Here is a 70,244-nt window from a genome sequence, read left to right on the forward strand (position 1 = left end):
GAGAGAAAGTTCTTGCCACCAGAGTCCTTGGCACTGTCACATGGCTCAACATCAGGAACTGATATTTTTATAAGTGGAAATGACATTAAAGATGCATCAACATCTGCTTTGCTGCTGCAGGCTGAGGATCATGGGACTTTTCCATCTGATTTATAGCTAAAATCTTCCATATGTGTCATCTCCATTATTAAAATGTGAGCCTGACATCAGGGAATATCTTATTTTTCTATTTGAATCCCACATATTTAGCCCAGTGCTTTGCACACAGTCAAGCACTTGCTATATCCTCCTTCCCTTCCTTTATTTGGGTGCCCTGTGTTCCCCAATGTGTTCATATATTCCCCATGTGTGAATGCTCCACATATAATTCCTGTGAAAACCCACTCTTTTTGCTGAGTCTTATGTATATATATGTATTTGTGAGAGAGTGATTTCATGGTGGGAGAGGATAATGTCTTATCACTTTATTTACTATTTAATGCTTTTATTATTAACTGTGTTATCTGGCAGACTGGTAGAAAGTAATATGTGCTGGTGGGGGCTCGGGAACAAAGGTTTACCAAGGATCCTGATCTCCAAAATACCTCGAACCTGGTGTAACTAAATGAGAGTTCTAAGATGAAGGGGCCCCCACGGACTACTATTATTATGCTACCAACTTTTAAGGAAAATGCTTTGTAAATCTGAATGGTCTATAGAAATTCAGGGTCTATAGACATTCTTAAGGTCATAGGATTTAAAGTTGGAAGGGATCTTATAGGTCACTGAGTCCAATGCCTTCCAAATGGGAGCAAGTCCTCAAAAAAGTGAAGGAACTTCCCTAAGGAGATAAATAAAGGCAGTATCTTCCTGAGCTGTAGGATGGGAAGAGAAACAAGTTCAAATCCTGGCTCTGCCACTGATGTGCTAGATGACCTTGGGTAAGTCCCTTCCTCTCTTTGGTTCTCAATTTCCCCATCTGTAGCATGAGAAGTTAGGTCTTGATGATCTCAAAGGCCTTTGCCATGGCCTGGAGTGTGTGTAGTCTGGGACTTGGGATCACATTTGGCATTGTCATCAGGATAATTAGAATTCAAATAGCACTTTAAGGTTTGCAAAGCACTTTATAATTCGATTCTCATTAGATCCTCACAACCAGTCTGGGAGGTAGGTATTGTTATTATCCCCATTTTACAGATGAGGAAACTGAGGCAAACAGAGGTTAAATGACTTGTCCAGGGTCACACAGCTAGGAAGTATCTGAGGCAGGCTTTGAACTCAGGTCTTCCTGACTTCAGGCTACCTGCTGTATCACCTGTGAAGGAAGACACCAAACCATGTTCTGTCTGTTAGTAGAGGCATTGTCTCTGAGTCTTTCCTTTGGCAGCTTTAGGCCCAGGCAGTGGCTCTCCAGTCCTTTGTCCTCGATCTCTCTTTTTTCTCCCCCAACCCCCAAGTCTCAGCCTATAAGGGTCTGGTCAGGAAAAGCGCTATCCTGCCTGCCATGCTCCTTCTCCTCCCGTAGGAAGGAGAGGTACTTGGCTCCTCCTGGGGAGAGCTGGGGAAGAGGGCAGGAATCAATAGGGGGGGAGGGGTTTTCTGGGGTAGGGACCCAGCTCCTCATGGAAAAAGCCAAGGGCCTTGAGCTGCCCCCATAGCTACCAGACTTCTGAGAGGTACTTGGGATGGGATGAGACAAGATGGGGGTCTCAGCTCCCCTAGAAGTTTGGAGCAGAGATGGGGCAGATGCAAAGGGCTGGAAAGAATTCCATTACTCTGACTCCCAGATTTCCTGGGGTCCTAGATCTTTTCCACGTAGTTTCCAGGGAAAAGGCCCTCCTGGCCATGCAGGCGGCCTTTCCACCAGCCTGATGGATCTGCAAAGGAGAAAAAGAGACAAAGGTCAGAGTGAGCTCCTAGCCCAGTCTTTAGTCCAGCCCTTTGACATATGCCTCATGAATATTTGTGTGCATGTGTCTTTTCTGACTCATCCTTTGGTAAGCTGTGTGACTCTAGTCAAGTGTCTTTCCCTCTCTTTGCCTCAGTTTCCTTGTCTGTAAAATGAGAGGGTTAAAGTAGGTAGGAAGGGAACATTTTATTAAGCACTCACTATATGCCAGAAAAGGTGGTAAGTGTGTTACAAATAGTATATCACTTGATCCCTAAAACAACCCTGTGAAGTGGGTGCAGTTGAGGAAACTCAGAGAGACAGTTTTAACCTCTGTTTGCCTCGTTTCCCCGACTGTAAAATGAAGATAATAACAACACCTACCTCCCAGATTAGTGGTGAGGATGTAATGAGAATCGCATTATAAAGTGCTTTGCAAACCTTAGAGTGCTATTTGAATGCTAATTACCCTGTTGACAATACCAAATGTGATCCCAAATCCACTAGCATCTGCCCCAGGGGCACACAGCTAGTAAGTATCTGAAGTTAGAATTGAACACAGGTCTTCCTAACTCCAGGCCAAGGCTTCATCCACTGGACCACTGAGCAGAAGTAGATGGTCTCTAATGCTCTTCCCAGCTCTAAAATTCCTGAGGGCTATTACTACCAATCTGTGAGTCTATCCCCTGAGAAACAGCATCATGGAAACAAGAGTCCTCTTCACAGATCTGATGGGATGGGAGCCAATAAATGGATGGATGCCCACCTAGAGCCCCACCAGTCCCCACCAGTGCCTACATACCCTCCAGCAGGATCTCTATGACCTCGTTGACATTGAAGCTCAACTCATCCACATCCTGGCCCACATACTGATAAAGGGCACGGCAACGGGGACCTGGAATTCGGGGCTGAGGCTTGGGTCTTCCCACACCTGGCACAGGCCGCTGCCCAATGCTTCGCTTTCGCTGCATCCTGTGGGGGCATAAATGCCAGGCTGCTTATGGGAGGCAGCAAGATAGGGGAGGGACTCCTGTGGATAGTGGCACCTCATCCCACCAAAAAGATAGATCAAACCCATGGGACCATGAGAGAATCAGCAAGGGGATGTTTCTCTGGAGGAGTTGCCTGGGGTCACCCTGTCCCTCTGATCCCTTCCAGTTTCCACCCCTAGAAGTTCTTAGACATAGGGTGGGGGGTATGTTTAAATGTTTTTAAATATCACTCTTTGGGAGTGACCTTGGAACCTACCCAGCCATCCCCTGATCAGGCACATTGAGGAACTCCATGTTGTGCTCAGAGGGCGGTCGTTTGTGAGGCCGTCGGCTACTCCCACTACTCCCCAGTGCTGCAGCTGGAGGTCCCCGCTGTGTCCTTGGGCCACGCCCCATCGACATCTGCTCCAGGGGCAAGGGGCTACCACGGCCCATGTAGGGTGCCCTATTCTGAGTTGGCCCTGCAAAAAGAGAAGGTGCTAGGGGCAGGGTTTAGAAATGGGAATGTGGGAAAACATAGGGTCCTTGGATATGATCAACAGAACTATAAACCACAAAACAAATTCTAGGGATGTTCAGTACCATGGGAATGTGAGACAGCTTCCAAAGAATTGGATAACAGGACAGAAAACTCGGGACAGAGTTAGAAGATGAGTCATGTTGTTGTTCGTCCTTCATTCTGGAAGAGGACCAATGACATCATGAGGGTGATGCCTTGACTTCTGAGTGAATTGGATTTAAGTGTTTCTCCTCCAGAGTCATCCAAGTCCAGTAGCAAGACAAAAGTTAAGACGACAACTGGCGATGGCCCGGGATGCAGTGGGTGACCTTGGCCTTGCTGAATTAAGGTCTTTCCCAGCTCTCAGTCTAAAGTAAAGTCTATTCAATGATTAAGGGCTAGGTAAGAATTGAGACAAAAGATGGCCTAGTGTGCCATCACAAAAGAATCATTTGGGAGGGGAAGACCCTTAGAGTTCTTGGCCAGAACAGAAAGCAATTATGCTCAACTCTGAGCCATCAAAACCCAAACAATGGGCAGGAGAGGCTTGGGCTGGGACCTATTGTGGGCCATTTAAGGGAAGCCAGAATGATTTGGGTCTAAAGGCTTAGTCTAGTAGCTCCATTTGAATCACAATGGGCCTTTTAAAAGTTTGTTGTTTTTTTTTTCAGAGCTGTATTTCAAGAAATCATAAATGAAAATTGCATGGGACAAAAAGTAAAATGTCTCAGTTTTTAAAAATATTTTAAAAATTTAATTAAATAATTAAAATTTTTAAAAAAACATTTAAAAAATAAATAAATGAATAAAAAAAATTAATCATACAGATAAATGGACTCCGAGGATATGGGACTGTGGGAAAAGAATGAAATATCGCTAATTCTTGTCTCTTCCATTCCACTCACACAGACCCTACTCCTAGTCCAAGCTCCCATTGCTTCACATCTGGATTATTGTAAGGATCTCCTAACTGGCTTCCAGCTTCTGCTCTTCTTTCACCCAACAGCCAAAATGACCTTTCTAAGATAACAAGTCTGTTCATATCCCCCCTTTGCTCCAAGACCCTCACCAGCTCCTTGTTGCTTCTAGCATAGATAACAGAATGGTCTAGCATATAACCTTTACTATCCTTTGAGGGTAACAAGTACTTGATGAATTGCATCGAATTAATAAGCTACAAACAACCTAGCATTCAAGGGCTTTATAATCAATTAATCAACAAGCATTTATTCAACACCTACTGTGTGCTTGGCAAGGTGCCAGGTGCTGAGGATTAAAAAAAAACCCAAATGTGACAAGTGCTCTCTGCCCTCAGAAGGCTTATATTTCTATCCATGCAATCTGGCTTCAACCTAATTAAGGGGCCTGATCTCATTTTACTTCAATTTATGTAGCACACTAGCCAAACAGTGATGCTCACTATTCCCCAATCTCATCCTGCCTTCCCACAGGCCATCTCCCAACCCTGAATGAAACATGTTCCTCTCTCAACTCCTGTGGTTGAAATCCTTATGTATTCTTGGGGACCACAACTTCTCTAAGACCTCTAGTTACAAACACATTCTCTCTTCACAAATGTTCCTTTGTGGCCTCATGATGAAAAATGCTATTCATGTCCAGAGAAAGAACTGATAGAGACTGAATGTAGATTGAAGCATACTATTTTTCACTTTAAAAATTTTTTTTCTTTTGGTCTGTTTCTTCTTTTACAACATGACCAATATGGAAATATGTTTTACATGATTGCACATTTATAGTATAAATCGAATTGCTTATCATCTTAGGGAGGGAGGACGTGGACAGAGGGAAAAAATTTGGAACTCAACGTTTTTAAAAAAAATGAATATTGGGGTAGCTAGGTGGTGCAGTGGATAGAGCTCTAGCCTTGAAGTCAGGGGAACCTGAGTTCAAATCTAGCCTCAGACACTTGACACTTACTAGCTATGTGACCCTGGGCAAGTCACTTAACCCCTATTGCCTCACCAAAAACAAAAACAAATTAAAAAAATGAATGTTAAAATTGTCGTTACATGTAATTGGGGAATATATATATATATATATATATATATGTATATATATTTTGGGGGGGATGACAATTGAGGTTAAGTGACTTGCTCCAGGTCACACAGCTAGTGTCAAGTGTCTGGTCTGAGAATGGATTTGAACTCGGGTCCTCCTGACTTCAGGGCTGGTGGTCTATCCACTGTACCACCTAGCTGCCCCAATAAAATATTATTTTAAAAAAACAAATGTTCCTTTGTCATAGAAAGTGCTTAATAAATGCTTGATGACTGAATGACTGACTCCCAGGATCTCCCCTTTGCCTGATCATTGCCTCTCTGTTATTAAACTTTAAACATTAAATTTTTTTTCAATAACAGAAATCCATCTTCTCTCTCACCTCCCTCCAAATTGAAAAAGGAAAAAAAAACAAAGCCCTTGTAACAAATATATGTGATCAAGAACAACAAATTCTGGCATTGGGAATGTCCTGGTATTGATGAGGATGGGATCTGGACCCCAAAAAGGAAAAACCCTGGACTTTCCCACATGGCCAAATCTCTAGAGTTATCCTTTCATCATGGCTATGCACAATCTCCCAGTTCTCTGTTACCCTTAACGTAGCCTAGCCTTCCATTGTCTTACCTCCCTATGGCCCCATGCCACTTCCTACCATTAATCCTAGTGGCTCCATTCTCCCTTGGCCACATGGTCCATGTCCTTGGTCCCTGGTCCCTGGTGTTCTATTACCTCACAGTCCCTGCAGACTACTTGGCCGCTGCTAGATCTCTCCCACTGTCTTTCTGTATATAAGATCCATCATGTCTCCATTGAGGTGCTCAGATTCTTAAAATCTAGCCAATAGCTCATAGGTGCTCAGATTCCTTAAGAGTATGGCCAATATGGCAGATCTTTAATAAACCTTGTCTTTGGCTGAAAGGAGGATTGGGTTGAATTCCTTCAGGTAGGACCCATGTGTTGTGATTTTGGAGTTTCAGCACCCGTAAACCTCTAGACCTCATCATAATTATATTTAACTGTGTAAATATTTGATCATGACCTTCAACTCATAGTGAGCACATGTAGAGTAGCAAACCAACATGGGATCATGCTTGGAGTCATGAAGACCTGGTTTTGGATCCCATCTCTGTCACATACTAACTATGTGACCCTGGGTAAGTCACTTAACATCTCAATACCCCAAGCAACTTTCTAAAAGTCTAAATTGGGCATGGATCTGCATTGCTAGAGGGAATTTCTTCACTGGGAATTCCTAATTCTACTAAAATTTTAGGTCTGGTCCAAAAATAAGATAAAATTAGAGTGTAAGATATTTGAAGGCAAAGACAGTGTCATTTTTTCTAATCAGGCTCTACACACAGTAGGTACTCAATACATGTTGAGTTGAAAGTGAATTATTATTATTTCTATCATCAGCAGAGGAGAGAATGAAAGTGATGCTGAAAGATTTGGAAGTATGGAGTAGGGGAGAAAAAGGTGCTCCCAGAAGATGGCCTCTATCTCCTTGGGCCATCTCACTGCCTTCCTCAGAGGCTCAGCTTAGGGGCCAGCTCTTCCAAGGAAACTTTTTCAGGGCCCTCTACTTGTTGGTGTTAGTATGTGCTAATTGCTTTAGGCACTAGCTGTGGCAAGTCACCTGAGCTCTCTAGGTCTGCATTCCCTCATCTGTAAAGTAAGGGTATTAAAAATATTCACACTGCCTATCAGGAGGGGGGAAGCTGCAGCCTCCATGTGGCCCTCTAGGTCCTCAAGTGTGGCCTTTTGACTGAATCCAAACTTCAGGTGAAATGAAGGGCAGCACTTGAGGACCTAGAGGGCCACATGTGGCCTCAAGGCCAAAGGTTCCCCACCCCTAGACGAGGTTATAGGTATGTTGGAAAGAAAAATTGGTCAAATTTTCCTTTGTAAACCTTCAGCTGCTCTAGAAATAGGAGATAGTTGGTTGTTTTGTTTTTCAGTCCAAATCTATGATTTCATTGGTATAAGAAACTCAGGCACATTACCTGCACTGTATGGTCTTAGAAAGTTGCCTATTTCATGGAGAAGTTAGGTTACTTGCTCAGGGGTGTTTCATAGCTATATTGAGCAGAGGCCCAGGTCTTCCTGATTCTGAGGCCAGCCCTCTCTCTACTAGGCCATGCTGACCAGTTATTATTATTGGTGTAGTAAAGAAGAGGGCTCAAACCCTGGCTTCATCTAACACTAGCTGAATGATCTTGGACAAATCATTTAACATCTGCAATCCTCAGTTTCCCCATCTAGAAAATAGGGGTGATAATATTTGTACTGCCTAGCTCACGAGGCTGTTGTGAGGGAAGCATTCTGGAAGCCTTTGAATGCAATGGAAATGGGAACTGTTATTATTATTATTATTATTATTATTTTCATCTCACATGGATTTGTCTACAAAGTCAAAATTAGAAGAAAGTATTTATTTGTGTGAGAGAAGGAGGCCTAATATGGTGCAAAAAGCACCACTTTGGAATCTGGGGGCCTAGGTTCAAGTTCTGGCTCTGCCATTTACTAGCTCACCTCAGGTAGGTATCACTAGGGTTACATAGTCACCCTCTTTGGGTCTCTGTTTTCTCATCTGTAAAATGAAAGCACTAGACTTGCAGTATCTTGGCCAGACCATGGGATTTGGGTTCAGATTTCAGATCTGCAACCAACTCTCTGTATGACCATGGATCACTAATTCTCCTTGAGTCTCCATTTCCCCATTTGTAGCATAATGAGGCTGCACTCAGTGTTGTCTAAGGTCCAGTCCTATTGTGAGATTCTATTTGTCTCTGAGTACCGAGTGAGGGGAGAGGTGGAAGAGTTGGGGAAGCAGCAGCAGGATAGATTCTGGGGGAAAGCTGGGGTGAAGCCAGAGAGGGGGATGCCTAGCAGGGAGGGAGCTGAGGCTGATGTAGTTTGGATGATGCCCTGCCAAGGATCGGACAGGAAAGCCACAGGGTCCTCACCTCTGGAGGGAGCTGGGGCTGCTCGGACTGGTGCTGGCCTCCTCCTCTGGCCCTGTAGAGGTCCTTTCTTTGTTGGCTCTGCAAGGGAAAGGGGCACACTCAAACAAAGTGACCCAGGATGCTCTATCGCCTAACCCCGACTTCCTTGTGAGGAGGCAGCAGCTGAGACCCTGAGGACACTTATCCTCATTGCGGTGTCCCCTCCTGGCCCTCTCCCTCTTCTCCCAGACCCTCCACATGCCCTGCCCTCTGTGTCCCTCTGCCTCTATGCTCTGCTTGGCCCACCCTGCCCTAGCTTCCCCAGATACTCACTGGAGTTCTTAGGAAGTCCATCACTGATGCTGACCATCAGAGTCTTGCCACTGGCTTTGAGCGTGGCCACCTCTCCTGGACCTCGGGAGAAGGTGATGGTCCGGGATCCTCCTCCGCCCCAGCCTTCCTTCTTCACCCGGAACTGTAGTCTGTGGAGGGATGAGGGAGTCAGGGAGAGAGACCTGCATGACCCCTGGCCCTATTTGTTTTACCTCCCCCATCCTCCTCCACTCTTCCCATCCCCTAGGCTGGGTTCCTTGCCACCTTCAGAGACCCAAGAGGTAGAGAAGGGAAGGGGGGAGAGAATAAGCATTTGTTAAGTGCCTACTATGTGCCATGCACTGTGCTTAGCACTTCACAAGTATTCTCTCATTTGATCCTCACAACAATATTGGGAAGTTGGTGCTATTATTATCCCCAATTTACAGTTGAAGAAACTGAGACAAACAGACATTAAGTTATTTGCCCAGGGTCACACAGGTAGGTGACAAGTCTCTGAGGCTAGATTTGAACTCAGGTCTTCCTGATTCCAGGTCCAGCGCTTTATCCATTATACCATTTAGCTGCCTCACAGGTGAGGTGGTAGACACAGAATGATCTTGTAAAGGTAATTTTTCTTGGAAATTACTGTCCTCATTGTTAATTCAGGGATGGGTAATGATGGCTTATAAAATATTGTAGGGCTCAGATAAAGTGATAAAGGGAGATACATTACTGTTTTCATAGATTTAGTGCTAGAAGAAGGGACATAGATTTAGTGCTAGAAGAAGGAACCCCCACTGCCATTTTGTAGATGAGGAAACTGAGGCACAAAGAGCTTAAGTGATTTACTCAAGGTAGTAAGTGTCTGGGGCAGATTTGAACCTGGGTCCTCCCAACTCCAAACCTGGTGCCCTACGCGTTACACCAGACCCTAACTGGTAAAGGAGATTGGACAGGGTTATCTTTAGCGGTACAGCGTGGGTCCCAGAGCCAGCTCCAACTGCCCCCCCCACCCCGCCCCTCCCTACGTGTCATTGAAGGTCAGGCTCATGGCATTGTGAGTGAGCTCTTGGAAACGTCTGCACAGGAGACTGACGAGCTCTGTTTTGAAAACACTCTCCAGGAAGCTGTCTGCCCCGACTTCGTGGAGGATGAAGAAGTCATCCTGCCTGGTGCTGGAAGGAGACACAAAGACAAGGGAGTGAGGGCTATGGGAAGGTCACAGGGAGGCATTCAGCCGGGACACATGCAGAAAGGACTCCTGTCTTCCCAGTGGCTGCAACTGGAAATTTGCTTCGGCGTGGAATGGTCCAAGCAGAGCTGGACTGATTCAGGACCCCCAGGTTTGAATCCCATTCCAACACGTCCCAGCCGTGTGACCTTCTCAGAGACTTCTTTTTGCCTTGGGTAGAATGACGCTACTAATACGTCTGCTGCCTCCCTATCTGGGTGGAAAGCTTTGTGTAAACCTTCAGTGGGAGCTATTGTTATTGTAATTATTATTATTACTATTATTTTGGCAGCAGAAGCCATTTTAGTCCAACCCAGACTTTACCAATAATCCTCTCTGCAAAAGACCTGACAAATGGTGGATCCATTTTGCTTGAAGACCTCAGTGAGGAGGCTGTCTCCACTATCAGAGGCAGCATTTATTATTATTATATTTATTATTATTATTATTATTATTATTATTACTCTTGAGCCTGTGCTGTATTATAAACTTGAGAGGGGCCTGAGTGAATATTTCCCAGGCCAGGGAATCAATTAATCATCAATCAACATTTATTAAGTGCCTACTGTAAGCCCAGGCATTAGACTAGGTGCCAAGGATATAGACAAAAGTGAAACATTTCCTGCCCTCAAAGAGCTCACATTCTATCAGGAGAGACAATATATCCATAGATAGGTCAATACAAAATAGACAGTGACTGGGTCAGGAGTGGGGATTGAATTAATCTCATTAATCATGGATTAATGGGTGGGAAGGAAGAGAATAAATATTTATATAGCATGTAACTACATGCTAAGTACTTTACAAATATCTCATCTGATCTTCACAACAATCATGTGAGGTGGATGCTATTACTACCTCCATTTTACAGCTGAGGAAACTGAGGCAGACAGTGACTAAAGTGACTTACACAAGATCATTCAACTAATCAGTGCCTGACACCAGGCCCAGTGCTCTATCCATTGTGCCATCTAGGCCTAGCCAGTCTTCTCCTTGCTGAAGTACTGATCCCTGGGCTGCAGAAAGGCCCCAAGCAGTAAGAAAAGGGTAGGTAAGAGATGTAGGCAAATAGATGGATGGGTCTCTGAACAGCTGAGCTCACCTGAGGGAGACCCCCCGGAGGGCCTGGATTTCTATTTTCTTCTTCAGAACCTCTTGAATCTGGCCCTTCTCTGGACCCTTCTTTACCTTCTCCCGTCCAATCACGTATATATACTTTGGAGTCAAAATTAGATCCCGCTTGATGGGCTGTGGGGAAGAACAGGCATTTTATTAGGTGTGGGGATGGGGACTGCGAGGGGTTAGAGAGGTGCTAGGGACTGCCTGAGAACTGAATGGAGGCAATTTAGTAGAAAGAGACCTAAGGAGATCTGGGTTCAAATCCTACCTCTGACATCTACTAAGAGGATGGTCATGGACGAATAGTTAATCTCCCTCAATCTCAGTAATCTTATCTATAAAACAGGGATATTCATACTTAGTCTCTGCCTCTTAGGGTTGCTGTGGAGGAAAGGTGCCTTGTAATTCTTTTAAAAAATCCTGCATAAATATGAGTTCTTCTTATTCTTATGGGGACCTCTGGGCCTGGGGGGAGAGGGGGTTAGAAGGGGGTCATATGCTCATAAATCTAGAACTTAAAGGAGCTTTAGAGGTTATTGAGTCAAATACCCTCATCTTATAGAAAAGGAAACTGAGTCCCACTGAGATCAAGTGACTCCCCCAAAGCCACAGAGGCTATAAATGGTCTGGAATTCGAGCTTGGGCCTTCCGTGTTGGGGGAATCTAAGCAGGGGAACTAGAAGGAATGGGGCGGGTTACAAGTGGGATTCCTGAGTCTAGAGGGACGTTGGGAGTTGAGTAGAGGCCTCTAGCTGGCTCTGTTTGGGGGTGAGGGGGTGTCAGGGGCCAGGACACAATGAGTCCACCTGGATCTGGTGGTAAGCACTTGTGTTTTGGGGGTGGAAGGCCTGGATTGATCCAGGGGTTCCCTTCCCTGGTCTGGCCCAGGGCTTGAGCAGGGCCATCCTCACCTTGAAGCGCCGGTCATACTTGGTGATGGAGTCTGCAAAGTCTACACGCTCACGCTTGGTCAGGAACTGGCGAAGCTCGGGCCTAGACTCCAGCCCCAGGTAGTCGCCCACAAAGTTTCTGTTGATGCTGTTCCTTCTCCTTTCTTTCTTGTTTAACAGGATGTTGGAGGCTGTGGGGGGCCCAGGACGCAAGATCTTATGGCTCGGGGCCCACAGGGCTCAGGGCCCTCAATTCCCCCATCCAGTGAGCCTATCCATGTCTGTCCCCACTTCTCCCACGGCTCACCTTCCTCCCGCATCTGCTCATATCTTCTCACGGCCACATGGCGCCTCCAGGCTTTCTGGATGGTACGGGCAAAGCCATCAAACTTGCGTTCTCGCATTTCTTCCAGCAAAAAGAGCTTGGGGAGAAAGAGGGCAAGGGCCTCAGGGAGATGGGCCAGCAGCAGCCCCAACCCAGACCTTCTCACCCACCCAGGAGGGGCCCGAGGCTGCCTCTCCCCAGCAGGCAGGAGATCTAAACTGGGATCCTTACTTCCTGCTTTGAACCATCCCCATTCCTCCCCCTTCCCAAGCCTGCTGTACTCCTTACTTCATCTCCCACATGATCAAATGAGACAATATATAAAAGCACTTTGCAAATCTTTAAGGTGTCTGTGGCTTAGTTGGTTAAAGCTCCTGTTTAGTAAATAGGAGATCCTGGGCAGCTAGATGATTTCAAATCCAGCCTCAGACACTTATTAGCTGTGTGACTCTGGCCAAGTCACTTAACCCTAATTGTCTTGGTTTCCTCATCTATAAAATGAGCTGAAGAAGGAAATGGCAAACCTCTCCAGTATCTTTCCCAAGAAAACCCCAAATGGGGTCACAAAGATTCAGAAATGACTGAACAAGGTGTTTATTAATACCATCACATTTAAGCCACACACATGGGTTATACATGGATCACAAAGATTACCCAAGCTCTGTGTATATGCATGGAGACACACACAGTCATGTATGATTACAAATATGAACTGTGTGGATTGCTCATGTATGTGACTGCACATGGGTTACAAGTGCTCACATATTCATTGGATTGTGAGCTCCTCTCAGGGTAGAGACTGCCCTTTGCCTCTTTTTGTATCCCTCACAGTTCCTGGCACATTGTAGGCCCTTCATAAGTGTTTCTTGATTGGCTGACTGACATGGATCACACATATCACACAGTTCACACATACCTACAGGTCCCATGCACACAACAATCACTCATATGAGCCAACGAACATTCATTGAGGGCACATTATGGTCCAGGTGTTGGGCCAAGGGCTGAGACACACTTACAGTATGCCCATACTTACCGACTCTGGGTTCTTGATGAAGACCTTGGAGCGTCCCATTTGGTACTGGTCAGGGTCCATATTGACAGATCGGAGCAGGTGCTGCACCCCCTGACGTTCATCACTGTGCCACCGTGGCCACGTCTCTGGAGTCAGGATGGCATACCTGGTGGTGTGAGTATGAGGGCTGGGTTGGGCACTGGGCTTGAGGAGCAGCTTCTTCTTCTGGCCTGGTGAGCCCCAGTCTTACCCTATTCCCCACCCCCACCCCCACCCCCGTTCCATCTGAAGCATGCCAGTCCTTGTACTGGGAGGCAGGGCATAGTGGAAAATGGGCTGGAGGGTATGGGACATCCACAGCACCATATAATGGATAAATGAATGAAAAACATTTGTGAAGACATCACTGTGGGCTAAACACTAGGAATGGGGGTTAGGGACAGCCCCTCACCTCTGCAGGAACTTTGAGAAAACACGGCGGTATGCAAAACCAGCACGACGGACACGGATGTTTTCTTTCAGACCCAGATACTCCACCTGATGCTTCACCCTGGTGTCCATCAAGAGTCAGGAGAAGTCAGTATATAGAATAGCTCGACGTGGCTCAGCTTGGGGAAAGCATGGCCATAGGGAAATGGTCAGGGGATCAGTGAGGGGTAGGAGATCAGTGTAAGGAGCCTGATCACTGAGGCAGGGAGTTAAGGGGGTGAGGAGGTCGGTGTACCAGAGGTAATTGAGGGTCAAGAGGTCAGTGAAGATGAGGGTAATTCTGGCAAGGGCAGCTGGTATGGTGGGCCACTCACCTGCTTTCTTCCCAGTCATGGGGCCTCTTGGTCTCATTGGGCTTAATGCATCGGATGTAGTGGGGTGTACACTTCTTCAAAGTGTCCACCAGGTCATTGGCCTGCCTCTGAAAGGACAGAGATGGAGGTGAGAGACTGCACCCAGGGCCTACTTCATACCTTCCCTCCATGGGCACCCGTATCTCATGCTGATACAGCCCCAGAAAGGAGAGAGGGAAAGAGACAAGGCATGGTGTATTGTTTTCCTCCATTAGAATCTAAGCTTCCTGAGGGCAGGGACTGTCTTTCCTTCTGCTTGTATCTATAGCCTTAGCATTTAGCACAGTGCCTAGCATAGAGTAAACGCTTAATAAATGGTTCTTGACTTGACATGGGGAAGAGACAGAGACGTGGCAGAGAGACACAGTGCATGGGAAAGACAGACAGACAAAGTGGAGGTGTGAGGAAGGAAATACCCTCCATGTCTTCTATATGCAGAAGGCCCCTCCCAGGGACATAGGAGGCAAGTTCCCACTGAATACCAGTGCTCAGCCCTGGCCTTATCTCATAGACTGACAAGTACAGAGGGCTCACTGTCCCAGTACAGACAAGGACAGAAGCCCACCAGATGAGGTGGGGATGAAGTCCCCACTCTAAGGTCACCCAGGGAAGGGGACATACCCCTGTGGAGATTATGAAGGGGGCAGCTTGAGGTTCAGTAATGGAGAAGAGCAAATACATTGCCTTCTGGGCATTAGCTCTGGCTACAGAGAAGATGAACCTTCGCTTGGTCCCTTTCTGCCATGGTGTTAACCCCTGTTCATGTCTGGGTTTGGCTAACCTTAAGTGAAAATTTAGGGAAGCTGGAGGCATACCAGGGCAGAGGACAGTCAAGCTAAGGAGGATATTAAGTTCCAGGCCGCCAAATTAGGCCAGGGATGAAATCATCCTAGGCAGAAATGTCTGGGGTAGTGTTGACAATGTTACAAAACCAGGAGTAGAAACACCTGGGGATACTTGGGCATCTCAGTTGGCCCATGGAACCAGCATAGGGATGACGGAATCTTGGATTGGAAGAGATCTCAGGGCCATCTGGTGTAAGTTAGAAGGAGATAATGCTAGTGATGAACCCGAGCTTTACAAACATTGAAGGATTTTATGAATGTTGCTATTGCTATCATCATTATCATTGAATGTGAGGTACTGCTGCTACCATTATCTGGGACAATTGGGAGCTGGCTGCTTTGGTCAGGATGAGAAACTCCAGCCACAGCTGGTGGGAGATCATGGCCAACATGAGGAGAGAAAGCTGGATTTATGGAAAGAAGATGGAGACATTGGGTCGGGGGAGAGACACTGACAGGGGCCTGGATGAGAGAGGGGGAGCCCTGGGCTCTTACCTTGATCTTGGAGCCTGCAGTGCTGGGCCGGCCCTTCTTCTCTGAGTCCAGCCTCTCAGGGAAGAGCATCTGAATGAAAGCACTGTGGGGGATGCACTCAAGTGGGCTTGGGGCAGTGTGCAACACGATTCCCTCCCAACTCTGCCTGGCCCTTTTGCTCCCTGACTCATTTGTGGAACCTGGGGTAAATCCTCTACCTGCCCCGGGCTTAGGTTTTCTCCTCTGGTAAGCGTGTGAGTTGAATGAGATGATTTCTAAGCCTTATTCGAATTTTGAGTTTCTATGACGTAGGAAAGGGCCAGACAGCCTTTCCCTAGCTCCCTGTCCCTTCCCGACTCTCCCCCATCCCACCTGTCTTTCAGCCTGTCCCTGTTGCCCTCCCCTCTACTCCCAAGGCCTCAACCTTTTCCCAGCCCCTTGCCCTTGCCTGCCACCCTGTCCCAGCCTCAGTCTTCACCCTGTCCCAGCTCTCTGCCTGCACCCTAGGTCCTCAGGCTGCCTCATCTCCTGGTCCCCACAGCTTCCACTCACTGTTCGCTGCTCTGCATGAGCTCGATGAGGTCTGAGAAGAGCACATCTCGGTTTCGTTCACAGAAACCACTGACATCATAAGAGACCTGAGCAAGGAAGAGGTAGGGGGAGGCCCTGAGCAAGGAGGGGAGCCCTGGGGATCCCTGGCACAGGTGAAGTTGGGGATTAGGGGTGGCTGGAATCTTAGGGAAGGAGGAAGGCAGCAGGAGAGGCTCTGAGGCCTCTGTATTCCCAGAACATGAGGAGTTTCCAGTGAAGAGATAAGTCTCTGGGGGCCTAGGGGTCACCTTGATGTGACCCCAGGGCTGGGGCAGGGAAACAAAGCTTGGAGAGCACATGGTGTCCCTAGGCCAGGAAGCTCTTTATCCCCCATCTCTCTAGCCCTCTATGGTTTACAAAGTAGTTCCCTCACTGCCCTGTGAGAAAAGTGATGGGGTAATTCCTATTTCCCTTATTTTACAAAAGAGGAAGTTGAGACCCAGACTAGACTAGACAAAGGAAGTATTAAGCCAGGGTTACCATAGCCAGTAAGTGTCAGCCTGGCCTTCTGACTCTGAGTCCAACTGTCAGGCACACCAGCCTGCCTCTCTCAAAATAATAGAACACGCTTACGTAGAACCATAGAGTATACTTTCCTCATGATGGCCTTCAGAGGTCATTGGTGACAGGTCTGCCCATTTTACAGATGAGCAAACTGAGGTCCAGATAGCTCACACATAGCTGTGTGACACGAGGCAAGTCAGTTCCCCTATCTGGGGCTTAGATTGGGGTCCTCTCTGACCCCAAATCCAACTGTTCTTCCTGCTATACCCTGCTGGGGATGGTATGCCCTAATACAGGTGGTGGTTGGGCAGGGGCAGTGGGATGAAGGGTATGATCCAATCCAAATGAATTTGATTTACTGAATATTTATTAAGCGTTTACTTAGAAGGAGGAGGCGGTATCAATACAGTAACTAGAGACCTGGCCTTGGAGTCAAGAAGAACTGAGTACGAGTCCTACGTCTCACGAGTACTGGCAATGGGGCTCTAGGCAAGCAAGCCGCCAAACTTTTCAGCACTGGGAGTGATTGTCTAAGGCAGAGAAGGTGACAATCCTTATTGAGAGAAGCACTTCTCTGGGACTCCTCTCTGTCAGTGACATCACATCCCCGTCCTTAGTGTAGTAATGATGGTGAGAGAAAAAGACTTGCTTTCAAGGCCCAACTTTATTTTTTTTAGAACAACTACATATTTTTTGGTTTGTTTGTTTGTTTTGGTGAGGCAAAGGGGTTAAGTGACTTGCCCAGTTTCACACAGCTAGTGAGTATCAGGTGTCTCAGGTCAGATTTGAACTCAGGTCCTCCTGACTGCAAGGCCAGACCTCTATCTACTGCACCACCTATCTGCAAGGTCCAACTCTTATACGTGCTGGCTGTGGGGCCCCCGAGCAGGTCTCTCAGTGCTCTGGGCAACTGTCAATCAATCAATCAATCAACCAATCAATATGTATTAAGCAGAGCAGGGGCTGCCCTGATTTAGTAAAGGGAATTTCTGAATCCAGAGTTCCCTTAGATCAAGAAATTCACAGGTTGAGTGCCTATCCCTAAGTACAAAGCACTGTGCTAGGCACTGGGAAATATCTCTATTCTAAAGGGCTTACTTTATATTGGAAATGGGGAGGGGTGGAGGTGGGGTAACTCAGGTATGTGGGATAGTTTGACTGGTAGAAGCTGGGGAATCTCAGGGATGATGAGGGTGGGGGCTAGACTGTACCTTGCCCGCATAGTGGTGGATGACAAAGCCCGAGTTCCAGCTGTTAAAGTGCTCATGGCAGCCCACAGCCCCCTGTAGCTTCTGCAGCAGGGTCTGGTCAGCCCCATCGCCCGTGGCGTGCATTGTGGCACATACGTCATCCAGTACACTCATGATGCCTGGAGGATTCTGGGGCCAGAGAAAAGGCTCAGACCTGAGCATGGTGCCCAAAATTCCCTCCCCATCCCATGGGCATCCCTTGGCATGGTCATCCCAAGGACCAGGGGCTGGTGGGCTATTTAGAACTGGAAGGATCCTTATAGGTCATCTAGTCTGAAGCCCTCATTTTTGGGAAAGGGAACTGAGTCCCAGAGAGAGTGGTTTGTCCTGGGTCACACAGACAGTGGCAGAATTGGGATCTGAACCCACTTCCACTCCAAATCCAGCATTCTCCCCACCATACCACACTCCCTGTCCTGACTCCTGCCCAAATCCTGGGATCTAAACCAGGGACCTTTAGATCTTCATTAAGTCAGATTGTATTAGGTCTTCATCTATTCCAACACTGACCACTGACCTCCCTTGTGACCACTGACTGCTCTTGTGATCACAGGCTATGATCATTGGTGGCTTTGTCTTTGACCAAGACTGCTTGGCTGGGAGTCACAATGGAGTTAGGAACAATCCATACTCCAAGCTCCCCCTTCCTGGTGGTGGACATCCATGGTACTATCTGGGAAGAAATTCCCCTCCTCCAACCCAGCCCTTTCTCATAGGCCCTTGTCCATCATGCCCTGCTCCCCATTCACATCACCCAGATCCTGGGCTCACCAGTTTGTTCTCGATGAGGTCACATACAATCTTGTTGTTGAAGTACTGGATGGGGCTCCATTTGATGCCTTCCTGAACATACTCCTCCTGGGGAGGGGCAGAATGAGACAATGAGTAGTGGGTAAATAGCGGGGAGCTGAAGGGAGACAATGGCCAGAGAGACACTCCTGCGTTCTAGGCAAGGAGCCCAGGGTTCCTTTGACCTACTCTAACCCCTGTCTCCTTTCCTCCATCCCAGGGAGCACCCGGGTCTCTGATAGGGGAACTTTCATCTTATCCTGCCCAGATCCAGGTCTCCCTCTACCTCACTTCCCAGCCACCATCCATTGCAAGTACTTCCCCCGTCTTTCCCAGGGCTTCTTTATGTATAGTCTCTCCCCGCTCCCCATTATAATGTAAGCTTCTTGAGGGTAGGGATTGCCTCACCTGCTTGTATTTGTTTCACCAGGGCTAAGAATAGTGCCTGGCACACACAGTAAGCACTTAATAAATGCTCTATCTATATTTTACCCAAGGAAAGTCAAAGCTGAATGGGGGCCTGGATGTCTCTGTGCATAGTCAGGGCTGGAGGGCCAGGTCAAGCCTGAAAGGGCTTTGAAATCCCTTGGAGAGTATACTGAGCAGAAACTATGCCCCGCAACATTACTCTCCTGGCAGAGCTCTGTGTTCCAGTCAAACCTGGCTGCTTCCTGTCGTCCATACGCGATACTTATCCCCAGGCTCAATACCTGCCCTTCACACAAGTTATCTCTGTGCCTGGAACGTCACCTTCCTCACCTTTGCCTCTAGGAAATCCTAGCTTCTTTCCAAGCCCAGCTCAAGAGCCACCCCCTACCCAAGGCCTTTACAGAACCCCGCCTCCCAACTGTGAGTGCTCCCCACCAATTTTGTATTTACTTATATGGGTTGTGATCTGTCTAAAGTGTACCTCTGCCCACACTAGCTCCTCCCCTCAGTAAATCCTAGTGACTTCCCATTACCTCCAGGATCAGCTATAAAATCCTCTATTTGGCTCTTAAAGACCTTCACAACCTGCTGCCTCCTCACACTTTTCTAATTTTCTTGCACCTTACCATCTTCCCCCCACCCTTTGTTGTTGTTCAGTCACGTCTGACTCTTCATGACCCCATTTGAGGTTTTCTTGGCAAAGATACTGGAGCTGTTTGCCGTTTCATTCTCCAGCTCATTTTACAGACGAGGAAACTGAGGTAAACAGGGTGAAGTGACTTGCCCAGGGTCACACAGCTAGTAAGTGTCTGAGACCAGATTTGAACTCAGAAAGATGGGTCTTCTTCTGAATTCTATCCACTGCACCACCAAGCTGTCCCCTAGTTGCACTCCCCACCCCCTCATCGGCCTCCTTGCTATTCATAACTTGTACTAACAAGACTAATCGATCTCTTGACTTTGGGCATTTTCACTGGGCTGGTCCCCATGTCTTGTGTCCTTGCCTTCCTCACCTTTACTCCCGGCTTCTCTGGCTTCCTCCGAGTCCTAGTTAAAATCCCACCTTCTGCAGGAAGCTTTTCCCCATTGCCCTTAATTCCAATGTCTTTCTTCTGTTGATTCTCTCTGATTCATCGTGTCTCTGGCTTGTTCATACATAGTTGTTTGGCCGGTGTCTCCCCCATTAGACAGTGAGCTCCTCGAGAGCAGGTACTGTCTTCTGCCTTTCTTAGTATCCTCAGTTTTTGGCACAGTGCCTGGCACAAAGTAGGTGCTTTAAAAATGCCTGCCTGACCTCAGAGCTCTTCTTACATACCCTTGCTGCCTTCGAACCAAAGTGTAAGGATGTTAACAACTTTTGTTCCAATCAGATTTCATCTCTTGAGATCTGACCCCCAGAAGGCTCCATTCTGGGAATGCTACCACTTTGGAAAATGTCAATTGATATAGGAACAGAATGACCCTTGTCTCCTCCTCTGTCTTTTCGCCTCTTGCTGGTATCTGGGCACTCACCTGTTCAGCCTTCAGTGTTAGCTCGATGAAAATCTGCTGTAGTTTCTCATTCACGAAGTTGATGCAGAACTGCTCAAAGCCATTTCTCTGGGGGCAGGAAGGGGGCACTGAAGCCATCATCATTCCTTGCTTTCAGCCCATCTCTCCCTACCTCACCCCCCATTCCTAATAGGGTGGTATGACTACAAGGCAGGGATGGGACCAGAATAGGGAAAAAGGGACACTGAGGCCCAAGCTTGACTCTACCTATCTACCATGTTGTCTGGTACCTGGAATATCTCAAAGCCGTAGATATCCAGGACTCCAATGCTGTATTCTTCTTGTGGCTTCTGCATGGCTCGGTTGATAGCCTAGGGAGGGAAGGGCAGAGCCTGGGCTGTCAGGAGTACCCAGTACCCAGCAGGGCTGCCAGTACTCACCCTCTGTCATCAAAGGGGAGCAGTGATGGCCCAAGGCTCTGCACCCTACCTCCAGCTCCCCTTTCCAGAACCTCCTTTTTTTTTTTTTGGTAAATTTTTTATTCACTTGAAACTTAAATACAAAAAAATTACTAATATTATTGATAATAATGATAACAAAGACTTGGGGGATGGAGATAGGAGAGGTCTGGGATCTCAGAATTAGGATGACAGTCTATAGGAGAGAGTAGGGGGGTTGGCAGAGGGTAGATTTTAGAAGAGAAGGAATGAGATAAGAGAGATCATTGACTCATAGGATGTCAAATCTCTGAGGGAGCCTAGCGACCATCTGCTAATTTTTATTTTATTTTTCCCCAGTTACATGTAAAGATACTTTTTTTGGGGGAGGGGGCAATGGAAGTTAAGTGACTTGCTGAGGGTCACATAGCTAGTAAGTGTTATGTGTCTGAGGCTGGATTTGAACTCAGGTCCCCCTGAATGCGGGGCCAGTGCTCTATCCACTGCACCACCTACTTCTCCCCCGTAAAGATACTTTTAAACATTCATTTAAATTTTTTTTGAGTTCCAAATTTTCTCTCTTTCCTTCACCTTCTGCCTCCCTGAGATGGTAAGCAATTTGATATAGGCTATATAACCATCTGCTAATTTTACAGATGAGGAAACTGAGGCTGGCGGGTGGGGTAGGGAGAGTAGCTTGTCTTGTGTGAGGGTCCATGTTTTCCCTGTCATCCTCTCATTCTCCTTTAACATCCACTCCCTTTGTCCAGAGACCAGGGAGATAAGTGGTCAAAGGATATGAATAAATAGTATCAAAAGAAGAAATGTAAACTATCAATAATCATATGAAAGAATGCTTCAAGTCAAACAAATGCAAAAAAAATAATAAGAGCTAGTACTTATAAAACCCTCTTGCAAGGTTTGCAAATCTTTACATTACTTCATTTGATCCTCACAACAACCCAATGATGTATGTGCTATTATTATCCCCATTTTACAAATGAGGAAACTGGAGTTTAAGTGATTTGTCCTCTTACAGCTAGTAAGTGTCTGAGACAGGATTTGAATTTAGGCCTTCTTGACTCCAACTCTTATGTACTGTTATCACCCAACACCTAGGTTTCTTTCACCTTATGTACCCTGCAGATTGGCAAAGATGACAAAATATGGGAATAGTCAGTATGGGAGGTGTTGTGGGAGTATAGACACACTGGTGCATTGTTGGTAGAGCTGTGAATTGGTACAACCATTTTGGAAAGCAATTTGGAATTATACAAATAAAATAACTAAAATGTCTATATCCTTCTGACCCAGAGATTCTACTACTAGGTCCAAAGAGCCCATTGATAAGACCCAAGTCTCCATATACCACCAAATATTTACAGCAGCACTTTTGGATTGGAAACAAAGTAGATGCCCATTGATTGGGGAATGCCTAAATGAGTCAGGGTACATGAATGTAAATGGAATATTACTGTGCTGTAAGAAATGATGTGTGTGATGATTACAGAGAAGCTTAGAAAGATCTGTGTGAACTGATAGAGACAAAGTGAAGAAAGCTGAGTCAAGAAAGAAATATACATGATGACCACAACAATGTAAATGGAAAAAACTACAGAAAACCAAAAGTGAAAATTGCAAAATTGTAAAAAACAAGCATGACTCAAAAGAAGAGCCATGAGAAGACAAGACATCCTTACCCCACCCCACTGTACGAGTGGGTGGCCCATGAATGCAGGACTTTTTAAATGTATTGACCAATTATCCTCATTTTTTCCCTTCTATTTCTTCTGTCTTTAAAAAAATATTTGTCATGTTGAGTGGCTCTCTGGGTGGGGGAAGGGGAAGGATACTGGGGGAAATTATGGTGATTTAAAAAAAAAGACATTAATAAAAGCTTTTTTTTTTTTTAAATGGAAAGAGTGTGAAAGTTTCTTATAGACAAGATTTCCCCATTGCCTTGCCTGGTAGGCTTGGAGAGGTTCAGCCTACCCCAAACACTGCCCTCACAGACCCCCTGAAACTATTGGCCCAGGGCTCGCCCTTCTTCTAATCATAATTTATATTCCTATAGTTCTTTAAGGTTGCAAAGCCCTTTATGCACATGATCTCATTTGATCCTCCCATAGCCCTGCTGAAAGGCAGAAATCATCATTCCTATTTTATGAGTTTCAGTGCTTTGCCCAGGGTCACACAGCTTGTAGATGGCTGCGGTGGTATTCAACCCATGCCCAGCACTCCATCCAGTATGCCAGGCTGCTTCTCATACCCTTCTTCCCTATTCAGCACACCAGGGCTTACCTCCACCAGGAAATCAAAGAGCCGGGCATAGAGCCCCTTAGCCAGGGCATCTCGTGTGTAGGCAGCCTGCTCCACACCCAGCGTTACATTAATGGACTCTGTGCGGCCACCCCATCGGCTGTCCATCTTACGGCTAGTTAGTTTGTCCCGGAGGCGCCCGCTGTCAATGCCCAGCAAGTAGGCAGGGAAGGCCAGCACTGGGGAAAGGGCCAGGATGAGGGTCTGAGGTCAGGGCCATGGCTCCCTAGCCCCCACAGCCTCACCCCTTTACTCACAGGTCCTGCTGTCCCCTAACAACTCCCAAGTCTCTCTCCCTCTCTCTCCCCTACTTCCTGCTGCCCTCTTCCCAGTTAGAACTCTTTCCCCTGGGTTCCCATGCACATCCCTGAACACTCACGGTCTGTACTTTCCACTCTGGCATAGTTTCCCTCTTCACAAAAGCTAATGTTCCCCAGGTGTAGGATTCCAGCCACGATCTGTAGGACCAGCTGCTGGGCATTGGGTGGGATTCCGATGACCTGCATAGCATCCTGTGGGCCCACCCCAAAGTGGTTGGTGTCTTTGTTGAAAGCCTCTGATCCTGGCCCACTTCCTGCCCTGTCCTCTTCCCCTGCTCATACACTCTCTCTGCCCCTGCCCCCATCTGCTCCTGCTCCTTCTTTTGTCTCTGCTGCCTGCCCATATCCCGTCTTTGCCCATGCCCCTTTCTCTGTGTGTCTGTCTCTGTCCCTGTCCCTGCCCATGTCTCATCTCCATCTCTACCTTTGTCTGCATGCCTGGGTCACCCCTGCTATTGTCCCTGTGTAGCCCCTGCCCTCTATGTCAAGGACACAGACTCCAGGACAGAGCCTCCCCTAGCTTTATAACCTGACATGAATAGAGAAGGTGGCCTTGTCCCGGGCTCAGGCATCTCCCTGTGGCCTCAACCTAGATGCTGGGGGGAGCAACTGGGGGGAGTAAGGGTCACTGGGCCCTTACCAGAGTCTCATGGAAGTCATTGAGGTCATTGGTGCCATCCACTTTATAAGTGTCAGATTGGTTGAGGTAATAATAGTAGTCAGGGGTCATGATGCCCAGGTTCTGCCGCTGCTCCTGGGAGGCACCTTCTAGCAGCTGGTAGGGCGGGGAGGGGAGAAAAGGAAATGGGTAGAAAGAAGGATAGATAGATGGAGGGTGGAAGAAATGGAGGCAAGGCCCTCATTGGACCCTGCCTCCCTAAACTGGCTTTCCATGTGCCCAGTGCCCTGCACCCATCAATTCTTAGAAGAGTCCATGGAGACAATAGTAGTCTCTCAAGCTAGACACGAGCCACCTACCTTCCAGGCCCATCCCCACCCAGTCCTCCACCTTCAGGGTCTCAGTATCATGGAGCCCTGGGTGAATGCGTCACTTACCTTCTTGCCTCCTGGATTCTGGGTCCCAGGTTCCTCCCCCAGCCCTTGGCCCTCTGGTTTTCTGCATTGCTAGCTAGCATCTCCCCCCAACTTCCCTTTTCCCCTCACCTGGTAGTAGATGTGGAAGTTCCTTTCATTCTCATTCTGTGAGACCACTCTAGATTTCTCTAGGAGGAAGTTGGAGATCTTCCCACCGTCGGGCTCCCCTCCTCGACTAAACTGGATCTCGAAGTACTTGCCCTGGGCCCAGAGAAGACAGTCAGTGCCTCGCAGGCCTAGTGTTGTTGTACACGTATTAAGGGAAGGGATGTCTAGGGATGGGACTTTGGAGCCCACGTTTACAGGGGTGCCAGGGTTAGAGCCTTTAATGCTGTTGGGTAGCAGGAGTCAGATAAGGCAGAAACCCAGCTATCCAGGACCTCATTGTCATCCTAGAGACCAAGGCAGGATCATAGACTTCCAGCTGAAGGGACCTTATAGGTTATTTAGTTGGACCCCACCTCATTTTACAGGTAAAGGGGAAACTTGCTCACACAGCAGAACTGGGATTTAAAGGCATGTTCTTTGGCTCCAAAATCAAGTGTTCTTTCTGCTTTCTCAAGGAGGAAACAGTTCTTAGGTCCAAGCTCAGTACCCTTTTGTTCAGGGACAGGAGAGAGTCCTATGGGCTGGGTTGGGCAGGGCAGGTTTCAAGGTGGTGGGAGGGCTTGGCCTGGGCCTGAGAGGCTGAGTGGGTGCGGCACCAGTGATGGCACCAATGAGGGGAATGGCACCAATGATGAGGGGCTCTGTGATGACAGTATTGGGCTCATGGACCAAGGCCCATGAAGGGCTGGTGTGGGTCATATGTGACTGGGTAGGGGTTGGGTGTTGGGTGTTCCAGGACTCATACTAGGCAAACTCACAAAACGGCTGGAGTTGTCGTTGCGAACGGTCTTGGCATTGCCAAAGGCTTCCAGCAACGGGTTGGATTGGAGGATGATGTCCTTTACATGCTACAGGTGAGATGAATGGCGGGAAAGACAGAGTCAGGGTCAAGGTCAAGGTCAGAGTAGGTACCAAGGCCAGAGTCCAGGCTGGCCAAAGGCAGAAAACAGGAGATTCAGAATTCTAGAGCTGGAAGGGGCCATGGATACCACAGCCCCATTTCTCTGATGGGTAGATAGAGGGCTAGCCTTGGAGTCAGGAAGATGAGTTAAAATCCTGCCTGTGCCACTTCCTAGCTATGTGATGCTAGGTGGCTCTCTACAGCTCTGAGGTGCAGAGAAGGTGCCAATAACCTGCATTGGGATGGTGAGTTTCCTCAGTCAGGAATTCCCAATTCTAATGAAGTCATGGGTCCAGTCCCTAGCCTTAGGCCATGTACCAGGTGGGAGGCATCAGTGGGACCTATCGGAAAGGGAACCGGTGTCTGGGTCGGGAAGACTTCCTGGATCATGTCCTCCCTCTGACCCTGGGCAAGTCCCTTCAGAGCTCCAGGCAAATCTCTAAGTTGTAGAGGTGCCCACCTGTAATAGTGGAGGGAGCTTCCTCCTCTGGGAGTGCCTTCCACTAATTAAATGACAGGTCCAACCCCTGTCTATTGCATTTCTCTAATGCTCCAAGGTTTGGAAGGTACTTCCTTCACATTGCTCCTGTGGGGAAGGCAGTTCACACATCTTTATCCCCACTTTTTCTTGTGAGGAAACTGAGGCTCAGAGAGGCGAAGTGACTTGCTCATGGCCACATAAGCGGGTTGTGTTGTAGCCAGGACTCAAATCTAGTGCTCTTGATCCCCTTTCAAGATACTCCTAGGAACCTAGATGGAAAGCCGGAAAGGACTTTTGGGTCTAATGTTCTTATTTTTTCAGATGAGGAAACTGAGCTCCGGAGGTTAAATGACTTACCCAAGGTCACACTGGGATTTGAACCCGGGTTCTCTAGCTTCAAATCTAGCTCTTTCCAATGAACCCCAATAAAACAGCTTTCATCAGAGGTCAGCCAGCTTCTGCCTGTTGGCCTTTTTTTTTTTTTTGGTGATAGGAGCTAACACCCTCCTGAGGCAGCCCACAGCTCCACATCAAGCCTAAATTCTTATCAACAACTTTCACCTACAATGTTCCTGGTTCTACCCTTTGGAAGCAAGTAGAACAAGTCTAGTCCCTTTCATATACATTTCAAATATATACATAGTTGAGGGCCCCTGCACTGCCTCCCCCCAGTCTACTTTTCAGGCTAAACATCCCCATTTATATGATCTTTGTGGTCTCCAGGGCTCTCCTCATCTGGACTCATTAGGTGAGTGTTGGGAGGCCATGAAGGTGGCCATCTCCCCATTCCTCCTACTTACCTGAACCTTCTCTCCCCCTCCAGACACCTTGGATATGTAGCCCATGATGTATTTGGCAGCCACCGTCTTCCCTGCCCCGCTTTCTCCGCTGTGGGGGGAGAGGAGAGAGATGGGACCCAGCTCTCCCAGAGGAAGGGGAACCCAAAGGGTTCTGTGTTCTATGTCCCTCAAATCCTGGGAACGGGGGAAGGAGGTGGAAATAGGGGAGGGATGGGAATGGAGATGTTCAGGTCTGGGCTCCCAGCTCCTGGGTAGGTTAACTAGGGCCTAGCAGGATAGCGCAGGGAAGACACAAAGTGGGTAGAAGATCCAGGATAGATTGGGGGCAGGGAAGGGGTGAGGGGGTCAGGGTATGAGGCCTGGCAATACCTGATAATGACACACTGGTTTTCACTGTCAATGAGCATGTTTCGATACATATTGTCTGTGAGGGCGTAGATGTGTGGTGGGTTCTCATACTGTGCCTGGGGTTGGATGGATAAAGAAGAGAAAGTCAGAGCCCTTACAGGGCCTGCTCCTTCCCTCTGTTCGGAGGGGCATCAGGTGGGCAGAGCCCTGAGGGACCCCTCCCTGCTGTTGGATATCATGACAGTTCTGGAGTAGGATGAGGGAAGGGTCATATCTAGAGCTGGAAGGGAACTTGGAGGTCAGGTAGTTCAATTCCCTCATTTTACAGATGAGGGAACTGAGGCCCAAGGGAAGCTAATAGAGTTGGAATTCTTGGGAAGATCAGAGAGGATCTCAGAGAGTCTATGGGCATCCAAGGAACCTCAGAGATCCCGGGGGACTGGAGACATTTTAGAGACCCTGGTGGACCCAGAGAATCAGTTATGCTGGGAAGTGGGAGTGGGATGGAGATTGATTGAAGAAATGGAGTGTGATTTAGTCTGTTTACATCATGAATTGGGGTAGATGGAGACACCAACCTCTCCTTACAAACACATTCTCCCCCCTCCCCCGACCCTAGCTACCCCAGGGGTCCAGGTCTCACCGCTCCTTGGTACAGCTCAATCTCTCGGTCAGTGAAATATGGCATCTGCTTGAAGGGGTTGACAGAGATGAGGACTGAGCCAATGTAGGTCTGAGCTACTGGGTTAAGGACTAGACAAGGTTCCTGGCTGAATCCCCTCCTCCCCTTTTCCTGATACCTGCTTTCAATGAAAGAGAGCCCAGAAGACCTCTGGTCTAGCCCGCCTCTGAATAGGAACTCTCCTTTAAAACATAGGGTTGTCTGGGATCCTAGCATCAGAGCTGGAAGGGGCCTTAGTTCAACCTCCAAGGTCAAACATTTATTAAGTGGCAAAGTGAGTTGGAATTTAGATCCAGGTTACCCAGTTCCAGAGCCAGGGCCCTTTCTACTGCACATCCCCAACAAAGGGCCATCCAGTCTCTGCCTAAAGAACTCTGGGGAAGAGGAACCAGCTATTACCTGAAGCAGCTCTTTCCTCTTTTGTACATGGCTGTATGTCTCATGGTTAGAAGGTTTTTCTCTCTATGAAACCAAAATCTGCCTCAAGGCCACTTCCTGGCTTCAGTTTCCTCATTTATAAAATGATGGAGTTGGATCAGATGACCGGGGAGATGTCTTTCAGCGTTAGCCCTACGGTCCTAAGATCCACCTGTTGTTCCTGGTTCTGTCCTCTGAGGCCAAGCAGACAACGCTAGTCCCTCTTCTTTAAGACAGCCCATCTGTCTTCTCTCCTTCAAATACTTGAAAATACAATGTCCTCCCTCTTTCCAGTCTCTTCTTTTCCAAGCTAAAACCCCCAGTTCCTTCAGCTGATCCGCTTGTGTGATCATAATAACTGATAGTTACGTAGCAGTATGTACCAAGGCACTGTGCCAAGCACTTTTCAATTACCTCATTTGATCCTCACGACAGCCCTGGGAAGTAGGTGCTATTACTAGCCCCGTATTATAGATGAGGAAACTGAGGTTAAGTGATTTGCCCAAGGTCACAGAGCCAGTTCAGTGTCAGAGGCTGGATTTGAAATCAGATTTTCCTGACTCTAGGCCCAGTACTCTTCTCTCTTCACTGCCTACTGTTACTTTGCAGCCAGAATCCCATGCCCCATGATCCACACCCCAGGGAAGGACAGAACCAGGTCCAATTGCTCAGCCTTACTTCCTCTTCCTCAGAAGGAGAGGGAAGAGAAGGAAAGGGCACAGGAGGAAAGGGAAAGGGGCATTTTACTGAACTCTTCAGGTTCTGCCTAGTACTGGTCCCCTGCTTGCCTTGGCTGGATACAAAGATGTAGTCATCCAGGAACCTCTTCTTGAGGTTGCTCACAATGGCATCCTCGTTGATTTGGGGAAGCAGCACCATGTCATCCACACCACTCTGTTTCACATTGTGACTTTGCCAGTGAAACCGCTCCTTGCTACCCTGGATGGGAAGTGAAGAACACGAGGCTTTTCCCAACACCCCTCTCGCCCTCCCCCAAAATCAGTCCCACAACAGACTTTCTGGTCCAAGCCTCTCATTTTATAAGTGAGGAAAAGTGAGGCCCAGGAGATGAAGGGACGTGCCCAAGATCACACAATCACCGAGACAGGAACGATTCCAACCTAGATCTCTCCTGATTTTACAACTGGTGCTCTTTCCACTGCTGAAAGTTGTGTTTTCTTATGTGTGCCTCTGTTGCTACAGATGTGGTCCGATCAGGGCCGAGGACAACAAGATGGCCACCTTCCTCATTCTAGGCCTTATGTCTAAGCTGTCATCAGGTTTTCCGGGAGCCAAGTCACACCACTGCCATATTTTTATCTTCGGTTCTATCTGGGATCCCCCAGAACTTTTTTTTTCAGATGAATTGCTTTCTAGCTTTATCTCTTCCATTTTGTGCTTGCTAATTTCTTTCTTTCTTTTTTTTGGACTCTAATCTGTTTTTTAGGAATCCAAGTGAGTAGTTCTGCTCCCCTCCCCCACCCCATGGTTTGGCATTCACCCCCGAATCATAGAATTTAGGAAGGAATCTCAGTGAGCCTGATTTAATCCATGTTGCTGAGAGTTATGGAGGTTATTGCCTATCCCTTTGGAAAGGGGCTAACCTACCCCCAGCAGCATTCCTATCCCTTCTCTGTCCACAATTTTAAAAAGGGGGGGGGGGTTTGAGGCAATTGAGGTTAAGTGACTTGCTAAGTGTTTGAGGCTGGATTTGAACTCAGGTCCTTCTGACTCCAGAGCTGGTGCTCTATTCACTGCACCATCCAGTTGTTCCTCCCTCCCCATTTTTCTAACTTAGCTTTTTAAAAAAAATTAAAACAACCAGCCAATAAAACAAATCCTTTTTGCTGTCATTCCCTGTCCTCAGGTCATTCTAAGCTTTAGTTTTCCTGACACTGTTCTTATAGGACCAATCCATGCATTTGTATTCATTCACCCTTCATCATCTTGTTTCTATCTTTCAGAGTCCCCAGCACACATTTGACAAATTGGGAAGCTGAGACCCAGAGAGGAGATGGTGCTTCAACATACCAAGGGCAAGGCTATGTCTTCAGACTACAAGGAAAAGACTTTTTCTCCTCTACCTGGCTGCCTTCCCTAAACACAGGGACTGTGATGGTGGACAAATTCTACAGCTAATAAATAGGTTTCATATTATTCATCAATCTCTTTATCAGAATAAACCGGCAGGAGAGGTTATCTATGCATTTGATGCAGATGAAAAGGAAATATTGGAGAGGGGGAGGGGAGGAGGCAGTGTAGAAATTTCTTGTGCCTTGGAGGCTTCAAGTCACCTTTCTTATTCCAGTCTAATGTGGTTCTACGTATACTCTGGCATCCCAGACACTATTCAGGAAGGCTACCTGCCTGGAGTCTTCCTCAAGAGCAAGACTGACCAAATCAGTCCACTGCTCTAAAACTTTCAGTGGCTCCCTATTGCCTCAAAAGGATAAAATGTGAACTCCTTATCCTGGCATTCAAGGTCCACCACAATGTAGTTTCAATCTATCTCCTTCCCCAATTAAAAAAAAACATATTGATATTCTTTTTTTTAAAACCATCAACATCACTTCCCAGTGACTCTCTTCTCCCAGGGACAAAGAAATAAAGCTGAGCAACAGCAATCAGGGCCGTTTCAGGCAATGTACGTTCTGCATCGAGAATCTCTACAATGAATTGAGAGGAGATAGGCACTCTGCACTGAGATCACTGCATGGATTAGAATTCTGTCCTTGCCATTCCAACCAACCTTTCCGGGCTGATTGCACAGCCCTCCCCTTTACCTACTCAGGAGTCCAGGGGCCATTCAGGACCACTGCCCTTCCTCTAGTAGGACATACTAACCTCTTGCCTCTGGCATTTGCATGAGCTTTCCCTAGGCCTGGAATGCATTCCCTCCTTATCTCTCTGCCTTTTAGAATCCTTTTCCTTGTGAGCTCAGTTCTGGGGCTGATTTCTTTATGAAGCCTGACCTGATTCTCCCAGTTCAAGGTCTTCTGTTCCTCTTCCCTTTTTCTTTACTTTTCAGTCATTCTTGTTGTTGTTCAGTCGTTTTTCAGTCATGTCTGACTCTTCGTGACCCCATTTGGGATTTTCTTGGCAAAGATACTGGAGTGGTGTGCCATTTCCTTCTCCAGCTCATTTGACAGATGAGGAAACTGAGGCAAACAAGGTTAAGTGACTTGCCCAGGGTCACACAGCTAGTGTCTCAGGCCAAATTTGAATTCACTTAGGAAGAGGAGTCTTCCAGACTCTAGGCCCAGGGCATTCTATCTACTTTGCCATATAGCTGCCCCTGTATTTTTCCTCATTCTTTTTTTTTTTTTTGCTAGGCAATGGAGTTAAGTGACTTGCCCAGGGTCACACAGCTAGTAAGTGTCAAGTGTCTAAGGCTAGATTTGAACTCAGGTCCTCCTAACTCCAGTGCTGGTGCTTTATCCACTGCACCACCTAGCTGCCCCATTTTTCCAAATTCTTAAAAAAAAAAATCAAAAAAGAGATCATTTCCAAAGAAAAAGTAGAACAGAAAAAGACAGTTATGTGTGAAATCACCAATCTCTTTTATATACAGCTTACTTTTTAAAAAAAATACATCATACATTTAACATGTCCCTTTTGAAGACAGCCAGCTTGTCTACTTTCTTATGAACTTTTCTCCTGTTCTTTTTCTGTGTGTTTCCTTCTCACTTTTCCCTGAGACACTTTGTCTAGCTCTCTCCTTTGTCCGGCACTCCTGTAAACCATTTGGGGGGCCCCATCACCTGAGAAAGGCCTAAAACCTGAATTGGCCAATCAGGAGAAAGACATTTTTGGTCCACTCTGAGCTTAACCTACCATAATGCTGTGTGCTCTGGTGTAACAGATATGCTTTGCTCTCTGAGTGAACCCAAAATGCCCCTTCCTGTGTCAGCAACTACAAGGCCAGATGAAGCTGACCAGGACCATTTTTCTGTTTATGACTACCAAGGACAAGGTGCCTTGAACTGGATACCATCTTTAATAATGGGACTTTTCTTATCTTGGTATTTTATGGATACATACTATGCTATGCTATGAGTGTGTGTGTGTGTATATATATATATATACATATAAATACATATATATATATATTCATGTTAATGATTAAAAAAACACAGACACTGGATCTATAATTTCAATTGACACCTTGACATTCTCTTATCTAATTGTATTTACAACCTATCCCATTAAGAAATTCCTTTCTCACATTAAGGTTAAACACATATGGAGACTATAATTTTGGGTTGGCATAGGCATCCTGAGTTGGGATTGCTCTAAGTGTATAAAGGGTCTCCTTCAGCTTGTTTACCTCTGAGTTCAGAACTATTTTCTGACTCCACCACACAAGGCATGATTCTCTGGCTTAATGAGAATAAATAAGCACATTATAGCACATGTACGGCCTGGTTCTGTTTGTTCACTGGTCAAACCTTTGGTAAGGCGAACCCGGTTTGGTTTGTTCTTTGGGCAAACCTTGGGTTAAGGGGGAAACGGATTCTGTTTGTTTCTTTGGCAGAAACCTCAGGTAAAAATGGTTGCGACTCCTCACCATGAATTGTACTTCTCTAGTACCCCTCAGTAAACTGTAACTCTGTGAGGGAGGCAACCGGATCTTTTTGCATCTTTGTATCTTGTGTTCTCATGTATTTATATAGGTCTATTGAATGGAACTGACCTTTATTTCTGTTTTGACAGTTTTGTGGAGTGGGAAAAAAATGCTGGACTTGGTTTCTGAACCCCAGATCTGACAATTATCAGCTAAATGACCTTGGGGAAGTTACATTTCTGAGCCTCAGTTTTCTCTTCTGTAGAATGGGGAGGGGGTCCAACTAGATTACTTTTGAGATCTCTTCTAGTTTTATATCTATGCCCCTATGGATCTCCAAACAAGGCAGAATGCTATAGGACAAAGGAGAGAGCAACTTGAAGAGCTCTAAGATAAGAGAGGCAATCAGGGGAGGCTTCATCTTAGTTTCTTCTCTTTATCTCTGCTTCCTTCCTTGGTGGGCTTTAAGACAGCTTAAAAATTCAAAAGCTTGTGGAAGAGATTGTTGATAATCCAAAATAAATTAATTTAAAAAAAAAGATGACTTGGGGGGGGAAGACAGCTTAAATCTCCCTTCCCCCTCTCCCCAAGTGCCTTCCCTCAGAGATTGCCTTCTGTTTTCTCTGTATGTATGTATATACATACAAACATATGCATACACACACAATGCTATATGCCAGGCACTGGGTTATGTTCAAACTAGTATATGTACACACACACACACACACACACACACACACACACTCAGCATACATACATACACAGTGTCTGGTACATAATAAGTGCTTAATTAATGCTTGTTAGTTGATCGAAGGAATAGAAGGATGTTAGGAGGAGATAAGGAGGGAGCTTGTTATCTAGGCTTGGATGAACAATTGATTGCCTTCATAAATTCACAGATGCAAAAAGAGGCCAGGCTAAGAATCAGAGAGAAGGGAGGAGTCTGGAATTGTGAGCAAGGGATCTTAGCATCCTTAAAGTACTAAAAACACATGGATCCTCCTCTTCCTCATCATATTGGGTTTCCTCATCTTGCCAGAGCTGGAAGTACAGGGGCTATTATTCATGGACCCAATTGGCAGAGCCCACTATAGCTCAGAACCCCCCAAGCTCAAGGGATCCACCAGCCTCAGTCTTCTAGGAATTGGTCTTATAGGCACATACCAGCCATCTATGAGTTATTATTATTACTTCAATTTTTTTTAATGGATTTTTGACCTCCTAGATGGGAAGACTCCCATGTATGACTATGGATTGAAACCCTTTCTTGCTTTCTCATCCTCTGTGGTTCTGGTTTGTACTTTTCTGTAAATCCTCCACAAGGAGTTGACTGAATGTTCTGGGTGCTGTTCTCTAATTCCCTTGGCATCATAATTCTAAGGAGCACAAAGGCTGTACATTTCTTATCCCTTGTACCTGCCATATGACTGACCTATTTCCTTTCCTGGTCATGTATCTTTCTGATGCTAACCCTTATGCTGCTTCCGTTACATAATTCTCGGTTGCTAAGATGGCATAGTTGGTTCACACCCAAAATGGTCTTCTTTGTTGCCCTCTATATGACCGGCAATTTTAGGTTTTCAGAGACTAATTCTGGTATGCCATGACTCATAACTGTACAGCGTCACTGGAAGGATATCGGTATTTTTAAAAAAATGAGTCCTTGTTTTCAGGAACAAGATTTGGGTGGGAGTTAACTAAAAAGCACTGAGCAATTTCCCCAAGGCAACCCAATTTGTTGTTCAGTCATTTTCAGACATGTGGTATCTGATCCTGCATGACCCCATTTGGGGTTTTCTTGGCGGAGTTACTGGAGTGGTGTGCCATTTCTTCTCCAGCTCATTTTACAGGTGAAGAAGCTGAGGCAAACAAGACTAAGTGACTTGCCCAGGGTCATACAGCTAGTAAGTGTCTGAGGCCAGATTTGAATTCAGAAAGACTCTGCCTGACTCCAGGCTCAGCACTCTATCTACTGTGCTACTTAGCTGCCACCAGTTTTATAGGTGTCTCATAGTCTGGACATTCTTTATCCACTTAGTTTTTCCTATGTGGATGATTAGGCTGAGCTCTTTTGAGATTGGTGAAGGTGCGTAATGAATAGAGATGCCAGTGAGCTACAGAGGATGACAGTGAGCAGAGGTAACTGATGGTGAATGAATGAATGAAAAACGACTTATTAAATTTACTATATATTAGATACTGTTGTTTAGTACTGAGGATAAAAATACAAGCAAGTAAGGTAGTCCACTCCCTCAAAGAGCTTACATTCTATATGAAAGTAGGGCTGGAAGGGACTTCAATCATGCAGTCTAATCTCATTAATTTACTGATGAGGAAACTGAGGCCCAGAGAGATTAAGTACCTTGGCCTTGGTCACGCAAGTTCCTACTGAGATTCAAACCCAGTTCTTCTGACTCTAAATTCAATCTCCTGGGGCAGCTAGGTGGTGCAGTGACTAGAACAACGGCTCTGAAGTCAGGAGGACCTGAATTCAAATCCAGCCTCAGACCAAACACTTGACACTAGCTATGTGACCCTGGGCAAGTCACTTAACCCCAATTGCCTTTAAAAAAAAAAGAAAAAAAATAAATTCAACCTCCTCCCTCCCCTACATCACTCCAGCAAACTATCTTATTTGCTATGTCCTCTTTTGTCCATGTACGTATCAGACTTTCTGTCTTCAAAAATATATATAATGATAATCAAGGTCTATTGTCCTGATCATTTATAATACTTTACATGTTTTCCCACATTTGTCATGTTTTATAGAGCAATAATAATACATTCAATTAATTCACTACAACCATTTCCTGCAATCATTGGAAGTGTTTTTTTTTTATCATGAATAAAACAACTATGAATTTTTTTTAAAAGAGTTTACATTCTAATAGAAAATAGCACATAAAGAGAAGTTGAATTAACAAGCATTTTTTTTTAAGGTGCCTACTACCTACCAAGTACTGTGCTAAGGGCTGGAAGTGGTAGCTAGGGAAGGGTGTTTTGGACAAAGAAGTCAGAGGGAATGGTGATTGGAGTCATAATGTAATTAATTAAAATGCTCTTTCCAAGAATGGTTTTTGTCTTTATGATTATGGATCTCAGAGCTAGCTTTAGAAAGGGGGTTTGTCATAGTAGCACAGAGGAAGCAGAGATGGGTGGCGCTGAGCAAAGAAGAGTTAGGGTAAAGTAGACCCTAAGCACTCTGAGGGCAGGGACTCATCGCTTTTGTTTTAGCATCCCCAGGGATGTTAAACCTCTAGCCCAGGGGAGGTCACATTGTAGGCATTTAGTAAATGCTTGTTGATTAATTAAGTGTGAAGAGATGAAGGAGGATTAGGGAACTGAGTCACAGGATAACAAAGAGGGGGCCAGAGTAACCAGAGCAGAGATTATTGCAACAAAGGAAAAAGTTACAAAGTCTAAACTGCTCTCCCAAATCTCCTAACCTTCTGTCAGTAGAACTGGGCATGTTTTTTCTTAGAATTGTCCACTCTTGACTGAAGCTATTGTCCCTACTCTGTTGTCTCCACCCTAGATTTATCTCATGTTCCAGGTTTCCCACCCATTTCTCTCTATTTTGGTCTCTACGTTTGCCTAGTGATGTGAAGCAGTGTAAACAGCACTGGGCTTGGACTCAGCAGGGTCCTGGGTTCAAATGTTGGATTTTCCATTTACCATCTAGGTGATCATGAACAAGTGATTTTTCCCTTTCCAAGCCTCAGTGTCCCCATCAGTTAAATGGAGATAAGTACACGGGGAAACTGCTTTGTAAAACTTAAAGACCTAAAAAGACATATGAGAAGAGGTGGGGGACTAGGATATGGAACACCATTCATATTACTTTTTTTTTGTTATGGTGTTTGGTTTTCCTGAGATTCTCTCTATCTCTCTCATAGGCATCATAAAGCAAAAGAAAGCAATGCAAATTTTTTTTTTCAAAAACCACACCTGTCTAGAGCTATATACTCTATGATTATTTTCACTGGGGGAATTTCAGGCATTAAGAGCAACACTCTTGGATCAGATCTGCCTGTCCTTGGCTGCCTGGCTGTCCCCATCACAGAATAACGCCTGACTATAGCTGATGATGCCTCAATGCCCTCACAGACGGGTCTCTGCCTTTATCTTCCACAGGGTTTTTGGCAAAGCAACCCATTTACTTCACTCCAACTCCAAACTCTGTGTGTAGAAAGGTCTTGATGTTAGTTTGGAAGAATCAAAGGCAACAGTCTCAATTATTATAGTATATTCTGGTGATTTATTTGACTTTCATCTTTGCCCTATCATCTTTTGCCTGGTTTCATGCTTATTAGTGTAATGGGGGTTTGGCAAATGCCCAGATTATCTCAGATGGAGTTACCCAGATGAGAGGTGCTGGCTGGCTCCCTCTTAGGTGATCTGGGCATGCTCCAAACCCCCACTACATTTGTTTACAAGTTACATCTTGCCTATGAGAGCATGCATGGCCAAGACTATTCCAAATGATCATTTTTTGTTGTAGGAAAAACTGGAAGAGGACTTTTCAGGGCTCAATCTTCTGCTCATGGAGGGGTGGCAGGAATGAAAGGGGGAAGGAGGAGGGGAGGTGGTTCTTGGATAAGAATCCTAACTCTAAAAGCCCTTTAATATCATTGATCACAGGATCATGGATTTAAAGTAAGAAGGGACCAATGTGAGGCCTTCTAAGCAAACCTCTTTATTTCATAGATGTAGAAACCTTCGTCTATATGAAGTGAAATGACTGGCCCAGGGTCACATAGGAAATAAGTAGTAGGTGAAATGAGATAATATTTCTAAAGTACTTTGCAACCTTTAAAGCCTTATCATCATCATCCAGGATTCACCAGTGCCCCAAGGCAACCTTCACCCACCTACCCCTCAACCCTCTCCCACAACCATTAATCCATCAACAATTCCTTTGTCTTCCACAAATATTTTTGATTATCTGCAACTGAGACTGTCTATATCTTGTTTGCCCATGGTTGTGTGCATGTTGACCTCCCCATTTGACAATAAGCTCCTTAGAGTAGGGTCTGTCTTTTACTTCTATGTAACCCCAGTACTTGAAACAGTGCCTGGTACATAGTAGGTGCTTAATAAATGTTTATTGACTGATCTGAGTCTGCGAATGTTTACTGAGCACCAAGTAAATACAAAGCATTGTAGTCGGCAACCATCTCCACCCTCCAGAAGGACTTCCATTCCACAGGGAGGTTGCAATGTGTACTCAAGCACATTAGAAGGAAAATGGAAGAGCGCCCTCTAGTGTTAGATCACTAGTACTGTGGGAAGGTTGGAGGTGGGGAGAAAAGGGGAGTGGAAGAGACAGCCAGCTAGGAGAGGTTGAGACAGCTTGATGAAAGGAAGAAACTAACATTTAGAGCTAGCTATGAGGACTGAAGGAACTGAGGATGGTGAGCAGCAGAAAGGAAGACTCTAGGGTGACCTAATGGGTGTCTATGGAGGATTAGCTTTGTTCTGTTTGGTCCCAGTGGGTAGAACTCAGGCGGTGGGTGGAAATGGTAGAGGTAATGGGTTCCCCCTCACTAGAAGGCCTCAAGCAGAGACTTGGTGACCACTTGGGGGATTGTTAAGTGACCTTACTAGATGTCAGAGGCTGTGCCAAGTGCTGGGAATTTTTGTGCAGGCATGGATTGGACTAAATGGTCAGATTCTGGGGCTCATTAATACATGGCTCCACCCTTCCAATAGGCTTTGAGGGAGCCAGGGATGGATAAAGCCCAATCCATGCCTACCATGAGTATACAGGCTTATGCAATGGTGTGCTGGTAAATGGTTAACAGCTGGCTCTCTGGGCAGAAAGATCAGCCAGTCATTAAATATTTATTAAGAGTCTGCTACGTGCCAGGCACTGTGCTAAGCTCTGGGGATACAAAAAAAGGCAAAAAACAATCTCAGAACTCAAGGAGCTCACAATCTAATGAGGGAAACAACAAATAAATATGTGTATGCAGGATAAATAGGAAATAATTAAGAGAGAGAGCGCACTATAATAAAGAGGAATTGGGAAAGTCTTCAATAGAAGGTAAGATTTTAGGTCTTGAAAGAAGCTAAGGGAGAAGCCTTGAGGCAACAAATGAAGAGGAAGAGCATTCCAGGCATCTGGGACAGCAAAAGAAAATGTCCAGTGCCCAAGAGATGAGAATAGCCAGGAGGCCAGTGTTGTAAGATTGAAAAATATACACACAATACACTCTTAAATTTAATCTGCATTCTTAACATCTCCAACACATTCTTAAATTTCAACAACCAACAAACAATACACCAAACCCTTTGCCCTACACTGAAAACTTTACAAGGGGAGCAGGTTAGAGCTGGCTCCCACACACCCTTGGCTGTTTGTAGGAGAGGATGGCGAGGTGTGGAAAAGAGGCTGGGTATGGGATATGAGTTTTGAATATTAGGTAGAATGTGAAAATTACTCAGACACAAGAAAGATACAATTAATACTATGTTGGGTTCAGAACAAGAAAAGAGCCCTTAGAGAAGAGACTCTTAACCTTTTTTGTGTGTTCTAAATCGCTTAGGCAGTTAGAATGGACACCTTCTCAGATTAATGTTTGTAAATGTTTGTAAAATAGCATTTCAAAGGAAACCAGTTAAATTGAAAACAGTTATCAAAAATGGTTGGTTTGTTTTTTGAAAGGTCATAGACTCCAGGTTAAGAACGCTGCTTTAGCAACCACCTAATCCAGCCTCCCTCCCTTTTACAGAAGAGGAAATTGAGGCCCAGGCTAATACTCAGCTTCTTCTCCCCCTTCTTCATGTTATCCCTCCCCCCACAAAGGACACCTCTTAGCTTCGGCTGCCTCTTACTCCCCAGTTTGCTGCCAAACTTCCTGGTTTCTGTTTTCTCTCCCAGGCAAACACCCTGGTTTGGTCTATGGTGCGCTGGGGTTCGAAGACATTGGTTCTTGTATGAGTTATCCACAGGGGTCTCTTCCTTCCTGAGAAAGATCACAGTCCTCAAGTGGGCCAGAGGAGGTCCTTTCTGGCCCTAAATCCTGTGGTCCTGTGAGCTTGCTGGATGGGACAGAGCCACTTAACATAGTTCAGTAGGCACTGGGCTGGCTAATTACAGGGGAAAGGAGCACTGGCTTTGGAATGGGAGGACCTTGGTAAACATTCTTGCTCCAACATGCTGGCTTCCCTTGGCCTTGGGTTCTTTTCTAACAAGTGAGGGCTAATAGATTTAGAGATAAATTAGAAGGAAATTTAGAGGTCGTTTAGCCCCACCTGCTTATTTTACAGCTGAAGAAACTGAAGGCCTTATGACCTCAAAGGGCTGGTGGAGATAAGAACTAGGATTTACATAACATTTCAAGGTTTGCATAGCTCTTGACATACGTTATCTTATTTGATATGTGAAGTAGGTGCTATTATTATTCCTATTTTATAGCTGAAGAAATCAAGTTCCAGAGAGGTTAAGTGACTTGCTCCAAATCACACATGACAAATGTTTCAGGCAGGATTTGATCACAGGCCTTCCTAGCTCCAAGTCCCATGTTCTATCCCCTCCACCCTCTTGCTAGCTTGTGGTCCAGTCATAGAAGCTGAACCCAGATCAGCTTCTGGAGACACATTCAGCTTTCCAGCCAGGAGACTTCATCGGGCTTACTTGGGAGACACACATATACACAAGTAGATGTTTGGTGAGTTGTTGAAATCCCTTCCTGATAGAGGAGAGTAGGGTTGGGGAGAATGGGGGAGGAAAAGAGGGAAGGTCTGGAAAAAGAAGTTGTGGTCACAGTTGACTACAAGCTAGATGAGTCAACCAAACTGGGGGTGTTGTGAAAGGAGGGCTGCTGAGAGTGAGAAGGGTTAGCATCAGTGGGTGATGGGGAGGGCAGGAAGTCTGTAACTCCCCCACCCCCTCGACCCAGTCTCCATGACTCTGGACCCACCAGGCCAATGTGGGTCAGGGCACCCTCCAGGCTGAGCAAACCCTGGGTAGGATCGGTGAAGAAGCCCAAAATGGGACAGAAAAATGGGGTGAGCTTCTTGAGGGGGGCAGGGCCCTCATTCCCTCTGTTTAAAATGAACATGTCCTCTCATCTATATCTGTTGAATTTCTTCCCTTCCTTCAAGGTCCAGCTCAGGTGCAGCCCCTTTTGAAAGCCTTCTCTCCCTTCCCCCAAAGTGATCTTTCTCTCCTCTCATTTAGCATAATACTTGCCAATGATCTCATTCTCCATTGGATTAGTGATGTCAGTGTATTTCTCCTTCCCACCAGTAGAATGTAAGTTTCCTGAGGGCAGGTTGTCCAAAGTAAAACTCCTTACTTCTTTGCCCAGCTATTACTCCCAGGATTCCATTGCTGTTACATCTCTCTCTCAGGGCCCACCTTCTCCCACCTTCATTCTCCTTGTTGTGCCCTTCCCATTGCCATGAAGGGGAGGGCCAACTCTCTGAGATTCGAATCACACCTTCCCTGGTGCAACAACACCCAACTGGGGCAGATTGTTCATTCATGCTCCCTTCCTTTTGTCTGGCCTCCACCCTCACCCCTGCAGATTCTGGGAATCTGTCCCAGAACCAAGAATTGCTCACTCCAGCTCCAGGTTACAACTATGATTATCCCCATGGAAGAAAGGATGAAACAGGCCTAGAGTCATTCAGTGCTTTTTGCTCTGGGTGATACCAAGTATAATAGGCAGTTTGTTGACTAGCACTGAACAGTATTGGGAGGAGCCAGAAGCCATGCCAGGTTGTGTGGGGCCTCCCTGGGACCTGGGGCAGCTGGATTTTCTAGGGAAGACTCAGGACTGGCCTCTCATCCCCTCCCCCTCAGCTCCTAAGGGCTACCGAGGATGATGAGCAAAGAGTAAGAAAGAGCCACTTCCTTCCTTCCCGCTGCCCGCAGCCTGGGACAAGTTGGTGGGGGGGGAAGTCTTGCAAAGAGTGGCCCCTGCCCTGGGGAGATGCTGCTGCCCCTGCTGTCGCTACATCATCTACCCTACTTGGTAACTCTTGGGCTCCAGGGCAGCCCCACCCTACTTCTTGCCTCTGAAGCAGAGGCTAACATACTAGGCTCCAACAGCCTGCATAGAGAGATATCCTCATGGGTGTAGATTTACCTCCAATTAGCAGACATCCCCAACATGCCTGGTCCCTAATTAATCCCATCCTCCCTAATTAATCCTTGATCCTACCCTTCCTGCTCCCCTGCCAGCTTTAGGGGTAGGGGAAAGGAGAGGCAAGAGGTAGCATAGGGTAAAAAAAAAACAAAAACAAAAACAAACAAGCATTTACTAAGAGCTTACTATGTGCCTGGTGCTTTATAAATCTCTCACTTGATCCTCAAAGCCACCTTGGAAATTAGATGCTATTATTAGCTCCATTTTACAGATTGAGGAAACGGAGGCAAACAGAGATTGAGTGATTTGCTAATAAGTATTCTGAGGTCTGATCTGAATTCAGGTCTTCCTGACTCCAGGCACAGTGCCTTAACAGCTCCATTACCCAGTTGCCAGAGTAGAATGGAAAGAATATTGGGTTTGGAGTCCTTCTCCTTAGTGTGTGTAGTTCTGGGGTCCAAAGCACAGCTCTGCTTGGGTCATCAGCTGTCTGACCTCAGGCAGGGCCTTTCATTTCAGGGATTCAGTTTCCTTAACTCTAAGATAGAGATAAGGAATTTTGGGAAACCTACCTCAGTAGGTTATTGGGAGCACCTAAGGGCTGCAAACTTCAAAGTGCTGCTTGTCGAAACGTCCCTTGTCACCATTAATGCCTTCACAGACACTCTTGGATATTCCCTCAGTCACTGGTCATTTTCAGTCATGGAAAATCTGAGCTGAAGGGCTGTCAAATAATCAACAAGCATTTTTTAAGATGCTCAGCAGCATCTATAACTTGGGGTTGTAGTCAACCTAAGTTGGTTGTTCAGTCATGTCTGCCTGTCTGTGATCCCATCGGGGGTTTTCTTGGCAGAGATACAGGAGTGGTTTGCCGTTTCCTTCTCCAGCTCATTTTATAGATGAGGAAACTGAGGCAAACAGGACTAAGTGATTTGTCCAGGGTCTCACAGCTAGCAAGTGTCTAAGGCTGGATCTGGCTGGATCTTGGCAAGTCACTCTACCTTGTTCAGCCTTGTTTTCTTCAATAGCAAAATTACAGAGACATCTGTACAGACATCATTACATACATTACATCTGTACAGAGACATCATTACAGACATCTCTGATAATTACACCTACCTTTGCCTCACACTGAGAAAATACATTTAAAGTGTTATTGTAAATATTAAGGCGATATATACAGACCAATTATTATTGTTGAATACAGAAGTGAGACAGTCTTAGAACAAAGAATGTCAGGGATGGGAACGAAGATCATGGGATTTAAGGCTGGAAAGTACTTTTAAGATCATCTCTTGACCAATCTCCTAATTTTAAAGAGGAAGAAACAGAGGTGATGTGATTTATAAAGGCACACAGCTAAGAGACAATAGAAGCAAGGATTGGACCCTGCTCCTCTTATTCCACATCCAGTCCTTTCTCTCCTATCTATTTTTGGCAGTTGAGAAATTATGCTGTTGGAGCTCTGAGGGCCCTGAGAGGATAGAACGTCAGAGCTCACGAGGAACTTAAAACACAGAGCACTCTCAGAGCTGGGAGGGGCCTTAGAACAGCAGTTTCTAACTCAAATAGAAACAGGGCCACTGAAACATCCATGGACGGATCCCTGTGGGCTGCGTATTGACTTAAAACCATGTTGATGTTATCTACGTTTTATTGTATTTTTAGTTTGTGCCTCAGAACACAGAATGTGTCAGAGCTGGGAGGGTCCTTAAAGTCCCAAAGGAGAGAATGTTGAGGGCCTTTGAGGTCACCTAGTCCAATTGTCTTATTTTACAGATGGGGAAACTGAGTCTCAGGGAAGGAGAGGGCACTTACTAAAGGTCATATAACAAGTCAGCCCCTCTCTTGATTACTAACAATGGTGTCTTTTCATTATCTCTCTCCCTCCCATCACCATTAGTTATACATATATTGACTCTGGTCAAGAACTTAATCATCTAAGCTTTAACAGTCTGTCCCCATCAATGATCCTGTCACCGTGACCACTGTTCCATCACTTTGTCTTGCTGAAACCCATCGCCATTAGTCTCTTTGTCACTGTAACTGTGGCTGTCACTCTTCTAAACCAATCCAATCTAAGAAACTTTAAAAGTACCCACTATGTGCCAGTCACTATGCTACAAAGGAGATAGAAAAATAAAAGAAGAAACAGCTGTGGCCCTCATGAAGCTTATATCAATAATAATCACAGCTCACATTTATATAGCTCTTTAAAGTTTTTGAAGTGCTTTACATATGTTAACTCAGTTGATCCTCAAAACAATCCTATGAAGTAGGAGCTATGCTTAGCTATGCCTCATCCATTTTATAGATGAGGAAATTGAGATACAGAGGTTGTGATTTGTCTAGTCACACAACTAGTAAATATCTAAGGCAGGATTTGAACTCAGGAACTCAGGTCTTTCTGACTCTACCCACTGTGCTCCCTAGCTGCCTCAGCATCATGGGATATCACATGACATTCTATCCTAGACAAAGAGAGCTCTAGGGGCTGACTATAGGCTCATCTGCCCAACATAGTCTCTCTTTTTTCCCTCCCAGCATCCCTTGCGACCACGCTATCTGCTTCATATTTCCTAGCATCACGTATCACTTTGAGTCTAAGTCACTGACACTGACACACTGGCTGGGTTGTCACAGCTTTCTTGTCACCTCCACCACTGAGACCACAAATGCTCCCACTAGGGTATCTCTATCCTCGGTGGAGGTGAGCACAGATGTCACAGAATCTGAGAAAAACAGAAACAGAAGCAATCAGCACCTTCACTTCTCAGCTGGCCCAAGTGACTTCCAGTCACTGCTTCTTGGAGACTCAGTCAGTCAGCACTTAATTTCCTCTCCCTTCAGGCATTTGGTGGTCAGGCCTCCACCTCTCCTCTTAGAAGCCCAAGTAAGTTAGGTTCCAACCCTAGCTCCCTTCCCAGATGTCCATTTCCTTAGGGACCAATCATCCTGCCCTTCTACCCTCATCCTTAACTCTTTCCAACCTCTCCCACTTTTTTTCCCCCTATCCCACCTTTAACAGAGAAAAGGTAGCTTGAAACAAGACAAGGCAGGCTAGAGGAAGGGACAGGTAGAGTTGAGGTGAAGGTTCCTGAACTCTGATTTTCACCACTGCAGCCCAGAGGGAAACAAAGGCTGGCCTAGAGACCCCCAGAAAGTCACAAACTAGAGAGCCCAAGCAACTGGCCTGGTGACACAGAGCAAGCTCAAGACAGAGCTTAGATCTAGCCAGCCCTGCTCATAGGCTCAGAGAACATCAAAGCTGAGAGGGAATTTAAAACAGTTTTAGAGCCAGGGAGCCCTTAGGAAATACAACCAAAGACATCAGGGCTGGGAAAGACCTCAGAACACAGAAAGGCCAAACTGAGAGTTTAGAGCTCATTTGATTCAACTATCTCATTTGACAGATGGGGAAACCAAGGTCCTCAAAAAGGGAGAGAGTCTTTTCGAAGATTAAGCAGTCAGTCAGCAGCAGATTCAGGATAAGATTTTAGGTATCCTAGCTCCCAGCCTGATCAGGGTTCTTCTCATATCACAAGGCCTATGGGATCAGCATTAACACTTTCCACGCTCTGGTCTGACAATGCCAATAGAACAGAGACAGCCCATGCAATGGGAGTTTTACTGTAGCAATTATTATTATGCTGAGCCCTGATCCCAGTCACAGACGCCAATGTAGACTGGGTCCACATGCAATAGCCTGTCACTGGGGCCAGGAGGGAGGATTCCAGGGGAATATCCTGAAGGGTCCCCCCAGGGCAGCTTCCTGGGCAAACAGCTTGTGGCAGGATGAGCTTTGATATCCCTCTCCCCTGAATGGGCAGCATTAGCTGTCCTTGGGCCAATCCCTTAAAAGCTCTGGCTTTGGGCTTCCCTTGTCTGGCTCCCCCCGGGAAAGAGTGGGCTTGAGCCCTTGGCTCATAAAACCCTTCCAAATAATTAAATCCAACCTCTTCATTTAACAGAGAGGAAACTGGAAGTACAAAGCAGGGAAGAGATTTCACTGTAGTGCTGCAGAGGGTCAGTGGTGGATCTGGGATTAGAACTCAGATCTTTGGCACTCAGTCAGGGGCCCCGTCCATTTCTTCTGGGTCTTGGGATGAAGGTGGGCGGGCCTGGGAGAAGGACATCTCACCTGGACTGAAGTAGGGATGGGTACGGACCTGGGAAATGGCACACCCAGTGGTCTGTCTGAAAGCCCTCGATCAGGACTCTCGTTGTAAGCAGACAAGGTAGGGTGGGGCAGGGGACTGCCTCAAGCTGAGCAAGGCTGCTCTGAGCTGCACTGTGACAGCAACTCACCATGGTAGCTGCAATTCTTGGTCCCTGTGGCCCTAGGTTGGGTCCCCTGGGGTGAAGCAGGTGGCTGTGGCTGCTGGAAGAGCCAGGTTCAGGGGGCTCCTGGTGGGGACTCAGACATGGCCTGCTGCTGGCTCTCTGAGTAACATCAGTTCCTCTTACCAAGGTCTCTGTTCCCCCACACCCACTTCCTATCACTGGGAGGGGCAGGGCCAGGGGGGAAGGAGCTCTCACCACAGAGGGAGTAGAGGCCTCCTCTGAGGAGGGGGCAGGATGGGCGCCATGGGTCTCCTACAAGTGAGTCCAGCTGACAAGACTGAACACTGACAGGAAGCTGGGAGGCACCTTTGGTTCTGTTCATTTCTCCTTTGGTCAGTAGACTGTAAGCCACTTGAGGGTAAGAAGTTGTATTCATTTTTGTCTTTACACATATACATATACATATACATATATATGTGTGTGTGTGTATATATATATGTGTATATATGTATATATATTAGGCAATTGGGGTTAAGTGACTTGCCCAGGGTTACACAGCTAGTGTCAAGTATTTGATCTGAGGCTGGATTTGAATTCAGGTCCTCCTGACTCCACTGCACCACCTAGCTGCCCCTTTTGTCTTTATATATTAAGCACTTGTTGTTGAGTCCTGTCTGACTCTTTATGATCCCATTTGGGGTTTTCTTGGCAAAGATCCCAGAGGGGATTTCCTGCTCATTTTATAGATGAGGAACTGAGGCAAACAGGGTTAAGTGACTTGCCCAGGGTCACACAGCTAGAAAAAGTCTGAGGCCAGTTTTGAATTTGGGAAGATGACTCCTGGCTCAGCACTCTACCCACTACGCCACCTAGTGGCCGGCATATTAGGCACATAGTAGGTGCTTAATAGAGGCTTGTTGAATTGAATGGTGGGCCCAGCAGTCCTAGGGATGTGGCCCAACCAAGCTCCATAGCAACATTTTTCTGGGTCTGGGAAGAAGCCTGGGAGAAAAGGCTTAAGGGAAGGCTGAGGTTGAGGTTAGGATGATGTAACAGCAGTTGTCTGAAATGTGGAACCCTTATTCAGAGAATGGTGGGAAACCAGAATCAATTTCTTTCTTTCTGCTAGAGACACACAAAAGACAAAACATACATAGACTGAGATCGCATGTGGGGAAGAACTTTTTTTCCCCAAGGGGCTTTTTTGTGAGACTTTTCAAAACCTTTTCCCACCCATGGTCTTATTTGATAATACCCCCACAAAGGAGGTTGGGAGGGGCTGTTCTCCCCCTTTGACTAGGTCACACAGCACATCAGTAGCAGAGTTGGAAGTATGGTGGGAATCACAAAGTTCAGGGGAAGTTACTGGAAAGAGAAAGTGGGCTCCGCTAACTAGAAAGCTGCTGTACATCTATCTACATGCCTTCCAGACTCAGCCCTAAGTGGGTCACACTGGAAATAGATAAAAGCTTCCAAACACACAGAGCTGGAAGGAGCCTTTGACATCACCAGGTTCAGTCTCCTCATTTTTACAGTGGGGGAAACCGAGACCCAAAGAGGGGTGGGAACTTGCTTGAGACAATGGCAGAGCCAGGACTGCAACTCAAGCATTTTGGCTCCCAAACCAAGGCCACTGAATAAATAGATGCAGGACAAATGTGGCCATCTCTACATCACCCCTCCAGTTTTGCTTTCTGTAGGTTCCAAGGATCTTACAGGCACCTAGACTAGCTTTCAAGAGGCATAATGGGAAGTGAAAGAATTTACTCACCTAATGTGAGTGTGCTACAACAACAATGATAGCTACCATTTATACAGTGCTTATTATGTGCACTGAGCACTTTACAAACATTATCTCATATGGCCAATGTGGGAATTGGTTTTGCTTGACTATTTTTGACATGAGTTTTGTTTTTGTGCTTTTTTTTTGTTAGGAGGCAGAAATGAGAGGGAGTCAAAATAAATACTTGTTAATTGAAAAAGTTAAAAAAAAATCTCATTTGGTCCTCACAACAACCTGGGAGGTAGGTGCTGTTATTATCTTTAGTTTACAATAGAGGAAACTGAGGCAGACAGGTTAAGTGACTTGCCTGAGGTAACACAGCTAATAAGTATCTGAGGCTGCATTTGAACTCAGGTCTTCTTGACTCCAGGTCAAGACAGAGTTGATCCAGAGGGATTTTGCCTATGCTGATCAGGACAATAGCAGCTATGGGTCTGAGTCACAAGAGTTGATACAGTATAGCTCTTAGGCTATAGGCTATCCTCTAAATTGTCATTCCTCCTCTAGGTTGTTGTTGTTGAGTCATTTCCCATGTGCCCAGCTCTTTGTGACCCCATTTGGGGTTTTCGTGGCAAAGATACTGGAGCGGTTTGGCATTTCCTTCTCCAGCTCATTTGACAGATGAGGAAACTGAGGCAAACAGGTTAAGTGACTTGTCCAGGGTCACAGGCCAGATTTGAACTCAAGTAGAAGAGTCTTCCTGACTCCAAGCCCAACAGTCTATCCACTGAGCCGCCTAGCTGCACCTCCTTCTCCAGAAGCAATTGCAATTCAGGAAAAAACCAGCGGGAGACAGTGTAATGAATTGATACCATGAGCAACTTTCTGGGGAAAAACTAAACAGCTATTTCAAAAGCACAGAGATTTTTCCAGATGGAATGCAGTCCCAGGACTGTGAGATGACTTGGGGGGGGGTGGTGAGGGAACCTGTATTCCCTTTTCTATTCATGCTGTGGGAATGCAAGTCCTTATGCATGGTGGGGGTGGAGTGAGGTAAGGATTTTCCTTTGGCTATGTTATATGCAAGTTCAGCAATGTTTCTAATGTGTTTTGGGTATAGGAAAGCACTAGACCTGGAGTTAGGAAATCCTGAGTTCAAATCCTACCGCTGACACTAGCTGTGACCCAGGACAAATCACTTAAACTTTCAGCCTCAGTTTCTTCATCTACCAAGTGGGGATAACAATAACACTTATCTCACAAGGTGGTGAAGGTCAAATGGGACTTCAGCAAACTTTGAAGTGCTAGCTAAATGCTTCTATTATTATTTTCAGAGACTATACTGCCATCTGTTGCAACTCCATCAAACTGCTATTACCTTCTCTTGGTTTTCTCCTGACTTACTACTGTCACCCACTGGTTCTTTATTGAACTGCAGCAGTTATTTTGATTTCTTTCCCTAGGGACACTTGGGAGATAGCTTCAGGCTATTTCAGTTCTTTTGTGAGTCAGGTCCCCAGGGCACCTAGCCAGCATAATGAGAGTCCCTCCACTCAAATCTATCTTTTGAACTCCTTCCTCCAACTGGCAGTTCTCTTTTTTCTTGCTATTGAGTAGTTTCTGTTGTGCCCTACTCTTTGTGACCGCATCTGGGGTTTTCTTGGTAAAGATACTGGAGTGGTTTGCCATTTCCAGCTCATTTTACAGATGAGGAGCAGAGACAAACAGGGTTAAATGATTTGCCCAGAGTCACACAGCTAGAGAGTGTTATGTGACTGAGGCTGGCTTTGAACTCAGGTCCTCCTGACTCCAGGATGGGTGCTCTATCTACTGTATCACCTAGCTGTTCTGGTACCCCAGGTGGGACATAAAGCCACAACTCTAACCAGTTTTCTCCGCAACAGCCTTAAATTTGAGTTAGAGGTGAACAAATTCTTTCCAATGCCCATCATGCCCCTGGAAGCTAGCCTAGATCCATGCAGCTCTACATGGCAAGATGAGAGGAGGTAGGGCAGAGCTGTCAATCTTTGCTTACATTCCTAAGGTTACACAGGAATCATACATCTCCCTGTAATTGTTTGTTGGGACTCTGGGCCTCTAGTGTGTGGGTGTTCTATTACTTCTTGTCTATCCACCTGTCTCTATAACTTCTGCTTGTGCTCACCCTTACTTTTTGTTTTGTTTTGTTTTTTTTTGTTTTTGGCAATTGGGGTTAAGTGACTTGTCCAGGGTTACACAGCTAGTAAGTATTAAGTGTTTAGTCTGAGGCCGGATTTGAACTTGGGTCCTCCTGACTTCAGGGCCGGTTGCTCTATCCACTGCACCACCTAGCTGCCCCAACCCTTACTTTTTGAATCATTCTCACCCCTACTTATCTGCCTGTTTCTGCTTCAAGGCCTCATCCTGATCTTTGATGCCTGGGTCTGGCTCCCACCCCAAGATTGTTCCCTAGGCTCTTGGCCCTGAGTTCTCCATGGTTAGCTGGCTCCTAGGCCTATATGTTCTCTGATCCCCCAGGCTGGCTTTAGCTCTTGTACATTTCTACACTCACCACTTGTTGCTGCTGCCTGTGTTATGTGATATTTGGCAATTAGGAATAAGAGAATGAGAAAAGGTCAAAAAAAAGAATAATGTAGTCCAATGAGGAAAGATTATGGACGTTCAGAGTAACAGACCTGTGAGGGCCTTCAGAACAGAGACGATGGACTGTCGGTAGCATGAAGGAAGCTCAGGAAATCCGTCTGAAGCTGCTTCCTTTGTAGGCCATATCTGTTTTTACCTGGATTGTTTGGATCTTTAGGTTTTAAAGAGATGCAGCTGAGAAACTCTGAGGATGGCGGATAGGGGAAGGTAATATAAAGGGTGGCTCTGAGATGTCATGATGTTTGCACTGTGTAAGGAACCTTTTTTTCTCCCTTGCAAGGCAGTTGGGGTTAAGTGACTTGCCCCGGGTCACACAGCTAGTAAGTGTCAAGTGTCTGGTCTGAGACTGGATTTGAACTCAGGTCCTCCTGAATCCAGGGCCGGTGCTCTATCCACTGTACCACCTAGCTGCCCCTTTAGGAAACTTTAAAAGGGCAAGATGTAGTGCTTTGTGGTTGGTTCTTTCCTGAGCCTTTGGGATCAATAGTGATTTACTAGAAGAATTCAAGAAGACAGTGTCTGATTGTAGAGATGGCTTGGGATGAGAGGGGAAGTTATTTCCCAGGCAGCTAGGTGGTACAGTCAATAGCATGCTGGCCCTGGAGTAAGGAGGACCTGAGTTTGAATGTGGCCTTAGACACTTAACTAGTGTGACCCTGGGTAAGTCACTCAACCCTGCTTGTCTCAGTTTCCTCATCCATAAAATGGCGGTACTTGTACAACTTCTTCCATAGGGTTATGAGGAAAAGTGCTTTGTAGAACTTAAAGTACTGTAATTGGAGAGATTATCATCACGACCCTGACCCCAAAGTGAGCCCCCAACCCCTGTTCCAAAATCGAGTTCTGATTTGAGTTGTTTGGATCGTTTATTCTCAGTGGCTTTTGGCCTGCAACCTCAGACTTCAAACTGAGCTCTGCACAGAGCCCTGATCCAGGACTGAGCCCTTACTCAGAATAACCTTGGGCCCAGATTGAGCCTCACCATGTGACTGTTCCTGAGAAAGGGCTTCGCAGAAAGATAAGTTGTGGGATATTGCAGACACTCCCAGAAGGATGCTCGGGGACTGGCTACCTCCCCCAGGGATGGCTTCTCTGAACACCCCAAGGACTGCATGCTGGAACATAGACACAAGACAGTTTTATTGACCTGGGGCCTGCTTGTGGGGAGACACCGAGGGGCCAGGGCTGAGCTACGCCTGGAATCCCAGACACTCCCTGGCCATCGCTCCCTGCCCACTCCCCATGCCCCGTGGTGGGGGTGGGGTGTGGACTATAGCACCGTGTGGGGCAGCCTGACCCTGGAGAGAACCCTTCTTGTGCTGGGAGTATGGGAGGGAGGGGGCCAAGGACTGGGTGGGGACGGTCCCTCTTCCATTTTCAGACCGATGTGTGCTCTCGAAAGGGGAGCAGCAGGGAAGAGAAAGGGCCTTTTCATGCTCTCGGGTTTTCAGGTAAGAAGGGAGGACCCGGGGGCACTGGCACTGGGCACCCCATAGCACCAAGGGTGGCAAAGAGGGTGGGAACAGCAGCTCCCGAGCCCCCTTCCCAGTTCTTCACAGTACAAATGCAGGTCAGATCTCAGTGGGGAGCCCGGCAGCAGGGCTGGGCACAGGGGGCCCCTCTTCTCGGGCCGTGTTCCCATCTGCCGCTCCTATCCTTTCCACCGACCCCTTCAGGCTGGGGAAGCCTAGATCCGAAAAAGGCCTCTGCTGGGACTCATCCCTCTACTTAGGGCGCAGGGCCAGGCCCCGTGGGGATGCCCAATAAATAATGAATTCAGACTACCACCCCCCCCCCCCCTTAGCGACCCTGGCAGGTTTTACAGCACATCTGGCGGAAATAGGCACGACTGCAAAACTGGAACTTGAACACGAGGGGGCAGTAGGCGACCTTGTTCACATCCCTGCACTCTGTGGGAGGGGAGAAAAGAAGAGTCATGCCTCCTGCCGGTTCCACTCTCCCATTAGCCCCAATGCCACCCCTGGCCAATACACAGTGCACAAGCTCCCCCAGAGCAGAAACACAGGCAGCATCTGATGAAATCACAGTGTGACAGATGGCCCACAGCGCCTCAACTAGGGCATGACATCTGGGGCTTCGTCCTAGGTCACTGAAATTTAGAGGTCAGAAAAAAATTGCCTCCCTTTAGCACCCTGCATCTGGTTAGCAAGAAGAGTGAGTTAATATTGGAAGTTGATGGGGCAGCTAGGTGGCACAGTGAATAAAGCACCAGCCCTGGAGTCAGGAGGACCTGAGTTCAAATCCAGCCCCAGACACTAGCTGCGTGACCCTGGGCAAGTCACTTAACCTCAGTCGCTATCAAAAATAAAAATGAAAGCTGACAGATCAAGGGTATTATTAATAACATTCATCCTGACCTGGGAGAGAACCCCTCTTGTGCTGGGAGTATGGGAGAGAGCGGGCTGAACAGTGCCTCTTTCATTTTCAGACCCATGTGTGTTCTCGAAAGGGGGAGCAGTAGGGAAGAGAGGGCTTCTCTTTTCTTCTTCTTTTTGGTGAGGTAATCAGAGTTAAGCGACTAGCCCAGGGTCACACAGCTAGTAAGTATCAAGTGTCTGAGGCCAGATTTGAACTCAGGTCCTCCTGACTCCAAGGCCAGAGCTCTATTCACTGCGCCACCTAGTGAGCTTTTCTTAGTAATCAATTTTCCACCGAGATCAACTGAATTTATCTTAATTACTTCTTGTATTAGTATCAGTTTGAGGATGAACTTGGAGCTGCTTGCTCCTGGAGTGTGGACATCAGGGGGTAAAATTTTGGGCTGGGTAGCTGCAAAACCCTATGACTTGCCTGGTGTCTGAAGGCTGCCTGTGGTTTGCCCCACCCAAGAGAAACGCAAGAACGGAGCCAGGAGCTATTGTCTGAGTATCCCACCCCACCCAGTCCCAGCTGACCAAGGCAGAGAGCTTGGCTTCATAAGATCCAGAGAGAGAATGGAAGGGAGGGGTCTGCAGAGGGCATCTCCCTCCTTCCCTTACTCTGCAGCCCCTCCGAGGAGAGGAAAGAAATCCAGGGGTTTGGGGTGGGGGTCTTTTTTGAGGTCAGAGAAGAGTTAACAGAATCTCAGAGATGGCAAAGACCTCTGAGGGCATCTCAACTACTCTATCTACCCCACACCTAAGCAGGAATCCCCTCTACAAAATCCCGACCAGCGGTCATCTGGCTTCAACTTGAAGACCTCTAGCACCACGGAATTCACCACTTCCTAAGGCAGCCCTTCTCCTTTGGGTTAGCTCTCATGTTGGGTTGTTTCAGCTGATACTGGAGCAGATTCAACCACCCTGCAATTCATCTCCTTGGAAAAAAACCATTGCAACTTATTCTGCCCTCTGGGGTCAAGCAGAGCAAATCTAATCCATCTGCCTCATAACAGCCCATCAGAGAATGGAAGATTGTGATCCTGTCTGCCCAAGGTCTTTTCCTTCAGAATAAACAACTCCCCTCTCCCTGGCAGATCTTTCAATTCCTCCCTATATGCCTCAGTCTGCATAGACCCCCTTCCTGCCTGGTCACCCTCCTCTGCCTTGCATCTTAGGTCTTTCCTAAGATATGGTGGCCAGACTAAATCCAAAACATTCAGACAGCGGGGCCAGAGGACAGACTGTAGACTTGTCATCTTTCTCCCACTCACAACCCCCTCCCCCCCTCCTTCTGGCCCTGGGGGAGTACCTTCAGGGCTGTCCCCAGGGGGGGTGGTCTGGCATTTGCTCTCACATTGCTGCATGGCCGGAGGCTGCAGGGCCTCAGGGCACTCCCAGGATGGCTGGCCTGTGTGTGCGGTGCACTGCACAGACCTCAGCTGCTGTCCGAAGCCACACTGCGCAGAGCACTGGAGACATGAGAGGGGAGCTTGCTGTGAATGTGGATATATGGATATCTGGAGACAGACAGTGTGGGAGCATGCACACACAGGTATGCAGAAAGGAAGTAAGAGTCAGAACTACAAGAGACCCAATGGTCACCTTGCCAGGGTCTAGGCTCAGCCTAAGGGCAGGGCTTCTCCCAGATTTTCCAGAAGAGGAAACATAGGCTCAGAGAGATGAAGGAACTTGCCTCATGCAGGAGATGCCAGGATTGAACAGAGTACTCTTTTTAGTTAGTTGGTCATTCATTCATTCAATTGGTCAGTCAGCCAATTGGTCAGTTAGTCAGTCTATCAATCGGTCAGTCAGTTGGCCGGCCAATCAATTGGTCAGTCATTGACCAATAAATTAAATGGTCAGTCAGCCAACCAGTTGGTCAGTCAGTCAGTCAATTAGCTGACCAATTGGTCAGTCAGACAGTTCAACAAGCATTTATTAAGTGCTTACTACGTGCCAGGCACTGTCCTAAGTGCTGGAGACACAGAGAAAAAGCACAAGGCTGCCTCTAGGTTCAAGTCTTGGCTCTGGCACTGGCTTCTTTTCATCTCACAGGGCCTTGGGGAAAGTGCTTTATAAACTTTTTAGTGTTCTACAAATGTGAGTTATTATTCTCCTGCCCAGCTCCTCCCCTCTTGCTCTGGAAGTTTTCCCAGGGTGGCTGCTCTTCCCCACAACTGGGGACTGAAAGTGGGGAAAATAAGCCAGCTTCTTGAGAAACTCGAGATTCTTGATCCTCCCAGCCAAAGTTCTCTCTTGTCTCTGAAATACGATAATAACAGCTGGCATTTCTAGAGCACCTGAAAGTCAGCAAGGTCCTTTAACATCTCATTTGATTCTCCCAACCACCCTGTGAGCTGGGGTTTATTATCCCCAAATGAGTTAAGATATGCAGAACTACCTTGCCGACCTTAAATGCTATGTCAATGCTAGTTATTATTATTATTATTTTAGAGATGAGGAAACTGAAGTTAAGTGACTTGGCCAGGGTTACATAGCTAGTAAGTCAGTCATGCCCTCTGAGGCTGGATGTGAACTCAGGTCTTCTGACTATGTCCAGCACTCTATCCAGTACATCACCCAGTTGCCTCAACATTTTAACTGATGTTGACTGACTGACTAGCCAAGGAAAGGGTTGGAGAAGTGGGAAAGGGCCACTAAGCATTCACCACTGTCCAAGTTTAGGGGTTTTTTTTGCCTGTAACTGATTGCCAGAGCCGAAAGTAACTCCTCTCTGTTTCCCAGCAAAGCCTAGCCTAGGGTCAGGCACATAAGAGACACTCATGTTTGTTGAATGCAGGTTTTCCTGCTCTGTCCTTTCCTTCCACCTGGAGTCTTCCCCAATCCAGTCCTTGGGGATCTCTACCTTAGGCCCTCCCCCAACCTGGGCCTGGAAATAACGGACTCCAAGCCAGCCCCCATACCTCTCCCCACTCGCCAGTCACCCAACGGGGTGGGGGACACTGGCGGAGGTTGCACCTCATGCTGGTGGGTGGCTTGGTAGCTGCTGGACACTGGGTAGAGGGCAGTGTGGCACTGTGGTCTCCACTCTTACACAGGACAACTCGATGTCGGAAGCCGGGCCCACAGTTGGGGGTACACTGGGGATGGAGGGTGGTATAAAGGATTTTGGCATTAGCAACCAGCTCTTCATGGATTTCCCTGAAGGCGATGTTAGCACTAATCTCCTCTATCAGTGGTTCTCAAAGTGTGGTCTGGGGACCCTTGAGAGTCTCCCCTCTCAAGGGGTCCTCAAGGTCAAAATTATTTTCAAAATAATACTAAATTTAATTTCTAACATGATAAATATAGACAGCTAATAACCCACATAAACAAAATCTCTTTGAGGTCCTTGATAATTTCTAAAAGTGTAAAGGGGTCCTGAGACCAAAAAATTTGAGAACCACTGTCTTATATTCTAGGCATTCAGGGAAAGTGAAGAGTAGAGGAAAAAGCCTTCCCTCTGCCAGTGGGCAGGGTGGGATGTAAATGGAAATCCATTCCAGGTTTAGCTGGGCCACCCTGACATAAACCAGGGGGTGGGGAAGCTGGGTGAGGGGTGGCGGGAGAATGGCATGAACAGAGTGGAAGAAGAGGTGATAAAAGAAGGATTAGAAGGGCAGGAACATTTTGGGTGGAAGTGGGAAAAGCAGGAAAGGAGATGGACCAGCTGAGGGAGTCTGGGCCATTTCGGGATGTGCCTGCCAGAGGCACAGAGGGTAGGGCTCACCTCGGACCAGTCAAGAGTAACCCACTCTGGTGGGCAGGCAGGGCTGTTGCAAGGCTCCAGCACATGGGGCCGGGGCTGGGTGCAGGCGCTGTCATCCAGAGCTTTCTCTTCATCTGCAGACACCCTGCGCTGACACACCACAGAACGGCTCCTCACCCCTGAGTTACAGCTCCGGCTACAGCTTGACCAGTTCCCCACTGCCCAGCTAGGGGAATGCAGAAGGTGGGGTGGGGTGAGGAGAGAAGAGTTATTTGTGCATTGATTTATCCAACACTGAGGTTGTTGTGGGGAGATACACTGTCCCTGTCTTCTTGGGGTTCAGACACTGGAAATAAAAGTGCAAAGAATGAAATAGGGCCTGCTCACAATGGTCTGACATCACTGGATCATAGATTTCAAGTTGGAATGAACCCTAGAGGTGATCTAACTCTAAATTCTCATTTTACTGATGAGGAAACTGAGTCCCAAAGACTTGCCTAAAGTCACATGAGAAGTGGTGCAATCAGGATTTGAAACCAGTCCCTCTGCCTCATAGCCCCATGAGGAAAGGACCCTAGAGGAGCCTTACCTGAGCCCCTCAAAGAGTGAGGCTTTGCCTGACCTCTTCCCCCTGGCCTCTGGCCCAGGTACTCACTCTGGGGGGCAGGGTTCCGTGTTGCATGCCCGCTGGCGTTTGGGCAGCTTGCTGTGGGGGCTGCAGTGGTGAGGGGCCACCGTGGAGCTGTCCAGCTGCTTCCGACACTCTGCAGCCTGTACCTGGCTACCTGGGGATGGGGAGGGGCCAGCTCAGCTCCCAGGTCCTATCCTGCCCATCCCAATCCTCACCCCACCCTTGCACCAAAGGACCCTGAAAAGAGTTTTCACAAGGACCAGAGCTAGGAGCCTGGATTCCTGAGTTTCCTTTTCCAGCTTGGCTTGAGAGCTACCCACACAGGCAGGCTCTAGTGCCTTCCCCTCCTGGGACCTCTATCTTCCTCCCTCCTTGTCTCCTCCTCCCCTCCCCCTCAGGGTCTAGCTCCACTCGGGGCTTCCATTGCTTCTCCAGAATCCTCCCTTCCTTAAACCCCTGGGGGGGCCTCTAGTCCCTTCCTAGCATCTTCCTTGGCCCACCCAGCACTGGACAGCCTCACCGCCTGCACACAGGGCAGAGCACTTGGTCCAGGGTGTATAGTGCCAGGCATATGGGGGCATGGCCTCATGAGAAATCGGTGCATTGAAGCGGTATCGGATTCCCTGGAGCTCAGATCGGGTCAGGACCTGGTGGGAATGGGGTGAAGATGAAGGTGAGAGACCCTCACATTCTGGGCGCACTGAGGGGGCCAGGACATCTCAAAGGAAGAAAGTCAAGAGTTTCCCACCAAAACCCCCTACCCTAGGCCCAGGATGCCTTACCAGGAACTCTCCCAGCTTGTGCTAGATCAAGTCTGGTCTTGGGGACTGAGCTCCCCAAAAGGAAGGAGCTGCCTGGCCAAACCTCTGCCCCCCATCTCTCATCTTATCCCCCCTCCCTCTCTTAGCTTTATGGTTACCATGACAATGATCGTGATGTTGGTTGGGCCCAAGGCCTCCAGAATCTGGGGTTGGTCTGGCCCATGGTGTAGCTGAAAGACGGTCCCAGCCAGGGGCAAGCGGTGGGGCTGTGGGGTCTTGGGCAGCCCATCCAGGAGAAAGGCATCATCTTCTCCTTTTAGGGCTAGTACAAGGCAGGAGGGTCAGTACAATAGGAGCAGGGGTGGGGGTGGGGATGAATCAGGTACACCTCCCCCTCCCCCAACAAACCTTTGTCCCCAAGTCGTTTTCCTCTACCTCCTCCCATGGATCATGCCCTCCAGTCCCTGAATACCCAAGGTACCCCATTCTCTCTCACCAAGGTGGCTGAGGGATGGATTCGAATCCTGAATGGAAATGTGGACAGAGCCCTTGGGAATCCAAATGACCTCTTCATACTCTGGAAAATAGGCCCCAAATGTCCACCTCATAAAGGGATTCATCCCCATGGCCTCCTCTTCCCCAACCTGGTCATCCCCTCTCTTCTTTCCACCACCAAATTAATTTGTCCTTTCCCCACAATGCTATCCTCATCTATCTTTCCATTTCCCCTGTGCTCTCCATCTTGTCTGTGATCTTCTCCATCCTGTTCCTTCCCCCTCCCCTCCCCTCTACCCAGCAGACCCTCCCCATTCCCTTCCTAAGATCTGAGGCCACCCAAGACAGGAGGGATATTCTGCCCCCTGTCTCCCCAGGATAGATTGGGCTGCTGTCTGAGTGTGAGAGGCCACCGGGCACTGACCCCCCTAACCCACCAGGCACAGGGTTGGTGCAGAACTGCCAGGCTCTTACCGCCCTTGGGGATGGCCCCAGAAAATACACCCTCGAGGGTCTCGCAGGAGCTGCCATCACCCCCACACACCCGACATTTATCCTCCCGAAGGTCTGAACCCAGGACTCGGTCGCAGCCTACGTGCTGGAGGGGGGGTGGAAATCTTCAGGGAATGGACCTTGGGTTACCCCCACCTCTCTTGTACATCTCTTCCTCTATTGTTATTGTGACCACCTGTGGTCACAGACACCTGCAGTGGCCTCCTCATAGGCCCATCACTCTTTAACTCATTCAACGCATAAGTCTGGTCTCATGCATATATCTGGTCATGCCTCTCCTCTGCTCTAAAACATCAATGGCTCCCTACTGCCCACTAAATAAACTTGTAACTCCTTTGCCTGGCATTCAAGGCCCTCCGTGATGTGGCCCATCCTTCCCTTTCCAGCATGATCTCACATTACTCTCCTCCATGGAGCCTATGCTCCAGCCAAATTGGATGACCATCCCCCCAACAGCTTTGGATTCTCTCCCTTGTGTCTTTACATAGCCTAGTGTCCATGTCTATAATGTCCTGCTCCCAGCTGAGTCCTTCCCCACCCATTCCAGTAACAGCCTTTCCCCTCACACCTCACACAACACACAGAGAACACAGGGTCTTTGCTCTACAGTGTATTAGGGTTAGCCAGGCTTTAATCCCCTTCTAGAGGGTAAGCCCCATGAGGACAGGAACTATGTCTCATCCTGGTATCTCCCCCAGTGCCTAACACAGAGCTGTGTATCTAGTAGGTGACAGTAAATGTTGACCTGCACTGTCCCTTATCACCGACTGATGCCCCATCCCTGCTCTCCCCTATCCCGCCCCCTCCAACTGACTTTCTCCACCTTGCACTCTCCGTTGACACAGATGTCCACGGTGTCCAACCGGCATGGCGTCCCATCCACCACAGCTGCTGCCCGCTCGGTGTAGAAATTGAAGCCTTCCGCCAGGCAGGTAAGGGAGCAGGACTTCACACCCCCTAGGAGGCATAGCAGCTGTCACGAATCTCAGAGATGGAGGAGACAGCAGAGGCCGGCCAGACCGACTCAAGTCTGAACGAGAATCTGGCCTTACCACACCCAACCAAAGGTCCATCCAATCATTGCCTGAAGACCTTATGTGAGGGCAAACACACTTTTTCCTGACGCGGCCCATTCACTTTGAGTCACCTCCAATGATTGCAAAATTTTTCTGGACAGTAAGCCTACATTTTCCACTTTCTACCTTTGTCCCCATTGATTCCAGTTCTGCCCTCTGGGCCAAGGAGAACACATTCAGTCCCTCCTGCGGTAACAGACCGTCAGCTGCTAGAAGGCCACCCTAAACTTTCTCTTCTTCAGACTAAACACGGCTAGTTCCAATCCTCATATACCATAGTCTCAAAACCTTCCATCATTCTGATCTTACTTAGAGAACTGGCGACGTCAGAGGGGAGAGAGTGAATGGGCAAGCAAGCATTTACTAAGCACCTGTTGTGTGCCAGGCACTGTGCTAAGATAATATAAATACAAGGAAAAAAATAGTTCCTGAACTCAAGGAGTTTATATTCTAATAAGGGACACTCTCTAGATTATCAGTCCCTTAAACTGTGCTGCTGAGACCTGAGCGTCATACTCCGGATGGGGTCTGAGCAGGGCAGAGAATCAAGGTGGCTCCTGCCTCCCTAGTCTCAGGCTCTAAAGCCTCCCTTCTGCTTACAGACTGAGCTGATAGTCAGTGCCAGTTCTGTGCCTAGTCTGCCCTCTCACTGAGTAAGGGGTAGGGGTGCTAGAGAGTAGTTTCTGTTTAGCCTGCCAGGACCTTGGAGCAAGGGTTTCTAGGGAAGGAGCAGGGCTGGCTGAAAGGAGGCGGGCAGGGGACGTTCTTCAGTGTTCATGCCTAGACACAGGATTTACAAAATGATGCGAAAGTGGGCACTGGATTTCTTTGAGAGGTGGTGTGGTGCAGTGGAGAGACTTGCAGATCTAGAAAGGGACCTTGGAAGGTCATCATGACTGGTCCAGTTCCCCCCCCCCCCCCCCCCCGCCCCGTTCCCTGCAGGGCCACCCTTTGCAGTATCCTAGGTAAATACAATGTGGTTGGAAACTACATTCAGTGCAGAAGGTGAAGGAAGTGAGGACGAGGGATTCCCTCTTGATCTGATCCTTAAAAGAAACAGGAGTTGGGAATTTGTTGAAATTAAAAGAAGGTTTAGAAGAAGGGTTCTTAACTTTTTTTTATATTATGGACTCCTTTGTCAGACTGTTAAAGCCTACGGCCCCTTTATAAGACATTCATATTTAAAGGAAATGCTAAATTTCAGTGAGAGGTTAGTGAAAATAAAAATGCAGTCCTCTCCCCACCTCCCGCCCATGTTGATGCACCTTTCTAAAATCTCTGTGGGGATTCTAGGTCAAGAACTTCTGGTCTGGAGGAAGGAGACAGCATTGGCACGTAAGCCGTGATGAGCTGACAATAAATATCCACTCTTCTCCCCCAATTCTTAATTTCACTTCTCCCCATCCTTAATTTCCACCTAATTGGCCCAGTTTTTTTTTTCTGGGAGCTGAGTCACTGTCATATCCTCTGGGCTCCCAGAGCACTTCGATCCCCTCTGGTCCCTCCACCCAGGTGTGGACAGCCTCCTCTTCCTCTTAGCTATAGCTGATAAGCTGGTGAATGTCTCAGAGAGAACAAAGCCCCTGACTTGGGTGCAGGTTTTTGATTTTCTATTTTCCCTTGAGATTCCTTATTTCTCCCATTCCTTAGCCATGGGTCCTTGCCTCCCTCCATTTTCTCAGGAGGTCCACTCACCTCCCCGGTATGTCTTCCATGTATAATATTTCCCCCGGAAAGGGACACTGTCAAATTCTGAGCACTGCACCTCCCTGAAGTCCTGAGAGCCTGGGGGACAGTCCTGGTGGGATGGCAAACAGAGCATCACTGAGTGGAAAGGGGCCCCAGAGAATGTAGGGTGCACCCCTTACCTGAACAAGGATCCCCCTACAACACCCCTGGCAAACATTGTCCAGCCTCTGCTCTGAAAATAGGAAACTCATTACTTTTCTGAGATGGCCTATTCCACTTTTGAATGACTTTAATAGTTAACTTACACAATGCCAAAATCAGCCTCTGCAATTCTTCCCATTTCACCCTCACTGCCCACTGGTGCCAAGCTTCTGTCTTCTGGGATCCAGAGGATGCTCAGAAAATCATATGTTTAGAGCCAGAAGGGATCTAAGTGGCCATCTAGTCTAACCACTCATTTTATAGATGGGGAAACTGAGGCCCAGGAAAGTAATGTGCCTTGTGCAAGGGCACAGAGATAATTGTTGGAGGTGGGATAGTGGTGAGGGATGAGGGAAGATAGAGGACACGTTCCTGATTCCTGAGGTCCCCATTGGCTTAGATGGATCCGGTCCATATCCTAAAGTCAATATGCCTGTGTGTTCGGTTTTGAGGACAGTGGGTACACAAAAGGACCAAAGAATGCAGAAGAAGGGCCTTCAGACATAGGGAAAGGAGACTGTTTATGGGTCTGCAAGATCCAACTGTAGTGACAGGGCCTTAAGTGAGGTGTTTTGAAGAACTTTCTACCTATAAAGTTGTAAGGCAGGAAAATGGACTTTATTCTTGTATTTATTTCTTCTCTCTCCTGCCCCTCCTCACACAGCATCTGAGAGGGGGCCATCTAGTCTGACCCACACCTAAACAAGAAACCTCTCTATAATATAGGCAGGAAAATACCATCCAGTTGCTGCTTCAAGACCTCCAATGAGAGGAACCTCCCCTCTCCCACTGCCCCCACACTTTTCAGAGGCAGCCCATTCTGTCTTTAATTGGCAGGAAGTTTTTCTTTATATAAGTCCTACCTTGGTTTTAGGAATTTTTTTTTTAGGATAGGCAATGGGGTTAAGTGACTTGCCCAGGATCACACAGCTAGTAAGTGTTATGTGTCTGAGGCTAGATTTGAACTCAGGTCCTCCTGAATCCAGGGCTGGTACTCTATCCACTGCACTACCTAGCTGCCCCTGGTCTCTGCAATTTCTACCCATTCTCCCTGCTTTTTCCCTTGGGGGCCAAATGGAATACATCTAGGCATTTGATGTAACTGCCTTTCAGATACTTGAACTCTGCTATCATATTCCCCTGAGCTTTTCCTAATGATGACGGCAGTCCAAAAGACTAATGCTGGCTTGCGCTCACTGCACCAAGTGAGCGCTGCATCGTGAAACGTTCTGAACGTCATCTCTACCATTGCTGGTCATTCTCTTCTGCACGCTCTCCAGCTGATCGACATCATTCCCAAACTGAGCACAGCCTTCCAGCTGTGGTCATACCTGGACCAAGTACCATCATCTCCCTGGTTCAGTTAGTCAATCCCCAAGTATTTAATAGGCTCCTACTGTATGCCAGGCATCATGGTAGGCAATGGGGCTACAAATTCAAAAGCAAGACAAGTTCCTGCCTTGAAGAAGCCTACATTCTACCGGGAGATGCAACATGGCCACACGTAAGTTCTGAATTATGCCTTTCTTGGTGCAGTCCAAGTTAATCTTTTGGGCTGACATCATCGCATTATTGATCCGTCTTGAGTATTCAAGTCATCAAAACCCCCAGATCTTTTCCAAACTACCCTCTAACCAGGCTTCTCTTGCTTTGTATTTGTGAAATTGATTTTTTAAACCCACGAGTAGAACTTTATATTTGTCCCTAGTAAAATTAATTTTGCTAGAGTCTGCTTGGTGTTCTAGCTTGTAAAGATGTGTTTTGGGGGATTTTGAGTCTGTTATACAGCACACTAGCTAACAAACATGCAGAAGGGGGATCTTGGTACAGTGGTAAGAGCAAGGTTCGAGTCAAAGGATGTGGGTTCAAATCTCGCTTCTATCTTCATGTCCTTGGTCACTTCCCTTCCCTGTCTGGTTTCCTCATCTGCAAAATGAAGGGGTTGGCTATATCGAACTGAGTGCTTTCTTGATGGGGGGGGGCGGGAGGGAGGAAGAGAGAGAATTTGGAAATCAAAGTTTTCAAAACGAATGTTAAAAATTGTTTTTACATGTAACTGGGGAAAAATAAAATAATAAATTTTTAAAAAGAGCAAGAACCACCCCAAAAAGTGAGGGGGCTGGGCTAGATGACTTTTGAGGTCCCTTTTAGCTTCAGATCTATGATCCTATCCATTCATCGAAGTCAACAGTGGTGTCCAAGTATATGGGTTACCAAGCTGGAGATCTCCTTCTAGGTTGGCGGAAAGCCATTGGTATGTACACCGTGGGACCTCCAAGTTTCCCTATTTATACTGCTAGGATCACCATCCCTCAAGCCACTCAAGCTTGAAACCTTGTTAGCTGACTCGTATCTCTTCCTCACTTCTCACATCCCATCAGGTGCTAAGTCCTTTTGATTTTTCATCCACGACCTTTCTTATGTTTGGCTCCCATCTCTTCTCATGTGGCCACCACAGGTCTTATCCACTCCTAATTGCAGAAGAGTGAGAGGCCACCAGGTGCAACATTTGCCTACTTTAGGCTCTGAGGATTGAGGAAAGGAGGACTGGGGGCTGAAAGAAGGGGTATTACTTACATCTGTGTTGCAGGACCGATAGCGACGACGTTCCCCTAGGCAATATTTGCCTCCAATTGTTGGCCTTGGGGAGATAGAGACATAGAAGAAATTAGAGGAGGGTTTTTTTGGGGGGAGAGGACAGAGTGTAGATTCTGATCCCTAAGCTTTGCTTCTGGCTGGGGCCTCCAAGGTGAGCTTGGGAAGGAGGGACGCCCTGAGCATATGGGACCTATCATGGGTATGTGTCTCCCCATCCCTCAGCAGCCTCCCTCCCACCCCTGGAGGAGGCCTGAGCTGAGGGGACACAGAAGAGATGAGTGATTCAGGAATGGTGTTTTGTGGGCATGTGTTTGAGAGAGACAGAAGGACAGACAGATACAGGGTGACTGACCTGGGGCTGTCACACTGCCGGCTGGAAGAGGAGACGCCACCCCCGCAGGTCCGACTGCACTCACCCCATGAGGTCCAGGGGCCCCAGGCCCCATCCACGCCCTCAGGCCGTGACCCAAAGGGGACGCACACCCGCTTGTAGCACCACTGTAGGGGCACCGTCCTGATGGTTACAGCTCCCACCAGGACCGAAGCCCCAGGCAGCACCTTCAGCTTTCCCAAGCCATCAGGTGCTCTTCAGATGAAGACAATGATGACAAACCTAACATTTTTTATGTCAATTTAAAGACTGTCAAATGTTCTAGACAAATTCTATCATTTGACCCTTACCACAATCCTCTGAGGCAGGCCCTATAGCCCCATTTTACAGATGGGGAAACTGAGGCTGCGAGGTTGAATAATTTGCCCATGGTCACACAAGTGTCGCAGGGGAAATTTGAACCCAGATCTCCAGGTCCAGCACTCTATTGTACTATGAGGGTAGCAGAGGCTGAAGCTACTACCTGGGCCAGGTGGGAAGAGGGACACTGAAATACTCACCCCCTTGTCGATGGTGCTGCTCTGGCACAGTGTGCCCTCAGCGGCTGGGATGCTGTTGGTGATGCACCGGTTGCTTTTGCTCAGGCACCAGAGTTCACTACAGACCTCCTGGGGGAGGAGAGAGGTCCAGATAAGTCCCTGTAGTACCCAAGGTAAGGGCCACCTAGTCCTGGAGTACCTGGCAAACTCCCTAAATTAACTCCTGGGGTCCAACTTCAGGGAGAAGGAAAAGGAGACAGAAGGGAACACAGATCTCCAAGGTCATCGATTTTAGCCTCCCCTCCTCTCTCTAGTCCATCCTTCAAGGCCAACTTTAGCTGAAGCCTTCCCTGGGCCATCCTGCTAAACATGGCTCCTACCCTTCCCTGAATCTCTAATCCTTTACTTGATCACAACTCCTCACTCAGCTTATTCCGCACTAAATATCATGACTGGAAGGGACCTTTAGAGGTCCTAGTCCAACCCCTTCATCTTACAAATAAGGAAACTGAGGCAGAGGAAAAGGAAATGACTTGCTCAAGGTTCCACAGCTGAGAAGTGGCAGAGCTAGGATTCAAACCCAAACCCGAATCCAAAGTTCTTACTCCATTAGGAATCTCCCCACAGGCTGTCCATGGCCTACTCATCTTGTGTTTCTAGGCTCCTTCCCTCACCTTGGACTCAAAGCTGTCTTACTCCTTGCTTTGCTCCTATCCATCCATCCATCCATTCCCTGTGGAATTGCGTGTGTGTGTGTGTGTGGGTGTGGGGGAGTCCCTTCACCCTTCCCTGTCCTTTTCCATCATTCCCTTTCTTAGAGTTCATTAGGGTTTACTCTTCTATCCTAAACAAATGACTTTTCTAGTCTTTTCCTGTCTTTTCCTGCCATATGGTCCACGGGTTTTGTCCTGAGCATAGTTGGGAAACCACTGGGTCCTGGATCTATTTCTCTGACATCCTGCCACCCTCTTCTATCCCCCTCCGAGTTTTTCCATCCTCCTCCCCCAACGCAGCCCCACTGCCAACCCTAGCATCCTTCCCAAGTTCCCATCACCATCATGGGCTAGAAGGAGATCAGGCAGAATGCGCCTTCTGAGGTTCTCTTAGCTTTTGAAGGGAGAGAGGGAGAGAGAGAGAGACAGAGAGAGAGACAGAGAGACAGACAGAGAGAGAGACAGAGATAGAGGAGAGACAGAGACAGAGAGAGTCAGAGAGGGAGGGAGAGGGAGAGAGAGATATAGAGAGACAGAGAGGAGAGACAGAGACACACACAGACAGACACAGAGAGAGAGACTGAGAAATGGGGACACAGAGACAGAGACACAGACAGACAGAAGTAGCTTCAGAAGGCATCTAGTTCAACCTGCTCCTAAACTCAGAGTCTATCTTCCACCACCCTAACAAATGGTCACCCAGCCTCTGCTTGAAGACCTAACTAACAAAGGGGAACCTTTCACCTCCCAAGCCAGCCCACCCCACTTTGACACGGCTTCTAATTATTAGGAAGTCTTTGCTGACATTGATTCAAAATCATCCTTCCTTCCAGCTTTGACAGAACTAAAGAAAGGATGTGGCTGGTGTCCCCACCTCATCCTAGGAGTTGTAGTTTCCATGGAGTGGTTGTGTCGGGGGGAGGGCGAGGCTGGGAACCTTTTGGCTGGTCCAGTGACCCTGGGCAGGACAGGACAAGACAGGGCAGGGCAGGGTGTGATGTTTTCAGTGAACACTTGGGAAAATGTTTAGTGTAATGGGAAACATACACCAGAATGAAGAGGTGGGGTGGGAAATGGAGAGATTTACTGAAGCTAAGCAGACTTTAACTGGGACTGGGGTCATCTGGGAGAAAGCCCATCCCTCCCACAAAGCCCTCCTGCAGATAGAATCCAGGCAGGGACACAGCTTGGTGCAGTGGGTCAGTTGGGTTCCAGGGCAGCCATTCTGACCTGGAGCCAGAGGGCGTGAGGCCCAGAGAGGAAAGGACCCAGGGGCCCCGGAGGGCTGGCAGAGACATCTAGCTCCAGCTGGCCCAGGGGGTGGAATCGGGGCAGTCTAAGTAACAGGGAAGGATTCCAAGGCTTGGGGCAAGAGCAGGGGGCCAGGTTCTGGCAGGGGAGTGAACAGAGAGTTCCTGGAAGGGACTTTTGAATGCTTTTAACCTATGCCAGGCTGTGAGGGGGCACTCTGTCCGGGAACAGCCCACAACAACTCTGATGTTAAGCAAGAAGAAAAGGGAAGAGCAGACTGATGTTTCCTTTGGGAGAAATGATCTCCTAGGAGTTAGGGCTGGCAGGGAACTTAGGGGTCATTGAGTCCAACTCCCACGTTTTAATGAAGCCTAGGGAGGGGGCGCTGGGATTTGAACCTGGTGTTCTGAGTCCAAATCCAGTGTTGGGTTGTTTTTTTCTTTCCCTTTTTATTTTCTTCCCTACATCATACTGCCTCTTGGCCTATGGGGGAATATCAGCATTCCAGAAGATAAAAGTGAAAACATGTTCTGCGGGAGGTCAAGCTGAGTCCCTCAGATGTTGCAAGGATTACAGAGAAATTTGGTTGGCAGATTTTGGAATCTGGTGATTTGAGAAAATCCTTGGGGCTTTTTTTTTTTTTTTAAACTCCCATCTGTCCTCTGTTGGGGAGAGTAAGAGAGATACTGGGAAAGCTAGAGCTGGGAAAAAGAAACTCAGCAGTGGGAACAGGTAGTGGAAGCCAGAAAACAACAGACCTGAGGTCTATTAGAGAAAGAAAGGAGGAGGGTAGGACCTAGAGCTGGCCAAATTAGAGTGGTGTTCTGGAGAAAGAAGGCAGTAGTAGGAAGTCCAGTGTACTCCTGTCCTCACTCTTCCCTCTGCTACCCCCAGCATACTTGCCCTATAACTTGTGGTGGGGGTGAGGTGGAGTGGGGTGGGGTTTGTCATTCATACAGATCTCTCATTATAGGTTTCAAATATTTTTAGAAGCAACAATAGCTCAGGTAACAACAGGCTGAATCATAAGATCTGGGGCAGGAAGGGCTCTCAGAGATTATCTAGTCCAAACTTCTCATGGTAGAGATGAAGAAATGAGTCAGGTAAGAGAAGGACCTTGTAGGAGGACCCACCCAGTTAGTAAGTAGCAAAGCTAGAATTTAAATCCACATTCTCTGACTCCATATCCTGTGTGCTTTCTACCACACTTCATTGCCAGGTACCATTAAGGTCTCTTAGAGGAATATAAATGAATCCATTCTCCCCCCACCCCACCTCCATATGCACATACTAACACCATGAGTTCCCCTACAGTCTCAGGCTAATCCAGAAATTTTCCCTCGGGTTGTCTCAGCTTCAGATGGACTCTATAGTTTTTCCTCTGCCTCTCAGCCTCAGCCTGGCCTCAGAGTCTGGCCTCACAGCCTCTCCAGGGCGAACAGACTAGAATAAGTGAGCGATCAGGACAGAGGCACACTAGACCAAGAGTGAGGAGTCCTGGAGAGAGGCCAAGGAGATAGAAGAGGATTTTCTGAAGGCCAGGAACCAGGAAAAAAAAATCCAGGAAATGTCATTGCACAGTTAAGAGAGGTTTAGGACTCTCTGCAGCTCAGCTCCAAAGAGTTGGGAGAGGATTTTGGCAGAGCTGAGCCATTCTAGCCAGAATAAGAAGTCTCTCTTCCTTGGAAGTCCAGCCATCTGGCAGTGTACCAGTGGAGCTATCTATCATGCGGTGAATCTAGCCTCCCTCAACCTGACCAGGAAGCTCTAAAATTTCTCTTTCCCATGGCATGGCTTAGTACATGACTGGGCAACAGAAAGTAACATCTTATATTTAATGGATGGATGGAAACTTGGCCATCTGGTTACAGGTTAGTTTGCATGGCCTTAGGAGGCATGGATATATTGATTGGTAGATAGATGGAATAGATGGATGGATAGAATAGATTGATGGATGTATGGGACAGAATGATGGATGAAGGGAAAAGCCTCATGGATGGAGAGATAGATGGATGGATTCAGGGATGGAATAAAGAGATGAACAGAGAGGGGTGGACAATGAATGGATGGACCTATGAATGGACAGGTGAATAGATGGCATGGATGAATGTAATACTCATGTAAACCTCAGCACTTCACACTCAAGTTAGAACAAAAGTTGTTTTTTTTTTTTTGCTAGTCTCCCTCCCTTTATTCTCCTCACAATCTTGTCCAACTTTCCCTGTCAATGAAAATTGTGTTTCCATATCATCTAACCCCTGCCAAAACTTAAAAACATCTCCCTGATACCCTGGAGCTAAAACCCAGGCTCTTCAGCTCATTCTTCAAGGACAGCTCTGGGTTGTTGTGGCCTCCCATTTATAGGATAATTACACATCAGACTCAGACAGGTTCTTAGAGTTCAACCCCCTTCATTCCACACACGGGAAAACCAAAGTCCATGGTTACATATTGGCAAGAACAGGACTAGAACCCAGGTCTCCTGACTCCTGGGTTCTATCCACCATCCTACAGGCTCCTCCCCTAACAGTCACTGCCCCAGTCAAGCAAATCTCCTCACCCTCCCCTCTTCATACTTTAAATCCTCTAGTTTATAGCCAAGACAGAGACAGAGACAGAGAGAGAGAGACAGAGAGACAGACTGTGTGAGCTCTTTCAGAGCTTAGTCTGCAGGTCCCACCATCCTCCTGGGGAGGGAGAC

The 70,244-nt window shown here is 47.2% G+C and overlaps 2 protein-coding genes across 10 annotated transcripts in view; both read right to left on the minus strand.

Annotated features, from left to right (window-relative positions):
- Positions 1 to 1,202: 1,202 nt before the first annotated feature.
- MYO1F (myosin IF) lies at positions 1,203 to 46,462 on the minus strand. 2 transcript variants are annotated; one of them, XM_027844174.1, is made up of 29 exons: positions 46,314 to 46,462; positions 42,578 to 42,729; positions 29,145 to 29,282; positions 27,888 to 27,977; positions 27,266 to 27,360; positions 26,897 to 26,984; positions 25,473 to 25,562; positions 24,676 to 24,807; positions 24,152 to 24,286; positions 23,571 to 23,703; positions 23,174 to 23,370; positions 20,726 to 20,806; positions 20,457 to 20,543; positions 18,498 to 18,584; positions 17,688 to 17,855; positions 15,934 to 16,019; positions 15,403 to 15,484; positions 14,024 to 14,130; positions 13,672 to 13,770; positions 13,242 to 13,386; positions 12,188 to 12,302; positions 11,902 to 12,071; positions 10,974 to 11,119; positions 9,669 to 9,815; positions 8,659 to 8,807; positions 8,347 to 8,424; positions 3,116 to 3,320; positions 2,670 to 2,839; positions 1,203 to 1,856 (listed from the first exon to the last, which is right to left on the minus strand). In XM_027844174.1, exons 3-29 carry the CDS (start codon positions 29,220 to 29,222, stop codon positions 1,780 to 1,782), a joined length of 3,237 nt encoding a protein of 1,078 aa, XP_027699975.1. In that variant the 5' UTR covers positions 29,223 to 29,282; positions 42,578 to 42,729; positions 46,314 to 46,462; the 3' UTR covers positions 1,203 to 1,779. The 2 variants fall into 2 exon arrangements, with proteins under 2 accessions (XP_027699975.1, XP_027699974.1); XM_027844173.1 differs by lacking the exon at positions 42,578 to 42,729.
- Positions 46,463 to 52,448: 5,986 nt separating this feature from the next.
- Positions 52,449 to 70,244, minus strand: part of ADAMTS10 (ADAM metallopeptidase with thrombospondin type 1 motif 10) — a 34,253-nt gene continuing 16,457 nt past the window's right edge. For 3 of the 8 annotated variants that reach the window (XM_027844125.1, XM_027844126.1, XM_027844123.1), the window contains 14 exons: positions 65,601 to 65,708; positions 65,062 to 65,207; positions 64,689 to 64,752; positions 61,917 to 62,019; positions 59,960 to 60,102; positions 59,107 to 59,230; positions 58,634 to 58,714; positions 58,296 to 58,459; positions 57,897 to 58,023; positions 57,401 to 57,530; positions 56,767 to 56,971; positions 55,961 to 56,137; positions 54,346 to 54,505; positions 52,449 to 52,565 (listed from right to left, as the gene is read on the minus strand). In XM_027844125.1, the coding sequence (XP_027699926.1) occupies positions 52,456 to 52,565; positions 54,346 to 54,505; positions 55,961 to 56,137; positions 56,767 to 56,971; positions 57,401 to 57,530; positions 57,897 to 58,023; positions 58,296 to 58,459; positions 58,634 to 58,714; positions 59,107 to 59,230; positions 59,960 to 60,102; positions 61,917 to 62,019; positions 64,689 to 64,752; positions 65,062 to 65,207; positions 65,601 to 65,708 (1,842 nt within the window). In that variant the 3' untranslated portion in view covers positions 52,449 to 52,455. Of the gene's footprint in view, positions 52,566 to 54,345; positions 54,506 to 55,960; positions 56,138 to 56,766; positions 57,092 to 57,400; positions 57,531 to 57,896; positions 58,024 to 58,295; positions 58,460 to 58,633; positions 58,715 to 59,106; positions 59,231 to 59,959; positions 60,103 to 61,916; positions 62,020 to 64,688; positions 64,753 to 65,061; positions 65,208 to 65,600; positions 65,709 to 70,244 lie in introns of those variants that run through there. The other 5 variants (XM_027844124.1, XM_027844127.1, XM_027844129.1 and 2 more) reach the window with 5 other exon arrangements.

The sequence above is a fragment of the Vombatus ursinus genome, unplaced genomic scaffold (genome assembly GCF_900497805.2).
Source record: "Vombatus ursinus unplaced genomic scaffold, bare-nosed wombat genome assembly UNPS02014935.1, whole genome shotgun sequence".
Lineage (NCBI taxonomy): Eukaryota > Metazoa > Chordata > Mammalia > Diprotodontia > Vombatidae > Vombatus > Vombatus ursinus.

Coding starts and splice junctions, on each gene's coding strand:
- MYO1F (XM_027844173.1), bottom strand. Junction 27,361..27,887: donor TTGAGCTGTACCAAGGAGCG/GTGAGACCTGGA, acceptor ATCCAACCCCAG/GCACAGTATGAGAACCCACC. Junction 17,856..18,497: donor ACCTCATCGAGAACAAACTG/GTGAGCCCAGGA, acceptor CTCTGGCCCCAG/AATCCTCCAGGCATCATGAG.